General features: G+C 50.8%; 4 protein-coding genes and 1 long non-coding RNA gene across 25 annotated transcripts in view; 2 read left to right on the top strand and 3 right to left on the bottom strand.

Moving 5' to 3' along the window:
- The window catches only part of LOC139085310 (uncharacterized), a 10,580-nt gene extending 459 nt beyond the window's left edge, over positions 1-10,121 (bottom strand). The window contains exons 1-3 of one of the 2 annotated variants that reach the window (XR_011543591.1): positions 9,985-10,121; positions 6,149-6,381; positions 1-4,607 (exon numbers count right to left, since the gene is read on the bottom strand). The exon at positions 1-4,607 is cut by the window's left edge and continues 459 nt beyond it. This is a non-coding gene — a long non-coding RNA (uncharacterized lncRNA). The remainder of the gene's footprint in view (positions 4,608-6,148; positions 6,382-9,984) is intronic. The other variant, XR_011543590.1, reaches the window with a different exon arrangement.
- On the top strand, positions 9,557-27,089 carry ZNF250 (zinc finger protein 250). 16 transcript variants are annotated; one of them, XM_070632389.1, is made up of 6 exons: positions 9,557-10,307; positions 16,899-16,992; positions 17,224-17,350; positions 17,549-17,662; positions 19,749-19,811; positions 22,526-27,089. In XM_070632389.1, exons 2-6 carry the CDS (start codon positions 16,951-16,953, stop codon positions 23,848-23,850), a joined length of 1,671 nt encoding a protein of 556 aa, XP_070488490.1. In that variant the 5' UTR covers positions 9,557-10,307; positions 16,899-16,950; the 3' UTR covers positions 23,851-27,089. The 16 variants fall into 16 exon arrangements, with proteins under 16 accessions (XP_070488490.1, XP_070488487.1, XP_070488483.1 ...); XM_070632386.1 differs by having other exon boundaries at positions 10,168-10,307; positions 17,209-17,350; XM_070632382.1 differs by having other exon boundaries at positions 10,168-10,307; positions 17,206-17,350.
- A 10,288-nt stretch (positions 27,090-37,377) lies between these two features.
- On the bottom strand, positions 37,378-48,580 carry ZNF34 (zinc finger protein 34). Of its 5 annotated transcripts, none has more exons than XM_070632394.1 (5): positions 48,501-48,580; positions 42,639-42,726; positions 42,206-42,332; positions 41,648-41,767; positions 37,378-39,786 (listed from the first exon to the last, which is right to left on the bottom strand). In XM_070632394.1, the coding sequence occupies exons 2-5, from the start codon at positions 42,669-42,671 to the stop codon at positions 38,177-38,179; spliced, it is 1,890 nt and encodes a 629-aa protein (XP_070488495.1). In that variant the 5' UTR covers positions 42,672-42,726; positions 48,501-48,580; the 3' UTR covers positions 37,378-38,176. The 5 variants fall into 5 exon arrangements, with proteins under 5 accessions (XP_070488495.1, XP_070488497.1, XP_070488498.1 ...); XM_070632396.1 differs by having other exon boundaries at positions 47,769-48,520; XM_070632397.1 differs by lacking the exon at positions 48,501-48,580 and adding an exon at positions 46,843-48,371.
- Positions 48,581-50,076: 1,496 nt separating this feature from the next.
- On the bottom strand, positions 50,077-52,664 carry RPL8 (ribosomal protein L8). Its single transcript, XM_070632414.1, has 6 exons — positions 52,489-52,664; positions 52,110-52,256; positions 51,888-52,029; positions 51,457-51,675; positions 50,490-50,605; positions 50,077-50,269 (listed from the first exon to the last, which is right to left on the bottom strand). The coding sequence occupies exons 2-6, from the start codon at positions 52,245-52,247 to the stop codon at positions 50,111-50,113; spliced, it is 774 nt and encodes a 257-aa protein (XP_070488515.1). The 5' UTR covers positions 52,248-52,256; positions 52,489-52,664; the 3' UTR covers positions 50,077-50,110.
- A 2,855-nt stretch (positions 52,665-55,519) lies between these two features.
- On the top strand, positions 55,520-68,363 carry ZNF517 (zinc finger protein 517). Its single transcript, XM_070632399.1, is given in 7 exon segments — positions 55,520-55,648; positions 58,065-58,130; positions 61,837-61,963; positions 62,148-62,261; positions 63,018-63,682; positions 63,684-67,674; positions 67,871-68,363. Coding segments are annotated over 6 exon segments (1,536 nt in total). The 5' UTR covers positions 55,520-55,639; the 3' UTR covers positions 64,239-67,674; positions 67,871-68,363.
- Positions 68,364-68,931: the final 568 nt, after the last annotated feature.

Raw genomic sequence — 68,931 nt, 5'->3', positions numbered from 1 at the left:
TGGTATCAAATCGATTGCTTATTACAACTTGTCAAGTTACATCAAAAAACTATAAGGGTTGGGAGTTTTTTTTGCAAATTTTAATCTTAAAACAATTGATCAATTGGTGCGTTAAATATAGGGTTTTTAAGATACCTGCAACTTACATCACAAAGGGTTAACATAATGGCGCTTCTAAAACCAGAGTTAAGAGGCCAACAACCCTGTAGGAAAACGAGCAAGTTCACAGATGAATTAAGTGAAAATGGTCCTTAAACATATGAAAGGACGCTCAACTTCCCCATAAGAAAGATGCAAAAGGAAGCCACACTGAGATGCCATTTCTTACTTCCCAGATTGGCAAAATTCCAAATACTTGACAACATACTTGGTTCACAAGGCTGTCAGGAAACATCGCCCGTGGGAATGCAGGATGGTACAACCCTATGGGGGGGAACTGAGCAACACACAGCAAAAACACATTACACACGCCCATTAACCAAGAAATTTCTAGGGATCTATTCCAGAATTAAACTGGCAAAACTATGAAAAGACTCACATAAGCAAAAAGCAAAAGCAGCGTTCAGCATCTGTTGGCAGCGAGCCGCCAGAGGCAGCGCGCATGCCCAGAAGCAGCGGGCGTGGCGGAGTCGGTCCCAGGACCACTTGCGGCGCCTCAGCATCGGTCGCCGCATCAGCCACTGTCGCTTGAACCGTGTCTGTGAGCATCTGTACTTTATTTTGACTTATTTTGGTAGGTTATTTTTGGGGTCTGGGAACACTCAAAAAATTTTCCCATATAAATTACTGGTAGTTGCTTCTTCACTTTACGCCATTTCAGCTTATGAAGGGTTTCATAGGAAAGCTCTACTTTCAGATAGCGGGGGAAACCTGTGTTTCAACTTAATTTAAAGCAGAGTAATATCCCAAATGGGATATATCCTAACAAGAACAACTGCAAAAGAATTTTAGACTGTTTTCAATAATTATACTGGTAATAATATTGACACTGTTATTCTGACACAATTACATATAAATAATAAAGTAATTGTGTTAACATAATTTGGATTCAAGATTTTTAATGTAGACATCCCCCAGAAATATTGTGGGTTTGGTTCCAGATCACTGAAATAAAGTGAATGTCGCAATAAAGTGAGTCACATAATTTATTTTCCCCAGTGCATATAAAACTCATGTTAGGAGCTGGCCTGGTGGCGTAGTGGTTGTTTGTGCACTGTGCTTCAGCAGCCTGGTCTTCCTGGTTCGGCTCCAGGGTGCGGACCTACACATTGCTTGTCAAGCCACACTGTGGCAGTGTCCCATATACAAAATAGAGGAAGATTGCCACAGATGTTAGCTCAGGGCCAATCTTTCTCACCAAAAACAAGAAATTTATGTTTACACTATACTGTAGTCTATTAAGTATGCAATAGCATTACATCTAAAAAAACAATGTAGTGGGGCTGGCCTGGTGGCGTAGTGGTTAAGTTCATGCACTCTGCTTCGCGGGCCCAGGGTTTAGAAGTTCAGATCCCTGGTGTGGACCTACACAACATTCATCAAGCCATGCTGTGGCAGCATCCCACGTACAAAATAGAGGAAGATGGGCACAGATGTTATGTTAGCTCAGGGACAGTCTTCCTCACACACACACACACACACACAATGTAGATACCTTAATTTAAAAATTTGTTGTTACTGCTGTCGAGTCAATTCCAACTCCTAGCAACCCTGTGTACAGCAGAGCAGAACCCTGCCCAGTATTTTTGTGCCATCCTCTCATCTTCCAGAGCTACATCAGACAGTGTTCCTCTGCTGTTCACAGGGTTTTCAAGGCCAGTTTTTCAGAAGAGGGTGCCCTGGTCCTTCTTCCTAGTCTGTGTTAGTCAGGAAGGTCCATTGAAGCCTGTCCACCATGGGTGACCCTGCTAGTATTTGACATATCTGTGGCATAGGTTTCAGCATCACAGCAACATGCAGCCACCACAATGTGACAGCCAACAGACGGGAGATGTGGTTCCCTGACCGCGAAATAAACCCAGGCCGTGGCAGTGGGAGCACCAAATCTTAAACACTAGACTATCTAGGTTGGCTAATTAAAGAAAAGAAATACTTTATTGGTCAGGGTGGTGGATGCTGAAGGCTGGGGTGCCTGTGGCAATTTCTTAAAGTAAGACAACAGTGAAGTTTGCCACATCAATTGACTCTTCCTTTCACAAATGATTTCTCTGTAGCATGAGATGCTGTTCGATAGCATTTTTGCCACGGTTGACCTTCTTTCAAAAGTGGAGTCAATCCTCTCAAACCCTGCTGCTGCTTCATCACTAAGGTCATGTGATGTTCTGAATCCTTCGTTGTCACTTCAACAACCTTCACAGCATCTTCCCCAGGAGTAGATTCCAGCTCAAGAACCCACTTTCTTTGCTCATCCATAAGAAGCATCTCCTCATCCGTTCAAGTGTTATCATGAGATTGCAGCAATTCAGTCACCTCTTCAGGCTCCACTTCTCATTCTAGGTCTTTTGCTGTTTCCACCACATCTGCAGTGACTTCCTCCACTGAAGTCTTTCACCCCTCAAAGTCATCCATGAGGGTTGGAGTCAGCTTCTTCCAAACTCCTGTTAGTGTTGGTATTTTGACCTCTTCTCATGAAGCATGAATGTTCTTAATGGCATCTAGAATGGTGAATCCTTTCCCAAGGTTTTCAATTTACTTCACCCAGATTCATCAGAGGAATGGCAGCTACAGCCTTATGAAATGTATTTCTTAAATAATAAGACTTGAAAGTCTAAATTACTCCTTGATCCATGGGCTGCAGAAAGGATGTTGTGTTCGCAGGCCTGAAATAACATTAATCTTGTTGTACCTCTCCATCAGAGCTCTTGCGGGAGCAGGTACGTTGTCAATGAGCGGTAATATTTTGAAAGGAATCTTTTTTTCTGAGCAGTAGTTCTCAACAATGGGCTCAAAAGATCCAGTAAACCATGTTGTAAACAGATGTGCTGTCATCCAGGCTTTGCTGTTCCATTTATAGAGCACAGGCAGAGTAGATTTAACATAATTCCTAAGGGCCCTAGGATATCTGGAATGGTAAATGAGCAGTGGCTTAAACTTAAAGTCACCAGCTGCATTAGCCCCTGATAAGAGAGTCAGCCTGCCCTTTGAAGCTTTGAAGCCAGGCGTTGACTTCTCCTCTCTGGCTATGAAAGTCCTAGATGGCATCTTCTTCCAGAATAAGGCTGTGTCATCTACACTGAAAATCTGTTGTTCGGTGCAGCCCTCTTCACCAGCGATCTCAGCTGGATCTTCTGGGTAACTTGCTGCAGCTTCTACACCAGCTCCTGCCGCTTCACTTCACTTTCATGTTATGGAGACGCTTCTTTCCTTAAACCTCACGAACCAACCTCTGCTGCTTCAGACTTTTCTTCTGCAGCTTCCTCCCTTCTCTCAGCCTTCACAGAATTGAAGAGTTAGGGCTTTGCTCTGGACTGGGCTTTGGCTTCAGGAAATGTTGTGGCTGCTTTGACCTTCTATCCAGACCACTCAGACTTTCTCCACGTCAGCAATAGGCTGTTTTGCTTCCTGGTCATTCATGTGTTCACTGGAGCAGCAGCTTTAATCTCCTTCAAGAACTTTTCCTTTGCATTCACAACTTGGCTAATTGGTGCAAGAGGCCTAGCTTTCTGCCTATTTTGGCTTTCAACATGTCTTCCTCACTAAGCTTAATCATTTCTAGCTTTTGATTTACAGTGAGAGACGTGAGATTCTTCCTTTCACTTGAACACTTAGAGGCCATTGTAGGGTTGTTAATTACCCTAATTTCAATATTGTCCCATCTCAGGGAATAGGGAGGCCCAAGGAGAGGGAGAGAGATGGGGAACAGCTGGTCGGTGGAGCATTTTATCAATTAAGTTCATCAACTTATATGGGCTGGTTTGTGGTGCCCCAAAACAATTACAATAGTAACATCAAATATCATTGATTGCAGATCACCATAAAAGATATAATAATAATGAAAAAGTCTGAAATATTGTGAGAATTACCAAAACGTGACACAGAGACATGAAATGAGGAAATGCTGCTGGAAAAATGGTGCTGATAGACTTGATGCAGGGTTGCCACAAACCTTAAATTTTTAAAAAACAAAATATCTGCAAAGTGCAATAAAGCAAAGCACAATAAACTGAGAGAGGTATGCCTGTATATGAGAAAGAGATACAAATATAAAATCAAACAAGTTAATAACCACCTAGCCCTAAATTTGTATTTGAAATATCAGTGTGAACTCATAATTTTGTTACGTTAAAAAAAAAATGTTTCCTAGCTTTGTCCTCTGAGAAGACCTAGAAGGAAAGAGCAACCCAGTAGCAACAAGCTCTCCTAGAGCCCCAGTTCTGTGCTCTAAACACCATTTCCCACCAAGATGGGCTGGAGCTCCTTGAGAAAAGTATTCCCATGCCAGGTCTCAGGATCCAGGGATTATGGGAGATGAGCCAGGGACATCTTGTGACATCAGAAACTGAAGAAGCTGTCGATGATCACAAGGCTCGTGTCAAAAAGACTCAGGGTGAACTTGAAGAGGCTCCCACTGGCCAAAGATGGGATGACATGAGTATTAATTTTTAAAACTGTAATGGATACAAACACATCAAATATACTTAAATCTTTGAATTCAAATGATAATAGAAAAAAAAACTGGTCACCTCTGGAGAATGCTAGGACGCCAATTCATTTTTCTGAAAGCTAGTAAATAAAGGCAATCATTAAACATTTAACTTCCCTGTACGGACCTACTTAGGACAACCAGTTGATGGAGGGGAATTTGTCTTTGTAGACAAATACAGAATACACAAATACAGAAAGGATGCCAACACCAGAATGTCACCATCTTGCAAACTCCTAGTGAACTGCACATTGGCAATGACTGTCAGTGGACTGTCACAGTACCCACTTATGAGGTATTCTTGCCCCCACCTGAACCTCACGTGCTTCTATCTCTAAGTTTGCAGGAACTTCTAGGGACAAAAGGACACCACAAAAATGCAAATGGCAAAATCCCAAATATGAGAAACTCCACAGGATGCATGAACTGACTTCAATAAATAAATTTCAAAGAGGAAAAAAAAGAAGTAGGAAGGGGCAACAGATTAAGAGATTTATGAGCCTATTGACCAAATGCATTGTGTGTACCTGATTTGAATCCTGATTTACACAAACCGGTTGTGAAAAATAATAATAAATGTATGAGACAAATGGGAGAATCTGAAGACTGATTAGATGTTTGATGATAACAAGGGATAATTGTTAATATTTAGGTGTGATAATGGTCTTCTAATTACCTTTTTTAAGAGCCCTTATCTTTTAGAGACAGATATGGAAATAATTATTAAATAAAATGACCTCCTGTATGGGATTGGGGAAGGAGGTAACTGGATAGGGAAATAGGTGAAAAGAGATTGGCTATGGGTCAATAATTGTTTCATGGGCACGTGAGTTCCTTATACTACTTCCTCTACCTTTGTATATCATTGAAATTTTCCATAAGAAGAAACTAAAAGGAAAAAAGAAAGAGTGAGGGGGGAAAGTGGCTCCCCACAGAGGGGCTCTGTCCCCCTGGTCTGCTCCATTTTTCTTCCCATCCCAGCACACTCGCTGCCTGAAGTCATCTTATTTGCATGTTTATGGTGTTCCCTCACCAGGACATGAGCTCCACAGAAAGGGGCTTGCCACTGCACTATTCCCTAGAACCCAGGGCAGGATTGGTAATAGGTGTGTCAATCGGATAAAGGAAATCAATAGGCTGGAAGATGGGTGAGTAGGGATAGTCACCTCGTGGACAAGTGTCTCCTCACACCCTCCTGACGTCCAGCAAAGGACCAGTGGAGGCGCACATGTCATTTCCCACACACAGTCAGACCTGCGGGGTCAGTTTACATAAGAATTGCTGGATGAAAAGGCACGTCCCTTTGTGATGCAGATGGATATTGCTGGATTGGCGTCCCTAGTTGTCCAGATTTGCAGTCCCTGTGGCAGTGTGTGAAGGTGTGCATTTGTCAGTCATTCATCCCTCCACGTATTCACATATGTGCACCCACTGTGCACCAGGCCCTCTTCTAGGTACTTGGGACAAGCCAGTGAACAAAATGAGCATAATCCCTATAGCACTTACCTTCCAGAGGGGTGTGTGGGAAAGATACTCAGGAGAGATTTAATTTGAGAATAAATTATTAAGAGTGATGTTTTAAGAGTCATTTGTGGGGCCAGCCCCGTGGCCGAGTGGTTAAGTTCGCGTGCTCCACTTCAGCAGCCCAGGGTTTCACCAGTTTGGATCCTGGGCGCGGACATGGCACCATTCATCAAGTCATGCTGAGGCAGTGTCCCACATAGCACAGCCAGAAGGACCTACAATTAGAATACACAACTATGTACTGGGAAGGGTTTGGGGAGAAGAAGGAGAAAAAAACACAAGATTGGTAACAGATGTTAGCTCAGGTGCCAATCTTTAAGAAAAAAAATGAGGGGGCTGGCTCCGTGGCCGAGTGGTTAAGTTCGCACGCTCTGCTGCAGTGGCCCTGGGTTCGGATCCTGGGCGCGGACATGGCACCACTCATCGGGCCACGTTGAGGCGGCGTCCCACATCCCACAACTAGAAGGACCTACAACTAAGATATGCAACTATGTATGGGGGGTTTGGGAAGATAAAGCAGGAAAAAAAAAAGAAGATTGGCAACAGTTGTTAGCTCAGGTGCCAATCTTTAAAAAAAAAAAAATGAATACAAAAAAAGTCATTTGTATTTCCTTTTTGGTCAACGGTTCATATTATTTGCCTAGTTTTTCTTAATGATTAGTGGAAACTCTGTATTTTAAGAAAATTTGCCCTTTTGCTATTATATGAGTTGCAAATATTTTTCCCAATTTGAGGGTTGTCTTTTTTGACCTTGCTTATGTTGGATTTTTTTTATGTAGTAAAATTTATGCTTCCAGATTTGATTTAGGACTTCTGCAGTGTGGACTATGTGATAAGAAAGAACGAACAGCTATGCATGGAAGGCTTTCCCAACACACATTAGACCCCCAAAGGTCAATGAAGATGAAGGTTTTAGTGGTAATTTCAAACACACGCTTTGAGAACTGTGGGATAGGATATGGTCAACACAACTGGTTGCCTATGAAATATGCCTTTCCCACTTCTTCCCTCCTGATAGAACTCCAGTTTTATTCAGCATGGTACTGTTCCCAGCTGAAAGGCTACATTTCTCAAGCCCCCCTTGGAGCTAGAGCTGGTCCTGTAACATACTTTAGGCCAATGAACTATAAGTCAGTCACTCAGTGCAGTTCTGGAAAAGCTCTTTACAACGGGATTGACGGAGCAAGTATTTGCTTTTGTCTTTTGCTTTTTCCCATTCTGCTTGGAATGTGGACGTGATGCTAGAGATGGAGCAGCTTTCTTGCAACAAGAAAGAAAATGACAATGAAAAACCACATTTTAAAATGGCCAATGGGAAATAAGGGGGAAGCTAGAGGCCTAGCGGCATTGAGGGGCCTAGACAGCTCACATAGGGACTTCTTGTTCCTAGGGGAAAAAACACAACAAACACTTCTTTGGTTAAGCCACTGTTGTCAGGTTTCTGCCGTACATAGCCAATGCCAATCCTGAGACAGTAACATAATGTGTTCAATTGGCCAAAAGTCGATGTAAATGCAACCTCAAAAGGACAAGTTCCAGCTTGGCACTCTAACAATGCACCAAAAGCACCAAAAATTTCAGGTGCACCTCTGGAAGCCCAGACTTTGGCCTCTCATCCTTTTCCAAAAGCAGTCAGGGATCCTGAGGGGACTGAGTCCAAAGCTATAAGCCAGAAAAGCATGGGAGCCCTAAAAGACCCCGTGGTCAAAAATCAGGGCAGGTTCAATGTCAGCCCAGCTCAGAGGCTCCCCTGACCGTCTGGGACAATTTGGACATTTTTAAATGTAACTAATAATTATAATGGCAGTTAATTGGATCACGTAGAGTTGGTGAAAGGCCTTGAATTCACTGTGCACTCAAAAGAGTTAATAATAAATGAAACAAAAAAGCAGCTATAATAGAGTGACTAAATGTCTAATTCTCCATTTGCTTTAACAAATAGGAGTACGCGTGTGCGTGCCCAAGTGTGTATGTGTTGTCTATAAGTATAAGGTATCAGGGACCAATCAAAGAAGCAGAACCACTAGTAGACAGAAATTACATGCATACTATATACTATCTGTTACAGGGGTTGGACCTCATGCAACTGCAGGACATGAGCAGTTCCTACAGGCTGCTGTCTTTGATCTGACGCTGGAGTAGGACAGGCAGTTGGGATGAGAAGACAAATGTGAAGTGGGGAGAGAAAGAACAAGCTGGAACCTACATCACGAGCTTGGACCTATGAGGCTAGACTGGAAACCCTTTGTTTTCCTGGATGATGCGGGTGTCCTGAAGAAGTGGGAGCCTTTTCTCCTGGAGCTAAACACAGCCAGGAATCAACGAAGCTGAAGGATCCAGAAGAAGGCGGAGCAGCTGCAGACCTGTTGCTGTCCCGGGCCGCCCAGTGAGCCAGGGGTGTGTGTGAGCGGCAGTGGCACCTGCCCAGACCTTCCACAGCACTCTCCGCCTCTGAACACACCCTGCATCCACATCTTTATTCTGTGTACTGCCTGCCTTCCCCATTCACATGTAAGGTCCACAAGGACAGGGATTCATGAGGAATGTTGCTTGTCTTGTTCAGTGATGTCGCCCCAGCACTCAGGACAGCGCCTATCACACACAGCACTCAGTAAATGCTGTGCTTGTTAAAGAGAGACAGAAAAGAGGTGGCAGACTAGGCACAAAAGAGATGAGCTGGGGGAAATGCTAGTTGTTGAACTGCCAGAAAAACTATCAAAATATTAGCTGTTGAAACGAAGGAAAAGGTATACAAGTGTTCATGGTATTATTCTTTCAACTTTTATGAACATTTGCAGAATAAAAACCTGTGGGGGAGAAAAAGAAAGCAGGGTGTGCTGAGAAGGTCCTAGAAGCATCAGTTGGGACCAAAGTTGCTGGGACAGAGTTCACTCCTCGTTGCTAAAAGGTAAACTGAGGCATGTTAAACTCTTGAAGAGTTTATCTGAGCAAACACGGACTGGAACCAGCAGCACCAAACCGAGAGGGGCGGTCAGGAGGGCTGTGCCGACAGGAGCCAGGGAAGAGGTTTCTAGAGAAGACTCGGAAGCAAAGCAAGGAGCCTGACTGGCTGGCTGCAGCTTGGCAGCGCTTTATTTGGCAAGCCTAGTTGGGGTTTGCTTCAGTAGGTACCAAAGCATTAGAGCCACCCCAGTCTAAGGCCTCCCTGTTTAATTACTTTAACACTGTCAACCGGCAAAACCATCCGGGACCAACAACGGGGCCAAAGTCTGAAGAGCCTGGTCCTGCGCTTCACGGAGCCTCGGCAGAGGGGACCCTGCGCCACTGGGGTGTGGGGTAGACGGAGTGCCCTCCGGCAGGCCGACCTCCCTCTCCATAAAGCGGAACTCCCGCCCTCTCGGCTGTCAGGAGACGCGTGGACGCACCCGCACAGGGCTCGGTGCCCACGTGGTGCCCTGCGGCACACACACCCAGCCCCCGTCGACCGTCCGCCCCGCCCCGACCAGACGGTAGCTCTCCGCACGGCAGTCAGGGCGCCGGTGCGCCCGCAGCCCCCGGAGCCTCTGGGCCCGCCTGCCCTTCCTGCCCGTCGGGCTCTTCCTGCGAGCCTCGGAGCCCAAGGCCACCCGCGCCGGATGGCGGGACGCGGGTGTGGCCTGCGCGTCGGGGTGCGTATCAGAAGCGCGAGACCCCTCGGCCAGTCTTCCCCGCTCCCCAGCTGCTCCTGCAGGTCGGCCCTAAGCGTTCCGGGCGGCCTTCAGGCACTGGCCGCCCGAGCCGCCCCTCAAGCGGGTGCGCGCGCCGCTGGACCGCCTCCGCCGGGCGCACGGCTTACACCCCCCAGACGACGTACACACCGGTGCAGGTGGACGAGGAGGCGGTCCCTGTCACACGTGACGACCGCCGCCAGGCCCTTGCCGGGTCCCGGGCACAGCCACGAGCCACGCCTTCTAGGGGACGGCACCCGGCTGAAGCGGAGCAGGGACCACCCGGAGCAGAGACCGGAAGACGGCGACGGACGCGCGGCTGGCGCTCCAGGAGGCGCACCGGAAGCTTCCGCGGAGCTGCCGGAAGTGCGGCCTTGAGCGGCCGGAGCGCGGCGTCGCCTCTCTAGGCATCACGGAGGCCTCGGCTCTCGGTGACTCAAGAGGGCGAAGCACAGCCATCAGCCTGGAAAAAGGTGCCGGGCGGGGGAGGGGAGCCGACGGCTGGACTGGGAGGTGTCGCGCTCTAGGATTGGTGGCCCAGGAGGCATGGGCGGGGCCTGAGGAGGCGGGGCCCGCAAGGATTGGTGGAAGCGCAGACGGGGCGGGGCGTCCTCTTTGTCTGAGTGCGCTCGAGGCGGCCGCCCTTTAGCGCGAGAGGCTGCGGCGTGAACGGTGAGTGAGCTGCGTGTGTGGGTGCCGGCAGGCCGGGAGCCGCTCCTGTGGCTGACGCCGGAGCCGCGGCGTGGTCCGCGCGCGTCCGGGTCTTCCCGCGGCACGCGCTGCTCCCTCCCCCTGCGCGGGTTCCCTCGCCCTCAGGACGTGCAGGGGGCCCCTCCTTCCCGGACCCACTCCGAGTCCCCCAACCCTTTGCCGCACCCGGACGCCCTCCTCACGCCCCCAGACCTCCACCCCTAGGCCCCCGACACCCTGGAGCCCCCCGCCCCCCACCCCTGGGCGCCCCCGACCTCCCCCCGCCCTCGATCTCCACCCGAGCGCCCCTGACACACCCCGACCCTCTCGGGTCCCGCGGACGGCGAGCCTGGCCGAAGGTCGAGCGGGGTGACGGGGGCCCCGGGGAGAGCGGTCGGCGCCCGCACGTCCCAGCCTGGCACGGGGGCTCCCCGAAATGCAGAGCCGCGGGCGTCTCGGCTTCGCGGCAGGCGGGCCGGGCGCGGCCCCCGGACCCCTGCCTTCCCCCGCCCGAGCCCCGAGCCCCGCGCCCCGCCGTGTCCCCGCCCTCCGGCGTTCGGGTGTCTCCCCGCCGGTCGTCCGCTGTTCCGTGTTCTGGTGGAAGCGGGCGGCGGCGCTTCTGAGCGGGCTTTGTTCGCCGCTGTCCCCGCCGCCGCCGCGCCGCCCTCCGGAGGGGCTCCCGCGGTGGGGGCCGGGCTGGGCCTGGGGTCCGCGCTTTCCGCCCCCGGCGCTGGGCGAGGTCGCTTGTGCTTCCTTTGTGCTCTGCCGGTTCCTCTTCCTTTCCGTATGTGTTCAAAGTATTCTCACGTTGTCACTGGGCTCCTGTTAGGGCGTTTTGCTCTGCTTTGGGGGCTTTCTGAGGTAAGAATTTTCAAGTTTTTAATGGTCAAACGCTTACTCTTAAGGCTTGTGGGCTTCGTGCTCTGTTTTAAAGGGCATTCCCACCTCAAGACTCTTTGAAATGACTCTTGTTTTCCCTGGTGCTTGTAAAATGTTGGGTCCATCTGGAATTTATTTTGGTGTGGGGTGTGTTGGGAATCTAGCTTCCTTTTTTCTCTAAATCATGCCGTTTCTAACACTACCTATTGAATAATTCATCTCTCCATTGATTTGGAAAACCGCCTTTGTCGTGTGTTGAATTCTTACGTGTCTTTGGACCCATTTCTGGAATTTGTGGTGGCTTTGATGTGCATGAGGTTTTTATTTTCGTGCGGTGGATCTGTGGGTCTCTGCCCCCCAGGCTTTCTGCTTTTGATCTTTTTCTTAGAAAGGCCCTTCCCACCTAAAGTAATAAAATTTACCTGAATTGTGGTTCAAGTTCTTTTTATGATGTAATTTTAACTCTTATTCATTCATGGCTTCTTTAGACTTTTGATAAAGGGTATGGGAAGATCTGATTTTTTCTGTCCTATTTTTTATGTCTTTGCCTTTGCTTTGCTCTCTGGGAGATTTCTGGAGCTTTATGTATGTAAAGGTCTAATTTTATTTTCCCTGAAGCATCTGTCCCCCAGCGGTTTGGATCACCTCCTCTGTCCCCCGTTTGTTTATATAGAGTTGGCCCTGCTCGGCCAGGCCCACTTGGCCCTCAGCACCGTGGCTTTGTGGGTACAGTGGGCAGAATCAACATTTATAAATGTTATCGTCACATTTATTCATCATATTTCTAAGTTTGTTTCTTGTTGCCGTTTGTGAACAGAATCTTTTTCTGTGTGTATTTGCTGACTGGGTGTTGCTGGTGTGTAGCAAAGCTGTCGGTTCCTGTGCTTATTTGGGATCATTTACTGCTGAAGCTTTCGGGGTTGTGCTTTGTGCTCACAAGCAGCTCAGAGCTGCCTCTTCTGAAGGTGGTTTGACCCTGGAGGGTGGGGCTCCGTGGAGATGAAGAGGGGCAGGGCATTCCAAGCAGGAAAACCTGGGGGTGCGGATGGGGAGGACAGAGAGAGGGAGACCTGGGAGCCGCCCACCCGAGACCAGGGACTCAGTGTGCCTGTCGCAGCCCGTCACTGTGGGTGGGGTCTTTGGAAGCACAGGCTTACTTGGTTTTTGGCATCAAGACCATCCGGAATTTCGACAAGGGTAATAAGTTCCCAAAGCTTAGCTTACGAAACAAAATAATAATAGTAAACCTTGAATTGTAAGTTCTTTGCATCTCTGCAGTCCCTTTTTTGTTGGCTGTCCGTGTTTGCGGCTGCTCAGTCATCACAAGAGCCGGAGCCGGCTTGGCAGAGTTCCTCACTGCAGTGTGGCTTCCTTCCACTTTCTTTAAGTGACCACTGCTGCTGAGAACATTGATCTGTTCTGCTTTTGTTTGGGTTAGTCCCTAGGGAGACTTCCCAAAACAAAATTCCTGCATCTGAAGAATGACAGTGATGGTGGGCGGGTTAGGGTCAGGGCACAGTGTCACGGGTGCTGTTTGTACTTGCTCCTGTATTGGGGCCGCACGGCCTCCCCAAGCGGCTCATCAGAGTCTGTTCTGACATTCAGTGGTGATGGTTCAGGTCCTGGGGGCCGTCTGGGGGCACTCGTCATGCCCACTGTGTCCCTTCCTGTCTAAATTCCTGTTTTTCCCGCAGAGCAAAGCCTGGAGTTGGGCTTCAGAATCCTGAGGGGCGCGGAGGGAGGGGTGCTTGTTAAAAGCCAATTTCGGTGCCCCATATGGCTCTGTGTTTTCCTGCCTTGCAAGTGTCCAGTGGTTTCGGTTTGAGACTCACAGGGTTTTGCACATTTTTGCATCTGATCACAGACTTGTTCCAGAAGACCCAGACCTTTCTTACCAAAGTATAAGTAAAGAAAAATTAAAAATTAGTGCTACTTTTAAAATTTCTTTTGTTCATTTTTTATCAGACTGCAAGTGTCTTAGTCCATTTGGGATGCTGTAACAAAATGAAAGAACAGATATTTATTTCTCACAGTTCTGGAGGCGAGAAGTCAGAGAGCAGGTCCCCACACGGTCAAGGTGAGGGCCCTGTTCCTGGTTGCAGACTTCTGGCTGTGCCTCACATGGAAGGGGCGAGGAGGTCTGTGGGGCCTATTTTATAAGGGCAGTAATTCCGTTATGGGGCTCCACCCTCGCGACCTAAGCACCTCCCAAAGGCCCCGCCTCCCAACACCATCTGTTTGGCATTAGGATTTCACCAAATGAATGGGGGAGACACATTCAGACACAGCAACAAGCATACTTTGCGGTATGCTTTTTTCTCTTGGCAATATGCAAAGGTCATCCTAGGTAGAGATCTTTTGTTTTTATGCTCTTCTAGAACTCACCCCAGGTGGAAGTCTTTTCTGCTTCTCCCTCTGCCTCACGCATATTGACAGCCTAATCCAGTCGGAGGAGATGACTCCCAGTCCAGCAGCATCTGCCTGTACCGGGCAGTTCTGAGCGGTCTTTTCACTGACCTTTTGGTCCTCATGAGGCCCTGAGAGGAGGTGTGTAATCTCCCTGTTTCACAGATGGGGACAAAGTGCACACATCCTTTATGGCCCTGGTGTCTTTGTTTATGAAACAGGAGCATTGTCAACATGCTCTCTGCATCCCCTGCTTTCATTTACCTGTCAAGCCACCTGGCACAGCATAAATCTTTCTGTTAGCTGGTGTGTGACCTGTGTGTGGAAGGACCTTGGTGGCCTTGGTGGCTGCACCTAGAGCCTGTGTCCATCCCAGTAGGGCACCTACTGTCCAAGGGTGATCTGATTCTCCTAAATAATGCTAGGCAGCTTTCCTGAGAAAGAGTCTATTAGAGATTTAGAGATTCCGCTTTCCCATCCCTGCCAGCGGCAGATGCTGGTACTTGGTGTTGTTCTAAAGGATGTAAAGTTTGGTCTCGGTGCTCTTTTAATTTCATTCGTTTATTCAATAAACATTGGGCCACTGGCTGCTCTGCTGGGGCAGGAAGGGAGGGTCTGAGAGCTGGACAGGCAGAGGTCCCCAAGTGGGGTCAGGAGGAAACTCAGTGAGAGGGCAACATAGCCGAACACTGGCCAAGGGGTCAGAGCCTCCCTGGCAGAAGTGAGGCTGGGCAGGGTTCTGAGCAGCCTTGCAGGAGTCAAGGAGGGGCTGGAGCCAAGGACAGTCACTGTGTCCCATAGGGGACAGAGGCAGGACTGTGCTGTAGCAGGGCCAGGTTCTGGGTGCACCTGGAGGGTGTGTTGGGAGTGGGGAGTGAGAGTGTGAGGAGGAAAGGCAGCTTCAGGACTGTGTCTTGTGTACCAGAGCACAGACCGAGCTGTGGGCAGAAATAGGAGCTCAGGGTTGGATGTTAAGTGTCTGAGATGCTATGGAACATCCACATGGAGATGTCCTGTTGGAAAGAAGGGGACCGCCAGCTCAACCACACCGAAGAAGAGCCTCTGGGCTCCACTGAACATTTAGGATTGTAGGATGACCACACCCAGTGCCAGGTATGTTCAGGACGTGGGGCAGGAATCAGCTCAGGTGCACAGACACAGGACACAGGCAGGAGCAGGAGAGGGCCTGGCCCAAGGCCTCATGGCCACATGAGGCAACACCTCCTGGATCGGCCGTACCGGCTGTCAGCACCCACTGGAGAGGCCCTGAATGGGGTTCCTATGGGTCTTCGTTGTTGGATCCCAGCCCAGGTGCAGTCGGGCTGTGGTGTGAATGACCGTCCACCTCTGCCAGGTTCCCAGGGGACCAGCGCTGGATTGTTCACGAAGGTCGAATTCTCATGCAGGTGAGGATGGACAGAGGCTCCTGCTAAAAGAGCAGTGTCCAGGAGACCTAGTGGAGACTGAGTTACAGGAGGACGGGGTGACCGACTGCCCCCACTGCTGACACTAGACAAGGGTTTGGCCATGTGGCGGTCATAGGACACCCTGACCAGGGCCACTTAGTGGGGGAGACCACTCATGGGGAGGCATCTAGACAAGGCTGTGGCCCTTGGGAGGATGACTGACCATGAGAGATGGCAGGTCTGTGGGTGACTCAAGCATGGGACAGGGTGAGGCAAGAGAGATGATGCTGTTCCTCGAGGGGGTGTGGGTGGTGGATATGCCACCAGGAGGGCGGGAGGCAGAGCACATGGTGGCAAGGGCTTCCCCACTGTTAGTTCTGAGACCTGGAGAGACCCCAGACCCCTGCTTCTTTCATATTCTATTCTTTCTTATTCCCCAGCATCCATCGTTCACAGGACTTCTAAGTAGTTTTATAGTCACTCCTTCGAAAGACTCCTGTTGGAATTCTAATTAGAGTTGCATTGCACTTACACACAGATTTGGGGGAATGGGCATTTTAGGTGAACAGAGGGACAGGGCAGTGAGAGGCAGCCGCGGTTAGAAGTTCAGTGTGTATCTTCCCGAAAGTTGTCTGTGCAAACATATGCATACATCTGATGTTTTACACAGAAAACCGGGTCACGGCGCCCCCTGACTTCTTGCCCCCGGGCTTCCCTCCCCGTGGCCCAAGGTGTGAAACCTCCTGTTAGTGGAGGTGCCTGCTGAGTCGTGTGCAGGAGAAGGTTGATTGCATTCTTATACCGTCTTCCCTGGAGTGATCTGCCGGCTGGGCGTCTGTGTCCCTGTTGCAGACCCCCTCAGTGCTCAGAAGATGTGAACCCCGCTCCTCCGTCAGGAGAGCTCCCAGTCCCCCCTTTTTTCCAGCAGTTTGGATGTGACAGACATCTCAGCTTAACTTGTCCTATGTCCCCAGAACCCACCCGCCCCCAGGCCTCCCGGTCAGGTGCGCAGACCAAATCCCTGGGTCACTCTGAACTTAGTCCACCAGAACCCAAACGCGTCTCATGGTCCACTGCCAACTCCTGGTGGTGCCACCACCGGGCTGACACCCTTGCCTCATCGAGTACCACGGCCCTCGGGGCACGACCCAGGCATGGTGAGGCATCAGCGTGCCCACAGGAGGGCATGGTCAGGTCAAAGCGTGCAGGGCCTGGGGTGAGGTCCCCACAGGAGTGTGGGCCTCAAGCAGAAGCAGCCATTCCCAGCCTCTCTTCATTGGGGGTTATCTCTGGAGGCAGCCTGGCCTGGCCCCCACACAGATCTAATGACAACTTAGACCTCTGTGGGTGTCCTTGTGCGCGGACCGTGGACCAGGCCAGGTGAGCTGGGCAGGCGGCCCCGAGCCCTCACTGGCTCCCTAGCCACAGGTGTGGCTGGCCAACCATGAGGAGCCCAGGGGTCTGGGACACAGAGCCTTATGGCCAGACCCTCAGGGTGCACAGGCATCCCCAGGTGTCTCAAAGATGGGACCTTCCTGGGCCCGTGGCCAGAGAGCCCCGCAACTGCTTGTTTTTGCAGCCCCTGAACTATGGAGTCAGAGTTCACAGGGGGCAGGGTCCCCCTGGAAGTCAGGGTTTACAGGGCAAGGCAGGGCTTCTCATGTGCCCCCTTCTCTTCCTCAGCCCTCAGGCTCCTCCGATTTCCATCTTCCTCAGAGACCCCAGGGCCCAGGTGATGGCAGCAGCAGGGCTCCTGCCGCCGCCGGCAAGACCGCAGGTGAGCGGCCCCTGAGGCCTGTGCAGCAGCCCTGCATTCCTCATGGTCCTCCTGTGCCCTCGGCTCCCAGGGCAGCCCAAGTGTCACGGTGGCCCCTTCCTGTCGACCCTTAACTCTCAGGGTGCATCCCCCCATCCCAGGGCGTCCCCCACCCACCTCCACGCTGCATGCACCCACTCTGTCTCAGACGTGGAGACTTACTCCAACCAGCAGCAGCCCCTGTCATTGCAGGCTGAGGTGACCTTCGAGGACGTGGCTGTGCTCCTCTCCCAGGAAGAGTGGGACCGCCTGGGCCCTGCTCAGCGCGGCCTCTACCGACACGTGATGATGGAGACCTACGGGAACGTGGTCTCGCTGGGTATGGCCTCTCAGCAGGCGTTGTCTGTGTCTGTGTGCCCAGCCAGGGGCCATAGGGTGGGGGCCTCAGGGTCACCTCCTGGGTGCTCAGCTCCAGAGGGAGTTCAGTACTGGCTGTCTCATGCCCGCAGGCCCTCGGGTGGGGTGTGGGTCCTCACCAATGTTGTGTAGACAAAAGGACTTTCCTCCCCACGAGCAGGACTTCCAGGATCCAAGCCCAGCATAATCTCCCAGCTGGAGCGAGGGGAAGAGCCGTGGGTGCTGGACGGGCAGGGGACTGAGAAGAGCAGGGGCCCAGGCAGTAGCCACTCAGGTGAGTGAGAGGAACCGGCTCTCCTTCACCGAGAGCTGAGCAGGTCCTGGTGGTTGTGGGCACTGACGGGAGACAGCAGGAGTGGCTTCCACCGCGGGCTTCTCCCAGCAAAGGAGCCTGCAGGTGGGGTGGTGCTGAGCCAAGCAGAGGCCGAGTGCAGGAAGTCCGTACGGAGGTGAGTACAGAGGGCAGTGAGCTGGGCATGCATAGGAAGGGCGAGGGAGAGAGTACCCATGTGGTGATCCCCTGCCAGGTCCTTGGTGCCTGTCCTTATGGGAAATTCAGATTTCGAGGGTTCCCAGGTTGATTCAGAAAAGAACGAATGAAGCATCCTAAGTGTAGAAGGGAAGTTTCTCAATCTGATACTTAGAGTGAGGGCTGAAGGCGTGTGTGTGAGATGAAGACCCAGACCAGGGAGCCACCATCCCTGTATCTGTATAGCATTGTCCTGGGGGTCCCACACACAAAATAAGGCAAGATAAACAAACAAAACAAAACAAAACAAAACAAGAAAACTAAAGCTGTAAGAATTGGAAAGAGTGGGCTGGCCCCATGGCCGAGTGGTTAAGTTCACGCGCTCCGCTGCAGGCAGCCCAGTGTTTCGTCAGTTCAAATCCTGGGCGCGGAAATGGCACTACTCATCAAACCACACTGAGGCAGTGTCCCACATACCACAACTAGAAGGACCCACAACGAAGAATATACAACTATGTACCGAGGGGCTTTGGGGAGAAAAAGGAAAAAAATAAAATCTTTACCAAAAAAAAAAAAAAGAATTGGAAAGAAGAAAAGTGTTGTTTGCAGTTCATATGATTGTCTGCTTGGAAAAACATTGCTTAGAATTCACCAGAGTTTACCAGTTGGCTGGATACAAAATCAGTTTTATTTCTATTTGTCGGCACAAAGGTGTGATTTCTTTTTTCCAGTTTTATTGAGATATAATTGGCATACAGCACCATATAAGTTTAAGGTTACAGTGTAATGATACAACTTACATATATTATGAAACAATTACCACAATAAGTTTAGTTAACATCCACCATGTCATATAGACACAAAAAAAGGAACAAAAAAGTTGTTTTAAAACGTGTGATTTTTAAAAAGATAACGTTTACAACAATATCAGAGATGTAAAGTGTCCAGTAATTAATGTAACAGAAGATGTGCAAGACCGTTATGGAGAAAATTATAAACAGGAAGATGACGGCAGATACGTCCACCCCTGAAGGTGGTGTTCAGCACTTGCTTTAGGCGGAGATGTGCAATGAAGGAGGATGACATCTAAGTCTGGGGAGAACCTCCGTCAGCCTCTCCTGCAGGACGTGGCCCCCTCCGGGTGTGTGGGGGATGGCTCGGCACCACCCTGTGGCTGATCGACTTCACAGTCTCAGGCGTGGCACTCTCCCCCTTGTTTCTAGGGACTGTGTGGACAGGGCACCAGGTGTTACAGACAGCCCACCTCTTACCTGCAAAATCAGATATCCTCAGAGAAACAATGAATGCGCCAGTCCCAGAGGAACTCAGTTTCCCAGTGAATAGTAAAAAAAGACAGCATTATGTTGTGGAAATCTCGCCGAGGACTTTAAACTGTTTGCTGACTGAAGCCATGGTGCACAAGAAAACACAGATCTGCTGCCAAACCATACCTGGCTCCCTGGGCTGGCTGTGGGCTCACCTAATCGAGCTGAGATGAGTGCCCTTCAGATTTGATGCCAAAGAGATTATGAAATTCTCCAAGAGCACAGCGGGTTGGAGATGAGAGACTTTTGTACAGAAGTTCCTGGTTACTCTGCCCCATGCATAGGCCTTGGAGGCTCAGGGCACTGAGAGAGAAGGATGTGCATGGAGCAGAGCAGCCTGCTGTGGCCTGGGGCACTGCCACGGGCACTGGAGCAAGGAGGAGCAGGAAGGGCTGCACAGCTTGCGTCTTTGCCCTCTGCAGGATGGATAAGCTGTGAGCACTGCCCTGCCCTGCTGTTGTTAACTCAGTGAATTGCACTTACATGTTGTAGCAGCAAATGAAAGGATTTTTCCACTTTTAAGACAAGTGTTTTGTTGTCACTTCAACTCTCTGTTCCTTTTGTAGACAGCCTCAAATGTGACCACGTGACAGCTTGTATGCAACAAGACAGTTCATCCTGTCCATGGGGTAAGTGTATGTCTGATCTTTTTAATCCAGTACAGTCCCTGAAGGTGTTAACGCCCATGATTTACAGAATGTAGAGGTTCCTGGGGCGCTCTGATGCAGAACATGTGTTCTCATCATACAGCACATGCAATCTCGGCAAAACTTTGGGGAGGGGTTTTTTAAATTAAAAATTTGTTTCACTGGAATTGCTTTTTTCTCTTTATTTGTCTTGTTATACTTAAAACATTCTTCCGTACCTTGTACTTGAAACAACGGCTGAAGCCATCATTCTGAAAGCGAGGGGCTCTTTGCTCATAGCCAGCTCCTGCAAGCATGGATGAGAAGTGGCCTGTCGCTGGCGTTCACAGCAGCTTGAGTCTGTCTGTGAGCATGAACGTTTGGTCATACGTTGCTTTTATGCCATGGATGATTGAGTGAGTTAACTTCTCCACACTTAGTTTACTTGTTTACTACTAAAGTCATCTTACTCATCTTGTTACTTTGGCATCAGGCCAGAAGCTGCCCACCCATTCAGGAAGCTTCCAACAATAGAAATAATATTTTTCAATGTAAATGAGTAATTATTTATTTGGCCTATCAGCCTTATTTTGTGAAAATGAGGCTTAGAAGTTGAAAAATAAAGAATTAAACTTGTTTACCAGTTGAAAAAACACATACTATAACTTCTTAAAAATAAGTTACATAAAAATCTTATTAAGCAGATGACAGTGAACTCAGATATTTTTTAATGAAGAACCTGAAGAATACTGTTACCATTTATCAATACAGTACACACTTAGTAAATAAATTGCTTTGAAGAGAATAAAAGATACAGAAAAACCCGATAAGAAAAGTGGGCATAAAACTTGAACAAGTTCTGTTAGAAGAGGAAAACAGGGCCAGTAAAAAATGAAAACATCCTCAGCCTCATTATTCATCAGTAAAGTGGAAATCAAAACCATGTTCACCTTCAGAATGGAGAAAATGGAAAGATCCGACAATACCAAGTGCGAGTGAGGGTGCAGAGCAGCAGACAGGAGTGTGTGCACACGCTCACTTTGGAAAACAGTGGGGTGTTATCTCATGAAGCTGAAAATAGGAGTCCCCACGTTAAATACTTCCGCTCCCTTGTGCAGACAGTAAGGACGTTTGTGTGGAAGCACCAGGAATCATAGGCTTCATGACAGGAAAAACTGGAAACAACCCAAATGTCCATCAGCAGTAGAACAGACAGATAAATACGGTGTTTTAATATAACAGAACATATCACAGTGCTTCCTAATAAAGAACCCCAGAATGAGACACTTACCACCTGATTCTGGCAGGAAGGGACCACCCTAGGCCCCCGTCTTGGGGCCGCCTCTTCAGGTCTTTGAACATGGAGGAGCAGAGCAGAATGTGGTTTCCCCGAGCTGGAAATGCCCACTTCTTACCCAGACAAACCAGTCATATCAGTTATTCTGCTCACCCTGGAGAGGAGGGAGGGGGAAGAAGCAGTCACCACACGCGCACTCTGATGCTTTCCTAACAGGTATCTCTGTGTCAGCGTTTGTAAAACTCCCCTCAAAGGGCTGCTGGCCCCCCAGCACCTGTCATAGGCCCTGAGCGTGTTGTTTGACAAGAGAGAGAATTCCCTCCTTGGATCTTCCTCTGCCCACAGGGCTTCCCATTCTGGAGTATCACTCAAGGACAGCATGGTCTTTAACCGTCCCCACGAGACCTTGGGAAGCTGGAGGCGTCAGCATGGTGGGTGGAGTTGGCGTCCTCAGCTGCAGGGCTTAGATTGGACACCAGGAGAGTTCACAGGGAGGCCTGGCTGCGTCTGTCTTCCAGGAGGAAGAACGTCCTGTCATTTGGAGTCGGCCTCTGGCCCCTAGCAGCCCTGACTGGGGCCAGCTCCACCTGTTGAGTGTCCTCAGTGAAGGTCGCTGACCACAGCCTCTCCTCCCAGAACATACCTGTTCCCCTTGTAAAGTCTTGGTCTCTGAGTAGCATCTTGTCGTCTCAATGGCTTGGTCTCCAAGATTTAAAAAACTTGTCGTCAGCACCTGCTGCTCTCCTCCACTCACACAGTCAGCCCCCAGAGCCCTGACCTAATGGTAGAAATGTCTATCCCAGCCTTCTCGGCCATGTTCACTGCGGCGCCTCAGGCCTCGTCTCTAGCCTAGACTTGACGGGGTTCCCATCGTGTGTCTCTCGTCTTGCCCCTAGTGCTTTCTGCACAAAGAGGACATTATGGCCTCCCATGTACATGTCTGTTGGACCCGGACATGAGAACCCACACATCTCCCCACCTGCCCCACACTAGGCTTCGCTGTCTGTGTTGCTGTCTGCTGGGCAGGGCTCCCCACCGTTGTAGGAGTGGTCCTGAATTTATTCCTGCTCCAGTGGCTTCTGGAAGCTTGGTGCACAGGAGGACTCCAGGGAGGGCAGGGCTCAGGCAGTGATGGGCTGTCACCCCATTGCTGTGTGCCATATGTGCACCTCACACATGGAAATGACTTCAGACTAGAGTTTGCACCTTTCTCTTACACTGCACTGTCAGCCTGAGCACGTTTCTAGTTGTATGATGTGGTTTTTCTGCTCCTCTGCAACTGACACAGCCATGTGCGTTCAGGGACCAGGTTCCCACCGGCCACCCCACTTCAGCAAAGCCACCTTCATGGTTCCACTTGCTTTCGAGTTTTGAGTGGATTAGCATTTGAGTTAATATTTTCACTTTGGATTTGTTTCAGAATGTGAAAACAAGGGAGAGAACCAAAATAGAGACTTGAGTCTTAAGCCATTCATTTCAGAGGAAATATCAATGATTCTGGGGAAAACACCCACAATGTGGGTTGATCAAGGAAATTATGAATCTGAGCGGAGCTTCTGCCTGAGTCCAAGCCCTGTTGGCCCCACCCAAGTTCAGGTCCTGAGCCAGAGCGTGGCTGTCACTCAGCATCAAGCCGCTCCTAACGGGGAGAGACCCTACAAGTGCATGGAGTGTGGAAAATGCTTTGGCCGGAGCTCCCATCTCCTCCAGCATCAGAGAACCCACACTGGAGAGAAGCCCTATGTGTGTGGTGTGTGTGGGAAGGCCTTCAGCCAGAGCTCGGTCCTCAGTAAACACAGGAGGATCCACACGGGGGAGAAGCCCTACGAGTGTAATGAATGCGGAAAGTCCTTCCGCGTGAGCTCGGATCTTGCTCAGCATCATAAAATACACACGGGGGAGAAGCCGCATGAGTGTCTCGAGTGCCGGAAGGCCTTCACTCAGCTCTCGCACCTCATCCAGCACCAGCGGATCCACACCGGAGAAAGGCCGTACGTGTGCCCGCTGTGCGGGAAGGCGTTCAACCACAGCACGGTCCTGCGCAGCCACCAGCGGGTGCACACCGGCGAGAAGCCGCACGAGTGCGCGGAGTGCGGGCGCGCCTTCAGCGTGAAGAGGACGCTCCTGCAGCACCAGCGGGTGCACACGGGCGAGAAGCCGTACACGTGCAGCGAGTGCGGGCGCGCCTTCAGCGACCGCTCCGTGCTCATCCAGCACCACAACGTGCACTCCGGGGAGAAGCCCTACGAGTGCGGCGAGTGCGGCAAGGCCTTCAGCCACCGCTCCACGCTGATGAACCACGAGCGCATCCACACGGAGGAGAAGCCCTACGGCTGCTACGCCTGCGGCAAGGCCTTCGTGCAGCACTCGCACCTGATCCAGCACCAGCGGGTGCACACCGGCGAGAAGCCCTACGTGTGCGGCGAGTGCGGGCACGCCTTCAGCGCCCGCCGCTCTCTGGTGCAGCACGAGCGGATCCACACGGGCGAGCGGCCCTTCCGCTGCTCGCAGTGCGGCAAGGCCTTCAGCCTGAAGGCCACGCTGATCGTGCACCTGCGGACGCACACGGGCGAGCGGCCCTACGAGTGCGGCCGCTGCGGCAAGGCCTTCAGCCAGTATTCGGTGCTCATCCAGCACCAGAGAATCCACACGGGCGAGCGACCCTACGAGTGCGGCGAGTGCGGGCGCGCCTTCAACCAGCACGGGCACCTGATCCAGCACCAGAAGGTGCACCGGCGGCTGTGAGCTCCGCGCGGCGCGGCCTGGCAGCTCGGCGGGGGCCCCCGGAAACTCAGTGTCACCGAGTGACTCCGGAGAGAAGCCGGGCGAAGCTGCAGGGGACGCCCGTTTCATCCTTCTCCACGGCTCCAAGTTGCGCAGGAGAGGAATCACACAGCTGTGGGTTTTGTAAAGACACCATAATTCTTTAACGTTAGACAGTGTATTTGAACTGAGAAACTAAAGGAAGCTAAGGCATAGGATTACTGTCGCAATAAAACTTTCTGACATTCCAAATAACCTTTTTTTCTTAGAGTATTGCGTGCCTTCCCTAAATACAATGATTATTCTAGTTGAAATTAGAAAGTTGGACTATTTTCAATATTCTGTTAAAACACTAAAGTGCTGTGTGGATAAAATATTTTTAAAAAGATTGTCATCAAGTATCATGTAGTATGGCTGGAAATCTTAAGTGTGTGGAACTACCTGTTTGGTATGCAAAGGGAAAAGTCTAGAGGTTAATTCGTGAGAAATGATGTAAATTTAGAAAACCCTTATCTAGTGCTTTAACTTTATTCACGATCAGAAGGGATGTCCTAACTTTTTAGTGAAAATTCAACTCAAAAGTGGATCTTTTCCTCAAAACCCACCCTCATGATACAGAATCTGTGGCCCCAAAATCATGGGATGTCTGTGGCCTCTGGGCTCCAACTGGACATAGGAGGGGGGCTCTGATCTCAGGGCCCAGACTCCACAGTTGCTACACCATGTGGGTGCCTCTTTACACAGTAATGGTGTTTTAAAAAAAAAAGTTACTAAAAAGACAGTTCTTTCGTGCATAATTTTAAAACATAAAATTCTCAAATTCAAATAGTTCTTTTCACTGTCTCTAATATCACTATTCCTGTGTTTGAGGGGTTTTTTGTTTTGTTTCATTTTTTTACTCCCGGTTCCAAGATAGTCTAGTATCCCATTGTCATGTACTGTGATGCATCTGGTTTAGTCATAATTTTAGTTATTTTCTCTTTCTTGTGAAAACGTTATCAGCGTCTCAGGAAAAAGTGAGCGCTAGGGCATTGATCCTTAAGGCCACAGCCGTGCACGGTGACGCAGATAAAACCTTGTTCTCGCTTCTGCAGACAGCGGTGAGACAAGGTCACTGGATGTCATCACAGAGGAGATGAGGTCACTGTGTGTTACTTCTGAGAGGAGATGAGGTCACTGGGTGTCACATCCCAGAGGAGACGAGGTCACTGGGTGTTACTTCTGAGAGGAGATGAGGTCGCTGGGTGTTACTTCTGAGAGGAGATGAGGTCACTGGGTGTCACATCCCAGAGGAGACGAGGTCACTGGGTGTTACTTCTGAGAGGAGATGAGGTCGCTGGGTGTTACTTCTGAGAGGAGACAAGGTCACTGGGTGTCACATCCCAGAGGAGATGAGGTCACTGGGTGTTACTTCTGAGAGGAGACGAGGTCGCTGGGTGTTACTTCTGAGAGGAGACGAGGTAGCTGGGTGTCACATCCCAGAGGAGATGAGGTCGCTGGGTGTTACTTCTGAGAGGAGACGAGATCGCTGGGTGTCACATCCCAGAGGAGACGAGGTCACTGGGTGTTACTTCTGAGAGGAGACGAGGTCGCTGGGTGTCACATCCCAGAGGAGACGAGGTCGCTGGGTGTTACTTCTGAGAGGAGACGAGGTCGCTGGGTGTTACTTCTGAGAGGAGACGAGGTCGCTGAGTGTTACTTCTGAGAGGAGACGAGGTAGCTGGGTGTCACATCCCAGAGGAGATGAGGTCGCTGGGTGTTACTTCTGAGAGGAGACGAGGTCGCTGGGTGTTACTTCTGAGAGGAGACGAGGTAGCTGGGTGTCACATCCCAGAGGAGATGAGGTCGCTGGGTGTTACTTCTGAGAGGAGACGAGATCGCTGGGTGTCACATCCCAGAGGAGACGAGACGTACGGCGTGCTGGGTGTCACATCCCAGAGGAGACGAGGTCGCTGGGTGTTACTTCTGAGAGGAGACGAGATCGCTGGGTGTCACATCCCAGAGGAGATGAGGTCACTGGGTGTTACTTCTGAGAGGAATGACATCACTGATGTCCTGACGCGCCGCAGAGCAGCTGTGATCAAGGCTTACTTCAGAGGAGCTGACATCACTGAAGCGGACTCCCTGAGGAGTCATTTTAGAGAGGAGAAGAGCTCACGGAGGTGCCGCCACACTGGAGCTGGGTCACACGGCTGTGACTTCAGGGCTGGAGCAAGTGTCTGTGGTGATGCTTTAGGAAGGCTGAGACCATGAGGTGACCGGGTAGAGAGGCTGAGATCACTGGGCTACTGAGAGAAGCATGGATCGCTGAGGAGTGACTGCAGAGAGGAGGTGAGATCACGCAGGTGTTAGTACAGAGAGGAGCTGCGGCCACATTTCGCACCCCCGTTGGCTGGGTCCACAGCTGGCACGCGGCCTGGAGCCCAGTGCTGCTCGGCACGATTCCTAATCATGGGGAGGAGTTAGAGTAAGAAACAGTCATGTTCCAGTCCGGATGAAAACAACAGTTCAATTAAACTCAATGTCCAGAAATACTGTTTGGAAAGACGCTCTCTGTGTATCACAGGACAACTCAAAGCACACAGTACACGTCATGCTGGATTGCTAAGTCCGCCAGAGAACCTGGGGTTTTCGGGAACATCTTTCCAAAATGTACAGTTTGCTTTCCTGCCTTCGTGAATGAAGTGTACTTGGTATCGTTCTGCCTTTTCTTGCTGTCAGCTGCCCGTGACCCATTGCGGGGCGTGCAGGCTCGGGCGTCCACGGAGCTGGGAGGTGAGCTCTAGTGCCCCCTCCCCGGGGCGGACCCCAAGGACACGCATTTTTGCCACTCACGTCCTCTCCAAGGAGCAGGAGGTAGCACATCACATACTGGAACATATGGGCAGTCTGTCTTTTGTGGAAGTGGCATCAGAGGCCAAAATGATCTTTGGGGTCCCCCTCACCCTGATAACAGCCTTCTCGGCCATTACCTCCCACCTCTGACTTGTCAGCAGTACTCCACACTTATTTTGGATTTTTTATTTTTATTTGGAAGTCTTTACATTTTATGTATTTAAATCTTTCTCCATCATTTCTCTTTATAGCTACCAAGAATTTGAACTTGGTTCTCTTACAATTTTCTGTTATTTGGAAAACATTTTAGTCCACCTGAAAGTTACTTCTCTGTACTATGTATAATCTGACATATTTTCCAATAAAAAAGCAGTGACTGCAACACATTTGTGGGTGAAGGAAGCTCAGTAATTTTGGCATAAGGATCTCCTACAAATCAGTGACCGCAGGACGTGAGCCGGCAGTTCCCCAAAAGGGAAATACAACCAGGAAAGCTTGGAAAAGGCTCGAGTGTGCCAGTTCCAAACTAAAAAACTTGCCACCTCCTCCCAATCAATTAGTAAAGTTTATCCGTACTACGCAGAGCTGTGGAGGAATGGGAAGACGGGCACTTTCACGTGTTGCTGATAACGTTCTTAATACAATCCACCTGTGCCAGGTGTGGGGCCACAATAGTGTGACCCATCTCTTCTCTGGAGGAAGATGACTGCACACCAAGACTTGGCTTGGCAGGTGCCAGGCAGCCCAGAGGTGGCCCCAAGGGAGGCCGGGGCACTCCTGTAGGACAGGCTGGGGAAGCTCAGGCCACCAAAGGCCACTCCATGCACAGAGGGGCTGATGGTGAAGGTCCAGGAGGTTCTCTCCCAGGAGTTAGACTTGCCCTGGGGCACAGGGAAATCATAGGAGGTGGTAATGAGAGCAGCACTGGGGGGCCCTCTACTCTGGCCCACCTGGATGAGTTTGGGGAACACTTGGTTTCATGTGTAAAAGTTCCCAAGCTCAGAAATGCAGGTGAGGTAAAGTTCAGGGTCTCAAAGACTGCCCTCACTTGTGACTCCAATTGCAAGTTTAGGGGGTCCCCAAGATCATCCTCAAGTTCAGTAATTTGTTACAAGGACTCCTAGAACTCACATTGAAAGCTGATATACACATGGTTACAGTGTATTACAGGGAACAGACACAGATTGAAATTAAAATTGACATTGGCCAAGGGATTGCATGGGGCAGCATCCATGAAAAGTAGCAAATTCTGAACTTCTGTTTTCCTCTCCCTGTGAAGTCTCGGACCATTACTTTCCCCGCAGTCATGTGTGACAATGTGCACGAGGTATTGCCAACAAGGAAAGCTCACCTGAGCCTTGGCATCCAGAGCTTTCATTGGGGCTCAGTAACATTGACGCAGCTGGCTGCCTGCACATCGGCCCTCAGTCTCCTGCCCCTCCAAGGTCAGGCTGATGCCACATGGTCCGAAGCCCCCACCATAAATCTCACTGTTAGGGTAGACTGTCTGGCATGGCCAAAGGCCAGCCCTCTCAGGGGGCAGGTTAATCATTTCAGCACAGGTGGTTCAGAGTAGGTCAGAGCCCAGGCCTGCCTCCAACTGCTGAGACATCGGTCCAGTCACTTCTCTTCCTGAACCTCAGGTTCTCACCTGTAGACAGGAATCCCACCATCCAGGTCATAGGGTTACTGTGAAAAATTAAATAAAATCACTGCAGGAAGACCAGCCCGGCACTCAGTTCTGTGTGGTCTGTGTGTTGTGAGTTCGAGGGACTCTGGACAGGTGCAGCCACGAAAGGGGGTTGGAGGCCATGGAGAGGAACGGGTTGGGGAAGCAACTTACCCCCCAACAGGGGCCAGCCGAATGCTCCACAACCCCAAGGTATCTTGGAGAAGCTAGTGATGCATGCAGGAAACTGAGATGGGGCACAGCCGGCCCTAGGCAAGGCCTCATTCCCTTCTTAGCCTGAGAGGCCACACAGCCACCTCCAGTGGGGACTCAAGGAGAGCCTAGAGGCCACTAGCCCCAGTGGGCACCTGTGGACTGGCCCAGCCTGAGTACAGAGGTGAGAGGGCCCAGATCCAGCTCCCAGCAACTCTCTGGCACAGATCTTACATCCTGCCTGGGTCTCCCTGCCCCGGGAGTACCCGCAAGGCCAGCCATAAAGGCCTAGGACATGGGGCACCATTCATGCACACAGTAAGCATGACCCCACCCAGCCTCAGCACTACCTTCAGGGTGGGTCCATTACCTCTCTTTTACCCAAAGATGCTGATTCAAGACTCCTCTGACAAGCCAGGGTCCTCAGCTGTCTGACCCTCTCCCCATCTCCTGACTCACTGCTAGCTGCCCAGAGCTATTAACAATTATTAACAAGCAGCCCACAGTCTGAGATGACATCACTCCCAAAGGCCCTCTGACACCAGCAGGGTGACAATTCCGTTTCTGATCTTGTGAGCTGAGGAGACAACAGGACGGCCACAAGGAGTTAGTCCACCAGATGCCCAGGAGTGACTGCCCAAGATGGCACAGTGGAAACATCTAGAACCAATAGAGCCCTTTGCCCATGTTCCCTCCCCACCCCTAGACAAGACTGACACTGGGCCCCTGTGAAAGTGTGGTAAGTCATGCTACCAGCCCTCAAGTCAAAACCAAACAACCAAGAAAATCTGTCAATCCATACGTTCTCTAGTTTTGTACAATGGGAAGAACCAGCACATTTTTCTTTTTCTGGGTATACTTTATAAAAATATGCTTCTTCAGACTGCAGTACCCCATTACCCCTCCCTCCCTCTCCAGCCCTTCCACCCAGGGCTGTAGGGCTCCCTTCAAGGGCCACAGTCCCTTGACGTGCCACTGGCTCAGGGGGCATCCATGCTGACAGGACGAAGGAGTCCCAGAGGGGGATTCTTAACAAACACCCAATGAGAAGCATCTGGGCCACAAGCAGTAACAGGGCAAAGCACATGAAGGGAGAGGTGGTTCCTACAGAAACTGACGTGAAGAAACACAGGTTCCCTGAGTAATCAAACTCAGTAACCAGTGGCAAAGACGTGCCTACGTAATTAGCAAACAGAGGGTAAAAGTACAACATCCAGTGCAGGGAGTTTGTGCGGAAATCACTGTTCTCTACTCAGCTTTGCATCCTGGCAGGCAGGGAAATGGTCTTCCAGGGGTTCAGTGCTGGTGACGTTATATATTGGGTACAGCCACTTTGGAAAGTATTTACATATAGTCATCAGTGTCCTTTAAAAAGTTCATCTTGTTTCTAGGAATGTATCCTAAAGACATAGTTTGAAAGAATAAGTTAAAGGCATGAAATTAGTCACTATGGAATAATATATGTCCAAATGTTAAGTTTTATAAACTAAAATATGTCAACTAGGGGACTGGCCTGGTGGTGCAGTGGATAAGTGTGTACATTCTGCTTCGGCAGCCCAGGGTTTGCCGGTTCAGATCCCTGGTGCGGACATGGCACCACTTGGGAAGCCATGCTGTGGTAGGCATCCCACATATAAAGTGGAGGAAGATAGGCACGGATGTTAGCTCAGGGCCAGTCTTCCTCAGGAAAAAGAGGAGGATTGGCAGCAGATGTTAGCTCAGGGCTAATCTTCCTCAAAAAAAAGAATAAAGAAAAAAGAATTTAAATTTAAAAAAAACAAAGAGAGTAGTAAACTTCAGTGAATTTCCACATTTGGCATAGCACCTACCATGCCTATGCCCTGGTGCCACGGCAGGCAGCTGTGTGGACAGCAGCCTGCATTCCTGGTGCAGCTTGCTGAAGCCAGGATGGGCAGTAAGGACCTTGTCCTCCAAATATCAGGGTTGTGTGTTTTGATGATCGATTACCACTGTTGATCACTGCAGGGCTGGCGCAGGTTTGACTGCTATTGTTTTAACCACTGAAGAGGTTTCTAGGGGGAATTAAAGAGATAATACTTGTTTCTTGCCCTTTTGGAAGCCAGACATTTAAGGAAATCTTTTTCAGGTCACTAGATGACCACACAGATAATGGAACAGAAACTTCAGGGACCACACACATCAAAGAATACACATTCTGTTGGAGCCAACCCCGTGGTGTAGCAGTTAAGTGCATATGCTCCACTTTGGCGCCTGGGGTTCACAGGTTCAGATCCCAGGCACAGACCTACACACCACTCATCAAGCCATGCTGTGGTAGCATCCCACATACAAAATAGATGAAGATTGGCACAGATGTTAGCTCAGGGCCAATCTCCCTCACACACACACATAAAAGAGAATACACACTCTACAGAAAGTCTTTAAAAGTCACAGATGGCTCCAGCCCACAACAAGCAAAGGGGCAGGAGACAGAATTCCAGAGTTACCACAACATAATACTCAAAATGTCCAGTTCTCAACAAAAAATTACAAAATATACAAAGAAACAGGACAGCATGACCCAATCACAGGGGAAAAAGAATTTGACAGAAACCATCCATAAGGAAGCCCAGACACTGGAATTATTAGTAAAGGATGTTAAATCAATGGCCTTAAATATGTTCAATAACCCAAAGAAAACCAAGGACAAAAAAACTAAAGGAAATCATAAAATGATATATGAACAAAATAAGATTAATAAAGAGACAGAACTTATAAAAAGGAAGCAAACTGGGGCCGGCCCCGTGGCCAAGTGGTTAAGTTCATGTGCTCCACTTCGGCAGCCTGGGATTTCACTGGTTTGGATCCTGGGCGCAGACATGGCACTGCTCATCAGGCCATGCTGAGGTGGCATCCCACATGCCACAACTAGGACCCACAACTAAAATATACAACTATATATTGGGGGGACTTGGGGAGAAAAAGCAGGGAAAAAAAAAGAGAAGATTGGCAACAGTTGTTAGCTCAGGTGCCAATCTTTAAAAAACAAAAAAAGGAACCAAACAAATTTTGGAGCAGAAAAGTACAATAACTGAAATGAAAAACCTCACTAGAGTGGTTTAACAACAGATTTGAGCAGGCAGACAAAAGGATCCAGGAACTTAAAGATAAGACAACTGAAATTACCTGGTATGAGGAGCAGAAAGAAAAAAGAATGAAGAAAAATGAACAGATCTGAGAAGCCTATGAAGCACCATCAAACATACCAACGTACACATGATACGATTCCCAGATGAAAAAGAGAGAAAGGGGCAGAAAATATATTTGAAGAAATAATGGCCAGGAACTTCTAAAATCTGAGGAAACATGAATATATATGTCCAAGAAACTCAATGAACTCCAAACAGGATAAACTAAGAGATGCACACTGAGACACATTAAGTCAAATTGTCAAAAGACAAAAGAGAAAATTTCAAAAGCAGCAACAGAGAAGCAACTCCTCACTACAAAGCCTCCTCAGTAAGATTAACAGCTAATTTCCCCTCAAAAACTATCAGGCCAGAAAGTAGTGAGGTGATGTATTTACAAGCCTGAAAGGAAAAAACTGTCAACCAAGAATTCAATATCCATCAAAACTGTCCTTCAAAGGAGCTGAGGGCATACAACGGAGAAAAGAAAGTCTTTTCAACAAATAGTGCTGGGAAAACTGGAAAGCCACATGTAAAAGAATGAAAATTGACCATTCTTTTTCACCATTCACCAAAATAAACTCAAAATGGATCAAAGACCGAAAGCTGAGACCTGAAACCATAAGGCTTCTAGAAGAAAATGTAGGCAGTACACTCTTTGACATCAGTATTAAAAGGATCTTTTCGGACACCATGTCTTCTCAGACGAGGGAAACAATGAAAAGAATAAACAAATGGAACTTCATCAGATTAAAGAGCTTCTTCAAGGCAAGGGAAAACAGGATTGAAACAAAAAAACAACCCACTAACTGGGAAAAAATATTTGCAAGTAATACATCTGACAAAGGCTTAATATCCATAATATATAAAGAACCCACACAACTCAACAACAAAAAATTAACTCGATCAAAAAATGGGCAGGAGACATAAACAGACATTTCTCCAAAGAAGATATACAGATGGTCAATAGGCACATGAAAAGATGTTCATCATCACTGATCATCAGGGAAATGCAAATCACTAAGATATCACCTTACACCCATTAGAATGACAAAAATAACTAAAACAAACAGTAAAAAATGTTGGAGAGGTGTGGAGAAAAAGGAACCCTCATACACTGCTGGTGGGAATGCAAACTGGTGCAGCCACTATGAAAAACAGTATGGAGATTCCTCAAAAAATTAAAAATAGAACTACCATATGATCCAGCTATTCCACTACTCGGTATCTATCCAGAGAGCTTGAAGTCAGCAATTCCAAAAGTCCTATGCACCCCAATGTTTATTGCAGCATTATTTACAATCGCCAAGATGTGGAAGCAACCTAAGTGCCCATCAACAGATGATTGTATAAAGATGTGGTTATATATATATATATACAATGGAATACTACTCAGCCATAAAAAAGAACAAAATCGTCCCATTTGCAACAACATGCATGGACCTTGAGGGAATTATGTTAAGTGAAATAAGCCAGATAGAAAAGGACAATCTCTGTATGACTCCACTCATATGAGGAATTTAAACCTGTGGACAAAGAGAACAGATTAGTGGTTACCAGGGGAAAGCGGGGGGTGAGGGGTGGGCACAAAGGGTGAAGGGTTGCACTTACAACACATCTGACAGACAATAATATACAACTGAAATTTCACAAGATTGTAACCTATCATTAACTCAATAAAAAATTTAAAAAAAAAACATGGAAGTTCTCAAATCAGTAACTGTACACTTTAAGGAACTGGAAAAGGAAAAAAAAATAAACCCAAGATAACAGAAGGAAGGAAACAATAAAGAAAGAGTGGAGACAATGAATTAAAAATAGAGAAATAGAGAAAATTAACAAAACCAAAAGTTGGTTCATCAAAAAGATTGACAAAATTGACGAACCTTTAGCTAGACTAAGTAAATAGAGCAGGTGCAAACAACTAAAATCATAAATGAACAGGGGGATGTTACAACCAACCTAACAGAAATAAAAAGGATTATAGAAGAATATTATGAATAACTATAAACCAACAAATTAGATAACCTAGATGAAATGGACAAATTCCTAGAAACTCACAATCTACCAACACTGACTCATGAAGAAATAAAAAATGTGAATAGATTTATAACTAGTAAGAAAATTGAATTAGTAGTTAAAAACCTCCTAACAAAGGAAACCCCAACACAGACAGCTTCACTGGTCAATGCGACCAAACATTTCAAAAAGAATAAACACCAGTTCTTCTCAAAATCCTCCCCAAAACTGAAGAAGTAACACTTCCTAACTCATCCTATGAGGCCGGCATTACCCTGATATCAAAGACAGACAAAGACAAAAACTATGGGTCCAAATCCCTTATGAATACTGATGCAAAAATCCTCAATAAAATACTAGCAAAGTGAATTCAACAGCATATTAAAAGGATTATACACCAGGACCAAGTGGGATTTATTCCTAGAATGGAAGGGTGGCCAACATATGAAAATCGATCATTGTAATACATCACATTAGTAGAATGAAGAAAAAAACCACTTGATCATTTCAAGTGATGAAAAAAAGCTTTTGACAAAATTTAACAGCTTCATGATAAAACACTGAATAAACCAGGAGCAGAAACTTCCTCAAAATGACAAAAGCCTTATAGAAAAACCTAATGTCATACACGATGGGGAGCGACTGAAAGCTTTAAGATCAGGAACAAGTAAAGGGTGCTTACTTTTGCTACTTCTGTTTGACATAGTACTGGAGGTTCTAGCCAGAGAAATTATGCAAGAAAAATAAATACAAGGTATCCAAATTGGAAAAGAAGTAAAATGATCTCTGTTCACAGGTGACATGATCTTCTGTGTAGTAAACCCTAAAGAGCGCACACACACAAACAACACAGACAAACATAAGAGCTAACAAACTCACTCAGCAAAGTTGCAGGACACAATATCAAGACGAAAACTAGTTGCATTTCTGTATACTTAACAATGAATAATCCAAAAAGGAAACTAAGAGAACAATTCCACTAACAACAGCATTAAGAGAAATAAGATCCTCAGGAATGAATTTACCAAGGAGGCAAAAGACTGCACAGTGAAAGCCACAAAACGCCACTGAAAGAAGCTCAAGACACACAAACAGCAGAAACACGTCCTGCGCTCATGGACTGGAAGACAACACTGCCAAGATGCTAATACTAGCCAAAGTGACCTACATACTCAGTAAAATCCTTATCAAAATCTCAATGATCTTTTTTGCAGAAATAGAAAAACTCATTCTAAAATTCATACGGAATCTCAAGCAACTTCAAATAGCCAAAATAACCTTGAAAAAGAACAAAGTTGGAGGAGTCACACTTCCTGATTTTAAAACTTACTACAGAGCTACAGAAATCACAACAGTATAGTGCTGGCATAAGGACAGCAATAGAGACCAAAGGAATGGAGAGCCCAGAAGCAAACCCTTGCATATATGGTCAATTTACTTTTGACAAGGGTGTGAAGACCATTTGTTATGAACTGAGCGTTTGTGTCCCCTCCCCTAAATGCCTATGTTGAAGCTCTAGCCCCCAACGTGACTGCATTTGCAGACAGAGCTGGTGGTGATAAAGGTGACATCATTGGTCAGGAAAATGCCACAATGAGATGCCACTTCATGCCCAATAGGATGGCTATTATCAAAAAAATGGAAAATGAGTGTTGGCAAGGATGCTGAGAAACTGGAACCTTCCTGCATTGTTAGTGGGGATGTAAAATGGTACAGCTGCCGTGGAAAAATAGTTTGGCCATTCCTCAAAAAGTTAAACAAAGAATTACCATATGAGCCAGCAATTTGAACCCTAGGATTACACTCAAAAGTACTTAAATGAAGTCATAAGGGTGGGGCCCTATTCTGATGGGGCTAGTGCCCTTATAAGAGGAAGACACCAGAGGTCTCTCTCCACCATATGAGGACACAGTGAGAAGGCAGCTGTATGCAAGCCAGGAAGAGAACCCTCACAGGAACTCAATCAGCTGGTACCTTTCTCTTGGACTTCTTAGCCTCCAGAACTGTGTGAAATAAATTTATTTTTTAAGCCATCCACTAAGGGGGGTGGCATAGTGGTTAAGTTTGCACACTGTGCTTCAGTGGCCCGAGGTTCGCCGATTCGAATCCCAGGCTCAGACCTACACATTGCTCATCAAGCCACGTTGTGGAGACATCCCACATAAAATACAGGAAGACTGGCATGGATGTTAGCTCAGGGACAATCTTCCTCACTGAAAATTTAAAATTTTAAAAAGGGGCTGGCCTGGTGGCATAGTGGTTAAGTTTGCACACTCTGCTTCGGCAGCCCAGGATTCACAGGTTCAGATCCCGGGCGTGCACTAGCACCACTCATCAAGCCACACTGTGGCGGCATCTCACATAAAATAGAGAAAGACTGGCACAGATGTTAGCTCAGTGACAATCTTCCTCAAGGAAAAAGAGGAAGATTGGCAACAGATGTTAGCTCAGTGACAATCTTCCTCACCAAAAAGAAAAAAGAAAGAAAAGCCATCCACTCTGTGGTATTGTGTTATGGCAGCCTGAGCTAATACACCATTCAATGGGAAAAACAAAGTCTTCTCCAAAAATGCTGTAAGGAAAACTAGACATCCACATGCAAAAGAATGAAGTTGCATCCTTACCTTATACCACACAAAAATTAGCTCAAAATGGATCAAAAACCAAAACAGACGACCTAAAAATGTAAGAGTCTTAGAAGACAACACAGAGGCAAATTTCCATAACCTTGGAGTTAGTGAGGATTTCTTGCATACGATAACCCAAAGCACAGGCAACAAAATAAAAAAATAAATTGAACTTCATAGAAATTAAAAATCTGTGCATCAAAGGACACTATTGAGAGTGCAGACAGACAACTCATAGAATGGAAGAAAACATTTGCAAATTATGTATCTGACAAGGGATTACTATGCAAAATATATAAAGAACTCCTACATCTCAACAAAAAAGAATAAAGAATCCAATTCAAAACTGGGCAAAGGGCATGAATTTCTCCAAAGACAAACGGTCAATAAACACCTAAAAAGATACTAACATCATTGGTCAGGAAAATGCAAACCAAAACCACAATGAGATGCCACTTCATACCCAATAGGATGGCTATTATCAAAAAAATGGAAAATGAGTGTTGGCAAGGATGCTGAGAAACTGGAACCTTCCTGCATTGTTAGTGGGGATGTAAAATGGTACAGCTGCCGTGGAAAAATAGATTGGCCATTCCTCAAAAAGTTAAACAAAGAATTACCATATGAGCCAGCAATTTGAACCCTAGGATTACACTCAAAAGTATTGAAAGTAGGGATTCAAGCAGATACTTGCACACCCATGTTCACAGCAGCATCATACACAATAGTCAAAAGGTAGAAACACCCGAGTGTCCATCAACAGATGGACTGATAAGCAAAATGTGGTGTCTACACACAGTAGAATATTATTCAGCCATAAAAAAGAATGATGTGCTGATACTGGCAACAACATGGATGAACCCTGAGGACATCATGCTAAATTAAATAAGCCAGACATAAAAGGCAAATGTTGTCTGATTCTACTTATATGAGGTACCTAGAGTAGGCAAATCATAGAGACAGAAAACAGAATAGAGTGGCTGGAAGAAAGGGCACATGGAGTGTTATTGTTTAATGGGGACAAAGTTTCTGCTTGGGATAACAAAACAGTTCTGGAAATACATAGTGGTGATAGTTACACAACATTGTGAATGTATTTAATGCCACCGAGCTGTACACTTAAAAGTGATTAAAATGGTAAACTGTGTTATGTATATTTTACCACAATAAAAAAGGCAATTATCAACTCTCTTAAGTGACACAGAAAAGTATGACTCAGTTATTGTTTTTAAATTTACCATATGTAAAAGTATCTATGTGGCATTCTCTCCAGTGTGAGTTTTCTGGTACTGAGGAAATAGCAGAGGTGAAGATCCTAGTGCTACGATGACAAGGCTGTTTTCTTTTTAAACGCTCCTACATGTGTCTGAAAGGAAACTTAGACTAAATCAGCAGCAACGAGGTCTCTTTCTCTAAGTGAGGGAGGTTACAGGAGCTTTCCCTTTTTGCTTCCTTACTCTCTCTCAATTTGTCTAAAAGGAACATGCACTGCTTTTGGTTTACGAAGAGGTTTTTTTAATTAGACAGAAATGCCCTTTGACCTGTGACATCACTGTGTGGACAATAAATAAAGGGGTGGGTGGATCATGTAGAGCAAGTGCGCAGAACTCACAGGCCCTCCTCCACTGTCAGGGAGAGGGGTTCCCGCTATGGATCCTCTGATGCGGGAACACAGTGGACTGTGCTGGAACGCCTTCCTACGCTTGCCATGCTTGCAGGGCTTCTCCCCTGTGTGGCTCCTCGGATGTTGAACAAGTTTGGTTTTTTGGATGAACGCTTTCTCACATTCGTTACATTTACAGGGTCTCTCCAGTGTGAATTCTTTGATGTTGGATAAGGTTAAAACTTTGGGTAAAGCCTTTGCCGCATTCTTTACACTCAAATGGCTTCTCTCCAGTGTGAGTCCGACGATGTCGGATGAGGATTGAGCTGTCACTGAAGGCTTTCCCACAGTCATTGCACTTATAGGGTTTCTCTCCAGTGTGGATCCTCTGGTGATATATAAGGGAAGGGTAGGCGCTGAAGTGTTTCCCACACTCGCCACACTTGTAGGGCTTCTCCCCAGTGTGGATCCTCTGATGCTGGAACATGTTGGAACTGTGCCGGAAGGCCTTGCCACACTCGCCACACTTGTAGGGCTTCTCCCCCGTGTGGATCCTCCGGTGCTGGATGAGGTAAGCGCCCTGGCTGAAGGCTTTCTTGCAATCACTGCATTTGTACGGCTTCTCTCCATGGTGTGACCTTTGGTGATGGATGAGTCTGGAACTGTTGTGGAAGGCCTTCCCACACTCACCACACTTGTAGGGCTTCTCTCCTGTGTGGATCCTCTGATGTTGGATGAGGTGTGTGCTCTGGCTGAAGACTTTGCCACAGTCATTACATTCATAGGGCTTCTCTCCAGTATGGCTCCTCTGATGTTCAACAAGTTTGGTTTTTTGGATGAAGGCTTTCTCACATTCGTTACATTTATAGGGTTTCTCTCCAGTGTGAATTCTTTGATGTTGGATAAGGTTAGAACTTTGGGTAAAGCCTTTGCCACATTCTTTACACTCAAATGGCTTCTCTCCAGTGTGAGTCCGACGATGTCGGATGAGGATTGAGCTGTCACTGAAGGCTTTCCCACAGTCGTTGCACTTATAGGGTTTCTCTCCAGTGTGGATCCTCTGGTGATATATAAGGGAAGAATAGGCGCTGAAGTGTTTCCCACACTCGCCACACTTGTAGGGCTTCTCCCCAGTGTGGATCCTCTGATGCTTCATGAGGTTGGGCCTCCGATTAAATGTCTTCCCACACTCATCACACCGGTAGGGGATCTCCCCTGAGTGCATCCTCCGGTGATTGATGAACTCGCAGCTCTGGCTGAAGGCTTTCCCACACTCATCACACTTGTAGGGTTTCTCTTCACTGTGAAGCCGCTGGTGCTTGACAAGGTTAGCACTGTACCTGAAGGCTTTCCCACAGTAACCACAATAATGCAATCTTTTCCCAATGGGAATTTTCTGATCTTCTTTAACAACTAAATTTGCACTGAAGATTTCCCCAGAATCATGAACTGTATTTGGTTTTTTTGACCTGTGTACACGCTTATGGTTATTGAGGTATGATCTCTGTTCAAAACTTTGTTCACATATGTCACACTTGTGAGGTCTCTGATCAGGAACAGGACTTGACTCCAATGTGAGGCTTCCCCCAGACTCCTGGCCACTTGCATCATTGGTCAGTGTGACTGGCCTGGGGCCTCTCTGTGCCACAGGCTTGTCCACACACTCCTCCGGCTCCCTGGCACGTTCACATTCCTCTCTTGGCTCAGGTCCTTGGGGAACAGTCTGCCTGAGTCGGCCCAGTTCTCCACCATCAAGCATCTTCCCTGAAGTCAACTCCTTGTACTCAGTCCTGGTCTCATGAGCTGAAACAACAAACAGAACATCTCAGAGTCACCTGTTCTGACTCTGGAAGGAAGGTGTGAAGATGCTGCTGACCACCTGTGGCATACCAATTCCATCATCCCCAAAGTCACACCACCTTGCAGGGATGAGAGCCTGGAGCCTCAAGGCTTAAAGACCTCACCCAGGGCCATGGCCACATGGCAGCACAAGCCTTTAAACACAGATCTGACAACTCTAACATCCACACCCTTCCTGCCTGCCTTCCACCCACAACCCCTGCCTGAGTGGGACTGCAGGACACCTGTCCTCATTACAAAAGGACAGAGATGGAGGCTTCACAGCACCATGGAAACCAACGCAAGGAGGGGCCCTGAAAGGCATGGAGGACATCTGACTGACAAAGAAATTAAGGCCAAGGAGCGTAAGGCTGACTAACAGCAGCTAATTCACGCTGGAAAACCAGTCACCTCCCCAGGAGGGCAGAGGGCTGAGTTTGTGCCAGCTGTGGAGGAGAAGGGCAGAGCAACAGAGGCCGGGGTGCCTCAGCTCCCCCTAGCAGGCCACCCCATTCCCACGGCTCTTCCCACAGGTCTGAGGCGTCGCCCAGGTGAGCCACCAGTACCTTAAACTCAAGATGCCACACAGAATGCTTCCTGGTGCTCAAGCCTCCATTCCTTCCTTCCCTGACTAGATGCTCACAGTGACTCCACTTGCAGGAAAACACCCACCAGAAACGCATCCTCTGTGAGCCAAAAGACACATGCACAATGCCATGATAAGTACAACCAAATGTCCTCTACAGGTTGAATGGAAAATGACTTGTGGTGTGTTCACACAACAGAGCAGTGGATGGCAACGAGAAAGAAGAAACGCACGCAGCATGGCGACCCTCCCAAGGTTCAGATGCCCCACCCGTGTCCAGACAGACAAGCCCCAGGGCAGAGCAGCCTGCAGGAACAGAGAGAAGGGCCCTGTGGGGAGCAGGGGAAATGACAGAGGAGGCCTAGTGGGCACCCAGGGAAACGGAAACATTCTGTATTTTGATATAGAGGCTGGCTTTTTGTAAAAGTTCACTGAGCTCTAAACAGGGTCTGCCCCATTTCTGTAGGTATTTGTATTCAAATAAATTTACAAGAGAAAAATTCAAATCCTTTGAGTCAGGAATTCCTTCCTAGGACTTTATCAAGACACGTGCAAAAGGATGCTCATCAGCCTTGTTCATGGCAATGAACCTAAAGAACACCATTCCCACTGGCACTTCCAGTGACAGCAGTGACCGAGACTCGTGGGTACTGAAATGGAAACAGGTTTAGTGAAAAAGTCGGGGAGACAGCAGTGCACATAGGATCACTGCACTCCTGTTAAGAAGCAACACTCGTCTACAGAGGTGGAACTGACGGTGCTAGAAAAGGTACACAGGGTACACACCAGAACACACTTGTATCTGAGGGTGAGATTTGGGTGACGTGTATCCTCACTCTCCTGCAATGGTCTATGATTGTCAAGTGGGTTAGTTCACAAGAGGGGAATGAAGCAATGGTCTCCATCACTATGTCCCTATCTGAACCCCTCGTAGGGCATGAGCTCTAGAGGGCAGGGCTCCATGGGGTCCCATGGACCCAGCCTTCCCTCACAGAATGCCCTTCCCTCTTCTCGTCTGCCAACACTGTCCCTCTCACTTACCTAGGAGATTCAGCTCAAGAAATCCCACTGAGATACCAAGGCTGAAGAAGGTGACCCAGGTTTCAGCAGAGACCACTCCCAAGGCTGCCATGCTGACCCTGATGCATCTTCCTCCAAACTCCTGAGTCATTAGACACACACCTTGGACCCTGACAAATGCTTGTTCAGCAACTGAGTTAGGGAAGCAGCCCCACGCACCTGAGCCATCAACTTTCTGTCGCTCTCTCCCCTCGACGCCCTGTGTGTCCAGGACCCATGGCTCATCCCCTCGCTCCAGCTGTGTGATCACTCCAGGCTTGGGACCTGCAGGCCCAGCTCCTGGGAAGAAGGGGACTGGGGTTAGTGCCAAGGATGTAGGGCTGCACCAAGCATGGTCTCACCATGGGACTGCAGGGGGAGGGGGGAACACAGGTATAGTGGGGTGACAGAAGTCTAGACACTCTCTGGAGGGCTGGGGTGGTCATGAAGATGAAGATCTGAGCATAAGGAACAAGAGCACAGGGGGCTCTCTCCACCAGGAAGTGTGCAAATCCCCCTGGGGAGGGGCCTGCCTCGGGTCTGAGGCAGTGGGGCAGTTTTATCCAGCTCAGAGGAGGGAAGGGCTGACCCAGCCCCACCCGCCCCCCTCCTCTGCACACACCGGGCTGCCTGGGTCAGCAACACTCATCTCTGGGTGGTGAAGCCCCCAGCCTAGCCCTGCTGAGCCCCCAGTCTCCAGGGCTGTTCCCTGAGCTGCATCCTAGGGAGGGACCTTACCCAGGGAGACCAGGTTCCTGTAGGTCTCCAGCATCACGTCCCTGTAGAGGCCCCTCTGAGCAGGGTCTAGACGGCCCCACTCCTCCTGAGAGAGGAACACAGCCACGTCCTCAAAGGTCAGCTCGGCCTGGAATGACAGAGGCTGCTGCAGGCCCAGGTGTGGCTCAAGCTGGCCCTGGGGCAGGGGTAGCAGAGGTATGCTGGGGCAGCAGCACAGGAGTGCCCATAGGCATGAGCCCCCAACATGGCCCAGGGGGTGTCCTGACCCTTTAGCCAGTGAGCCAGCTATCCAGGGAGGCTGTGGGAGTCCCAGGCGACTCTTCCTCTGCTTAGCGCCCCAGACCAGAGATGCCTGATAACGTCTGCTGAGGCAGAGCAGGCAGGGAAGCCCTGGGTGGAGAGCTCACATCTCCCGGGCAGGACAGACACTCACCTGGGGTGGGGCAGACAGGTGCAAAGCCGCCATCACCTAGTACCCTGGACTTCCGCGGGGTGGTAGGCAGGAGCCAGTCACTCAGGTGCTGAGGGAAGAGAGAGGAACATACGGAGGCCCAGCCTGGCCCCTCCTGCAGTGGCTTCAGGGCCTCACTCACGCCCAACAGGGCTGGCCTCCCTGGCAGACTCCACTCCCTGCCTGGGGCAGCCCTGCCCAGCCCCACCCCCCTGCCTGGATGGCCTCCCTCTTCTCGTGGGACCTGCCCCACCCCTGCCTTCCCCGCCTACCCCACCACTCCTCCCTGCAGAGGAAGTTGCCTCATTCAGAGGAGGACGGAGACACTCACTCACTTCATATGAAGGAATAAAGACAACACATTAAGGGTTGAGAAGGAAGTAAAATAAAAAATCAATAGAAGGCATAGAACAAAGACAAAGTACAGAAGGTAAAAATACAAAACTAGTACAAACAAGTCCAACAGATGAGCAATGGTGAGAAATAAAAGGATTAAACTCACCTACTGAAAGCACAAGACTCTCCAATTAGACACACAAAATGCACCCGTACAACCGGAAATAAAATAACCCAAGCTGAATATAAGACAGATCAAAGAAACACCAATCAAAATAAAGCTGTAATAGCTATAGACCTTTCCGGTGTCTTTAAAGCTCTTTATTGAAGTACGACATTTACACAGAAGAGTGAGTAAATCCTCAGCACACAGCTCAAGGGGCAGTCACAATAGGCCCATGCCCATGGAACCAGTGCCCAGGTCAGCCCTCCTGCCCCTGCAGGCCCCACGTCCCTCCTGAGCTACTGAGGGGAGCCTCTCTCCTGACCTCCACCACCACAGATCCGCTGTGCCTCTGGGGAACTTTACTAGAGGGCCTCTGCCGTCTACACTGCTCCGTGCCGGCTTCTTCCCCTCGCTGTAGTGTCTGTGAGCTTAATATGCATTGCTGCATGTGTTTAGTGATACTTATACCAATGAAAACAGAACTGAAAGTAAAAAGTCATTAATAGGAACAAAAATGGACACCACATATTAATAAAAGGAAAAATCCACCACAAAGTTGTAATTACAAGTATGTGCGTATCTACCAACAAACTCTTGAAATGCAGAAAGCTAAAGCCAACTGAAGCAGCAAAGAGGGACTGGCAAACCCTCCCCTGGGATGAGAGGTTTTAACACACTTCCCTCAGAAACGAGTGGATCAAGTAGAGAATATTTACTTAAAACACAGACAATACACATTTTTTCAAGATGTACACTGAATATTATAAAAAACATCACATACTAGGCAACAAAGAAAGTTTCAACAAATTCCAAAGGCTGATATCATTCGGCAAAACATTCTCTGACCATATTGTTGTTTTAGTAGAAATATATGATAGAAAAAAATAACCCCTCCAAGAAAAACATAGAAGCAGAAACCAAGGCAGAAATGGAAACAAAGTCTACCTAGGGGAAAATGTGCTTCTGAATGTACTTATTTTAACACAAGAGAGACTGAAATAAATGATCTAAGCATTCAAGAAGAAATCAGACAGAATGAGAAAGTAATTCCAGGAAAGATGATGAAAGAAAATAAAGAAAACACGACTTAAAGAAACATAAAACAATCTCAACACCTGTTCTTTGAAAATGCTAATAAAATACATAAACATCTGGCAGGTCCAAGCCGGGCAGGAAGAGATGGAAAATGAAATACTATTAAGAACAAAAACGGGGACACAATGCTAATGCCACACACACAGCAGTGGTTCTCAGTGTGGTCCAGGACCCTGGGGTTCCCAGCACTCCAGTCTGTTTCCATAACAGTACTAAGATAACACAGCAGAGGCACTCACAGGAGTCAGAGACAAGGCTGCTCCCTCCCCTGCTGCTATCCAACATCTACCAAAGATCCTAGCCCATGCAGCAGTCACAGAAAAAAAACACAAGCCATAAGGATTGGAAGAGAATAGCCGAAACGGCCATTATTTGAGAATGATAAGATCATCAACATAGAAAATCCAAGAGTCTCAACTCACTGTTCGGATGATCAGAGTTCCCCAGGATTGCCATATACAAGGTTAATACAGACTAATCAATACCACTCCTATATACTAGCAATCAGCAACCAGAAGCTGGCATTCACAACAGCTGCAACAACTGTACGGCACCTTAGAAGAAGTCTAACAAAAAATGATAAAATTTTATTGAAAGGCATTAAAAAAAAAAGCATATGGAGAAGCAGTCAATGTTCATAAATAAGAGAACTCAATATCATAAAAATGTCAGTTCTCCCCAAATCGATCTATTAATCCTGGGCAATCAAAACTGCAAAAGGATATCATGAAATCTGACCAAAATGACTCTAAATATCACAAGATTAACGATCCAGGATCAACCAAGGCAATGCCAAAAAAGAATGAAGGACAGGAGGGCCTGCCCTACTAGACATCAAGGATTATTGTTGGGTTCTAGCAACAAAAGTGAGGTCCGAGCATAGGAGAGAAGATACTGCAATAGATCCAGGCACATGCGAAGGACACAGCCGCAATGCAGCAATGGGCTATTCAACAAATTGTGCTGGCACAACTGATTTTCCACAGGAAAATAAAATTAGAACCCTGCCTTCTTTGGCACACAAAAATATATTTCAGGTGGGTTGAAGACCTAAATGTTCTTAAAAAATGCTGATAGCTAATATAAGGAAATAATATGCAAAAAACACAGTCCAAAAAGGAAAAGTTGTTTACTTTTACTCCATCAAAAAAAATCTTCTGTACAAGACCCTACAAAATTAAAAGATGACCTGCAGAGTAAAAGAAGCTATTTGCAAATGTATATAACAAAAGACAAATATACAGAATATATTAAAAAATACAAAAAGGAAAAGACCATTCTATTGAAAAAACAATGAACACAGGATGTGACCTGGTAAATCACAGATAAAGAAATCAAGCTGCCCAATAAATAGCTGAAAGATTTTCAACATTATTAAGAATTAGGTAGAGGCAAATTAAAAGAAGACTTCTTTCCCCATAAACTGGGGAAAATATAAAATTCTTCACAATATGCAATGTTGAAGACACAAGGAAACATGGAGACTCTGAGTCCCACAGGACTGTAAGTTAGTACCATCACTCTGGAAACACTGGTAAAGCTGAAACCCTGCAAACCCCTCAGTCAGGAACCTAACTCTAGGTATGTGCCCTACAGCAACTCTGGCTAATGCACACATAAAGACACACAAGAACATTACCGCACGCCTGTGTACAAGAGAAAAGGGAACGGCCTCAATATCCATCAAGGAACAGGCAAGGTCACAGTGTTTGAAAGGAATGAACCACATCACTGTCACGGAGACACAGCACAAAGCTGCAAGGTTGAGTAAGGCTGTTAAGTGTAGAATGTCAATAGTACCATACGTACGTAGATTTTAAAATACAGAAACACTACTAGGTGTGTAGAAGAAAATGTGCTGACAGCAAAATAATCAACAGAGTGAAAATGCGCCTAAAGAATGGAAGAATATACTTGCAAACATATGTCTGATAAGGCGTTAAGATCCAAAAATACAAGGAACTCACACAACTCAACACCAAAGAAACCAAATAATGTGATTCAAAACTGGGCAAAGAACCTGAATAGGTATTTCTCCAAGAAGACATACAGATGGGCACATGGAAAGACGCTCAGCATCACTAATCATCAGGGAAATAAAAATCAAAACCACAGTGAGCTGTCACCTCACACTTGCTGGAACAGCTGTTATCAAGATGCAAAAGCTAACAGGTGCTGGTGAGGATGTGGAGAAAACGGAACCCTTGTGCACTGGTGGTGAGGGTGTAAACTGGCGCAGCCACTGTGGAAAACAGTATGGAGCTTCCTCAAAAAATTAAGACTAGAACTACCCTATGATCCAGCAACCCAAGTTCTGGGTATTTATTCAAAATAAATGAAATCTGGATCACTCAGAGAGATATCTGCACTCCCATGTTCACTGCAGCATCATTCATGATAGCCAAGACACGGAAGCAACCTAAGCGTCCATCCATGGATAAATGGATAAAGAAGATGTGGCATATAGACATATACAATGGAATATGACTCAGCTATAACAAAGAAGGAAATCTTGCCATTTGCAACAACATGGATGAACCTGGAGAGCATTACGCTAAGTGAAATAGCCAGACAAAGACGAATACTGACCATCTCATCTGTGTGTACATAGTCCAACTCACGGGAGCAGAGAGTAGAATGGTGGTTGCCAGGGTGTGGGGTTGGGGAAAAGGGACAGCTGCTAGTCAAAATACAAACTTTCAGTTATGCCAGATGAGTAAGGTCTGGAAACCTGAGGTACAGCATCCTGACTGCAGTTAACGACACTGTATTGTACACTTTGAAATTTGCTAAGAGGGTAGGTCTTAAGTGTTCTCACCAAAAAAGAAAAAAAACAAAGAAAACGGTATCTTTGTGAGGCGATGGACACGTCAGGTTGAACGTGGTGATTATTTCATTTACAAAGTACACGTTTAAAACATCAGGTTGTACACCTTAAATGTATACAATTCCCGTGTCAATTGTATCTCAGTAAAGCTAAAAACAAAACTGTTGAAAGAATACTGTTCAAAACAGGGGTTACCTAACGAAGCGAACGGGACTAGGACTCTGGGTCTAAGAGTAATCTCCCTCAACAGTTTTCTTAAATTTATTAAAAAAAAAAAAAAAAAAAAGAGGCTTGGGGCTGGCCCCGTGGCCGAGTGGTTAAGTTCACGCGCTCCGCTGCAGGCGGCCCAGTGTTTGGTTGGTTCGAATCCCGGGCGCGGACACGGCACGGCTCATCAAACCACGCTGAGGCAGCGTCCCACATGCCACAACTAGAAGGACCCACAATGAGGAATATACAACTATGTACCCGGGGGCTTTGGGGAGAAATAAAATCTTTAAAAAAAAAAAAAAAAGGCTTGAAACAACTGTGGCAACAAAGGAACTGGCAAGCCCAGTCACCAGTGTTTGCTAATCCATTCACTGTATTTCCTTCCATTTTAAACTTTCCTTAAAAGGGTTTGTTTTGTTTTGTTTTCTAACATACACTAAAAGCACAAAACCGTAGGAGAAATGAAAAGGTTTCCGACCTTGAATAAAGGCCCGTGCGAAGAGAAACCAAACTGCGGCTGCAGGGAGGAGGCCCCGGAGCGCCGGGAGCAGAGGCACGGGGAGGAAGGTGGGCAGCTCGGCGGGGCGCGGGGAGGGCTCAGAGGGGCGTCAGGGGAAGAGAGTGTGCGGGCATCAACAGCCCCGCCGGGAGCCGGGGCGGGGGAAGCGGCGGGAGACGGGGAGCGGCGGGGCGGGAGAGGGACAGACAGCCCCGAGCATGCGCGGGGCGGGGGAGCGGGCCAGACAGCCCCGAGCCCGCGGGGCCGGGCTGGGCCGGGGTGGGGTTAGGGACAGACAGCCCCGAGCGTGCGCGGGGCGGGGGCGCGGGCGCGGGACAGACAGCCCAGAGCACGCGGGGCCGGGCTGGGCCGGGGCGGGGTTAGGGACAGACAGCTCCGAGCGTGCGCGGGGTGGGCCGGTCTGCGGGGCCGGGGTGGGGTTAGGGACAGACAGCTCCGAGCGGGCCGGCGTGCGGGGCCGGGGCGGGGCGAACCCCGAGGGGCCGTCAGTCCGTGGAGGGCGCGCCGGCGCGGGGCGGGGTCCCGGGGAGAAGGGACGCAGAAGCAGCCTCGTGAGGCGCCCTGGAAGGGGAGTCAGGCAGGGAGGCCCCGGCACGGGAGGCGTCGCTGACCTGGGGCGGCCCCGACCCCGAGCCTTGCGGCAGTCGCGAAGGGAACGTCCACGCCCGCCCCTAACGGACCCACACTCACCTCAGCGCCGCAGAGGAACTGCCGCGCGACCAGGCCCCGCCTACCCAATCAGCCCCGCCAATGGAAACCCAGCAGGAAGTGACGTAAAGCCCCGCGCCTTGGGAGGAGGCGCCCTTGGGCCGCTCTGGGAAACGAACTCCACATCTCGGTGGCCGGCCTCCTCGAGGACCATTAAATGCAACGCCGTAAATCCGGGACACTGCCACCAGGTGGCAGGCCACAACCATGACCTCGAGGCCTCAGCACGGATTTCGGATGCTAACAGATTACAGTAATTTTTAGTTGTCTCTTCCTAGTGAGGCGCTAAAGGCACTACAACCAAGATCCGACTTTCCTTTACACAAAAGCACAGCCTTCCTCAGGGCCACCTGATCACCCAGAACGTTGAGTGAAGAGGATACTTACTGGTCAAAGCCCATTTCAGAGTTTAACTCGCTGCCCTAACTCCTGTACAAAGGGCCCAGTATCCACTCAGAATGAGACTCCTCGGGAGCCTGACTGCTCCTGGAACAAACCCTCCCTGATGGTCACGCGTTTGGCCAAGGCCCCAGGCCACATCACAGAGAAGCAAGCAGTAAAAGCAGCGGCAAGTTACAGTCCAGGCCACCACACCCAGTGCTCTTGCCTTCAGGACTAAACACTGCCCTGTCTTCTCTACCCAGGATCCAGGTCCTAGCCGTGCTGGAGTCACTGCCTAGGTATGCTGGGTGGCCAAGGGTAGGTGGGGCCCAGGAAGGTAAGATGGAGAACGAGGAGTGAAGCTCACAGTAAAGACCCGGACCATAAAAGCAAAGTGCCACCTTGTTAGCCAGGAAACACACTGGTTCAGCCTCTCCAAACACCCCTCAAGTGACCAGTCCTCATGCATCCAACTCAGGGAAGTCAGGAAGACTCTCTGGCCAGTGCATCTCCACCGGCAGCCTCAGGGACCATCTCACCTCACCAAGCCACCCAATCCTACTGTCCCCAAACTGCCTGCCACACGAGCAGTCAAAGGCAGTCACCTACAACTCCACTTTCCTGTTGGCTCACGAGGGGAACCACTAGGGCCTGGGGCTCTGGCTGGCCTCTGGGAAGAGAACATTCTGGTCCTAAGGCATTGGGGGCCTCCACTCGCACCTTAGTGCCAAGTCTGCCCTGATCCTATCAACTTTCAACAACTTGTCACAAAGTTTGCAGTAAAGTGCTGTGGGCCACAGACCCCATTTGTGCTGAGAACTCAGCCTGGCTCGGTCCTGGCCCTCCCACTGCAGCACACCTTCTTTGCCTCCCAAACTGTGGCTTTAGGAGTCCAACATCCACTCTCACCTAAATTCTCCAAGTGCTCAAGCCAAGTTAACGAATGCAAGTATGGTGGCTCCATTCCTCAGGGGTGGGCTTCTCTGCTCCATAGGCAGGGTGGTGAGAGGTTCCAGAGGTAAGATGTGAAACCACCGGCACGCCCACCTGCTCTCTCCGGAGCTCCCACTGTTCACTGGTACATCTCCCGATGTCCCTGCTCCCTATACCAGGGGCTCTGTAGCAGTTGGCCCATTAGGAATCCCACCCTCTGAGACCACAGGCAAACACAGCTCAGTGGAGGAAGGACCAACTTTATTGAGCCCCCAACACTAGTTCTCTTTCTCCTGCACAGTCTTAGTTCCCCGGAGACGCCCGGTCCGGCGGGCAGCGATGAGACCCACTTTGCGACCAGCAGGGGCATCTCTGCGGATGGTGGAGGGTTTGCCGATGTGCTGGTGGTTGCCACCTCCAAAGGGATGCTCCACAGGCTGCAGGCAGAAGCAGACGGTGTCACATCAGGGAGGCCCCAACCTACCTCAGGAGAGCTTGGGGAAGGGCACAACCAACCAGCCTCTGCCTACAAACCACTGCCCAGAGCCTCACTACAGATCCCCTACCAGCGAGGAACACTCCAGGAAAGAACCTGTCCCCCCAGCCTCATGGCCCCTGTACCCTGAATACCCCACTGCCTGTTTCTTGGCTACTTACGTTCATGGCCACACCCCGCACACGCGGCCAGCAGTTCCTCTTTGCCTTATATTTGTGGTAGGCACGGCCAGCCTTGAGGATGGGTTTGTCAATGCGGCCACCTCCAGCCACCACACCTATTGGGGAGATCGGGTACCTCAGGGAGGTGAATCACACCCTGCCCAGCACTGCAGAACCCTCCCATCAGGCAGAACAGCCCTTGCTGGGTCCTTGCCAGGGCCCCATCCCCTATCCTAATTACCCTCTCTGTACTGTCATACAGCATCACGCGGCTCCCAGGAACTTCAGTACCGCCTTGCAACTGTACCACCAAGGAAACTGTCAGCTTACGGCAAATTTCTTCAGGCTCCGCGGTGCAGCCAAGGCAGGCCTCTAGCAAGCATCTGGAATGCCTATCTCAACCCCTGGTTCTTCAGAGAAGCCCTTCCCTGCTCGACCATCTGACACTGGGAGGTCCCTCAACCTCTGAACACCCTCCAAGAGGATGGCTGACAGTCTGCTACATCTCAGCCACAGTTCTGTATATTCTACGACTCTACCCTCAAAAGTCTCCCCCATGCAGGACTGAGATTGCCACGGGGATTCAAGAATGCTATCAAACAGCAAAATCAACAAAGCTGGGTTCAAATCCTTCAACACACTTAGTGAGTGGTTTTCAGGAATCACATTTTTTTAAGATATTACTAGCCAACTGGGCAAAAGCAGGAATCACCTGTATCCGAGTTACCCCACAGTGCAGACCAGTCTGCCTGAGAAGCCCCAGCTGGCTCAGTCCAGCCTCAGTCAACGTCTGACCAGCGGGGAGGGAGGCACTAGGGTGGCCGCTCTGCAGATTCTCTAACTCAGAGACTACACAGGTGCTGGAACTCAGAGCCCACGCATCAGTGGACAGGCAGTTGGGGGCCAGGGTCTAGCTGCTGGCTGTTAACAGGCAGCCCCCAGCATTCGACTGCCACCTGCCACTCACCGACCACAGCTCTGTTGGCCGAAGAGATGACCTTCTTGGAGCCCGAGGGCAGCTTCACTCGCGTCTTCTTGGTCTCGGGGTTGTGGGAGATGACGGTGGCGTAGTTCCCGGAGGCTCGGGCCAGCTTGCCCCGGTCACCAGGCTTCTCCTCCAGACAGCACACGATGGTGCCCTCGGGCATAGTGCCCACCGGGAGCACGTTTCCGATGTTGAGCTGGGCTGCAAGGCGAAGCAGCACGCGGCAGTCAGCACAGCGAGGCCGCCTATCTTGACCCCCACTACCCAAATGCAAAGCAAACCCACCCACCCTCGGCAGCCCCCCATAACGGCCCGCGCAGCATCAACGTCCAGCCGCTCCTCCACCTCTCCGGCCACGCAAGCCTCACCAGGTGAGCCTCTTCAGGCGCCCCCCGCCGCGGCGCGAGGCTCACCCTTCTTGCCACAGTACACGAACTGGCCGGTGTGGATGCCCTCAGCGGCGATGAACAGCTCCGTCCGCTTCTTAAACCGGTACGGGTCCCGGAAGACCACCTTGGCGAGAGGCGCGCCGCGGCCCGGGTCGTGGATGATGTCCTGCGGGCCGAGGGGGCGTGAGCGTGGGTCCCGGCCTGCGCCCCGCGCTCCTCCGACCCCCGCCCAGCAGGCGCCCGCACCTTCACGATGCCCTTGATGTAGCCGTGCCGCTCGGCGAAGTCCACGGCGCGCAGGCGCGCGGGGCCCTTGCGGTGTTTCACGTGCGCGCGGAACACGGAGCCGGCGCCCTTCCTCTGCCCCCGGATCACGCGGCCCATGGCGGCGATCTGCAGGCGGCTCACGGTCAGCGACCGGCCGGCTCAGGCGCCCGGCCACCCCGAGGGTGGGGGCCCCCGCCACCCCGGCTCCTCCCTCCAGCCCCCAGCCCCCTCCGCGACCCCATCCACGGCCATGCGCCCTCTCGGGTGTCGGCTGGGTCTAACGTGGGCCCCAAGGTGGCGGATGGAGCCGGATGGCAGCGGATGGGTCCAGGGCCGCCGCGCCACAAAAACATCCTACCTGCTGCCGAGCGCGGCTGAAAGAGGAAACAGGACTCCCGCGACTCGCCTTATCTTCCGGGGCGGGGCCGAGAGCCCCTCGACCTTCCGGGCAAGCGACGCGGGCGCGAGCGCACTGCACGCCGGGACCTGTAGTCCTCACAGCGGGTGCCCGTAGCCGCTCCACCGCGGCCGGGGTCTCTGCGCAGGCGCACGGGGTGACGGAGGCTGGGTCAGCTGCGCCAACGGTCCTTTAGTCTGTCCTGGAGGCGCCTATTCCGTCTCGGGTCCGTGGTGTGGGCGAGCCACGGGAGGAGGGTTAAGGTGCGCCCAGCCGTCACAGTCGCCTCTTGGGAGCTGGGGGTGCCCCACCGAGCGGGCTAGGAGGCTCCTAGAGGTTGAGTGACTTGTCCAGGATCGCGCGGCCCCCGACTGAGCCCGGGGTTGGGAGCACCCGTTTTAGCCTGGTGAGAGCCCCACTGTAGGGCGAGGACCCCTTGTAGGGGTACAGTGAGAGTCCTCTTAGGGCTCGGGTGGCGGCCCCCTAGGAGGGTTAGACCGAGGGTCTCCTCGGAGGGCTACAGCGGGGCTCCCCTTGGAGAACAAGGGCCCGCTGAGGGCTAAAGTAAGGGTCCCCTTGCAGGGCTAGAGTGAGGGCCCCCTTGGAGGAGTAGCGTGTGCATCCCTTTGGAGAAGTAGAGGGACCCCCTGTGGGGTGAGGGCCCCCTTGGAGGCCTAGAGCCCCTTTGGAGGGGTAGAGTGAGGGCCTCCTCCCAGGGTGAGAGCCCACTCAAGGGAAGCCTGGGCCAATTCAGGTAACATGGTGGTTTATGGAGTGAGAAGAGGAGGGTCTGGAGAACAGATAGCAAATGTCTGACTCTCGCTCGGAGGACGTGGGCTTTGTGCCCTCGTGCGTCCTCGGAGGGGTCAGAGCGGCCGTACCTGGATGTGGGTATTGGGGAGAGAGCCAGGGGGATCTTGGTCTTTGCCTCGAGGGACCGAGGCGGGGCGTGGTCGTCCGTGGGTTTGCCGTCGGAGCCGCGGACAGACTGGGCGACAGCAGAGGTCCTGGAGTCTCATTGGGATGGGTGAGCCCCCAGGTAGGAGGAGAACTGCCCCCCTGCCCTGCTATACCATGCTCTCTGCAGGCAGACGGAGGAGGGGAAGCCAGCCTGCGAAATGAGGAAAGCAAAGCTGGGGGTCCTAGGGACCGGGAAGAAGGAGGGGATGGACGAGGTCACACGCTGAGAGAACTAGGACAAGGAGACTGGATGAGAAACCCTGCCCAGAACCCTGTCGGGAGGAGGTGGGTGGGGTTGGAGCTGAGAAAGTGAGCAGCTTGTGGGGAGGGGGTTCTGAGCTGGAGATGAAGTGCAAGTTTCCTTCAGGGCCCCGTGCTTCAGATAGGGGGCTTCCTGGAGTGAGCCGGTGAGGAGTGGGAAGGGTCCTGCAGGGGAGGGTCCCTGGAGTTAGCAGAAAAGGAAGTAGGGCCCATATCTGAGTGAGAACTGTCAGCAGGCGGGGACGGGAGAGTCCTGAGTGTGCAGGTGAGGCGGTGGAGGGAGAGCCAACAAGGTAGGGAGGGAGTGAGGGCAGGGGTCCCAGTGGGTGGAGAGGCTTGCCCCATGGACTCTGGGGTGGTATGTTTGCTAGCACCAGTGCAGTCAGGTAAGCCTTGCAGGAGCAGAGGCAAGAATGACACCATGAGAAGGTGACAGGAGCGGGCTGGGGCATGTGGCCATGTGCTGAAGCCACTGGGGAGCAGAAGGGGCTGGTGCATGAGGCCCCATGAGAGGCAACAGAGCTGGGGGTTGGCAGGGATAGGGGATCAGGAGGCAGCACAGCCCACAGCAGGGCCAGAGGCTGAGGGATACCTGGGCCTCCTTGGGACAGAGTAAGGTGTTCTGGGGTCAGCCTGGGATAGACCCAGAGGACCAGAAGGGCAGAAGGAGAGTGGGACGGAGGTGGGGACAGTGCTTGGACACTTGGGCTGTGGGGTCCTTGAGAAGGTCCCACAGGTCCCTGGAATGGGGTATGGGAGATCAGAGCCCCCAACTCCCCCTCTGCCCCTGAGCTGGATGCAGCCAGGAGGCTGACCAGGCCTACTGCAAGATGTGGGTCCAGGGCCTTGCCACAGAGATGGTCAGGCCCACAGTCTGCAGTGAGACAGGCACCCGTGTGCGCCCAGGAGCCCCAGGGGGTGTCTGGCAACTGTGAGCTCCCACTGGGGACCCTGGGCCAAAGGAAGCCTTGAGAAGTGCTGCTCTGGGGGGCTTGTTCACGGGGGCTCTTCCCTGAGGCCCTCCTGGAGGTGGCAGGTGTGGACTCAAGGGAGGACAGCCAGTGCTGGGGCTCCGGGAGGTGCATACACCCACCCGATTTTTATCATGCCTCTGCCTCGTGCTCTGTGCGTCTGTCCTTGCAGAGACAGGCGTCCTGGCTGGCATCTCCCCACAGTCCAGAGACCTGTTACTCAGCTTCATCTTGCTGGCCTAAATGTCATCCTACACATGAGGCCACTAAGCCTGGCATAAAACGGGCTGTGCAGAACGGGGTGACCCAAGGATGGTGGTCACTCTGGGTGGGGGCAGCCACACTGGGGATGGGGTTCTCTGGCCTTTGAGAGGGGCTCATCTGCCTCTGCCCCCAAATGCCCCCCTCCACAAAGTGCTTTTGCCTATGCTGGTCAGCTGGGGCACCCTCTCTCTCCTGCCACCCAAGGTCACCTCTTCCCTGCATTTCAAACTTACTTAGAAATGATTTGCTTTTCCTTTTAAAGTTGTTCTTTAAACGTTTCTTGTCACATACACACAGGAGTAATTTGGTGTAAACGCACATAACCATAACCCTCTTCTGTCTTGTTCTGCTTGGCTCCTCACCCCCAGCATGAGCTGCCCTCAGGCAAATAACAGAACACTATGCTCTCATCATCTTTAATATGGGAAGAGTAATACTATTTCATAGGGTTACTGTGAGGGTTAAATGAGTGAACACACAAAGTCACCAGGGCTGTAGAAGTCACAGAGTGGCCACACTCAGGCGCAGACAGGAGAGGCGGTCTGAGAAAGTGACCAGAAGGGAGCCCCAGGAGGCTTCAAGGTCCTGGGCACAGTCAGCTTGTCGACAGGGTGCTCGTTTCACAGGCATTCAGGGTGTGAGGATTCCTCTGCTGTATGCTGAAGGTATTTGTAATTCCTTTCTGTGTATTCTACTTCTAAAAACTTTTTTAAAAGTGTGCATGCGAACTGATAAAAATTCCTGGGAGGTCTTCAGACCTCCAAAAGCCGTGGAAGGGATGCGGTCCAAGCCTTTATCTCCAAGGAAGAAAAGGGGAGCCCAGCTAATATTTGGGGTAAAATTGGAGTAAACAGAAATTCATATATATATAATATATATCATGTATCATATATCATGTATGGGTATATAGATATATCCCAAATAAAAGTGAAAGAAAATATGCATCTTGAGACAAACAGAACAAAATTTAACGCAACAAAAACAATTGGTTCTTTCATGCATGTTTGCAGTAGTTGAATATATGTGCTGAAAGGTTTTATATATATATATGCATATTATATATATGATATATGTTAATTTCCCTCTAAGTATCCTGCAAAGTGCTTTCATTCTCTTTCAATTCTATGTATGTTGTAGTGTTCTATATTATTTTCTCTTTATCCTGAGTTATTTACTAGGTTGCTAGTTTACAAACATAGAATATTTCTTTAAACTAACCATATCTAAATTTAATGTTTTATTTTTAGATAATGTAGTTTGTATGCTGATGCTTCCCTGCAATGTAGATGCTGCTTTTGTGGCCTAGTAGATTTCAGCTTAATATGTGTTCCCTGTCTTCAAAAAGGTTTAGTCCCTGCCTTTGCACTTTTTTAAATGAGAAAACATTTAAAGAAAAATATTTGAGATTGCGCGGCATATCATAAGAGTAAACGGTTTTGTAAGGGCTTTTTTATTAATGTATCCATAAATATAGAGGAACGCATGCGCTGGGTCACAATGTGAAGCATGTCTTGTGCGTCTCAGAAAAGGCGGACAGACAGGACTGTGCTGCCAGGAGCCCTGTTACCGACGCCTATACAGCCGTCTGACAGGGTCCGGGCTGAGAAGGGCCAAGGGGCGCAGGGATGCCCCTCCGTGAAGAATGGCCGGCCGACACCCCTGATATTTTCTGAAATGTATGCATGCTTTCTATCAAGGTTATGACTATACTTGTTTCTGCTTTTTATTCTTGAAGATATATAGTTTAACTTAGCTTTTCAGCCTGATACCTTACTAGCAAAATGATATTTTCTCTGGGCAGTGTGCTCAAGGGACAATTAGCCCTACCTCCTGAAAGGCAAAGGAATGCTTTCACCCCCTAAGGGACGCGGGAATGTAAAGAATCTTAACTACCCCCTGAGAACGCACTTGGCCCTGGGGATAAGATACCCAGGAGTTGCCTTTTGTTCCCATTAACCATCTACACTAATGGCGTGGATGATTGAGGGAGGCAGGGGTGGCTCCCCCAGGACGTAAACAGACGGAATGCTGTCCTGTCCAGAGGTCTGGACCTTCTCTCTTTGATTTAACTTTACCATGAATTACAACAGATGTCAAGGTGATGTGGATTAAGGCTGCCCAAGCTAGAGAAGCCCAAGGTGACCTGGCCTACATGCCAAACTATATGACCCAGTGGATTTTTTTTATGGTATGAATTAGGGCTGCCCCAGGGAGAGAAGCCCAGGGCATCCTCACCTACCTGCCGATCTATATGGCCAGATTCATATCTAAAGTTATATGACTATACAATAACCAGACCCCATCTGCACTGAAATCATTTAATGACTTTTTACATCATCTTTTCTTTTTCCAGTAAAAATAAGTCACGTACCCATGCCTTATAAAATTAGCCCTAACCCTCAACTCAGGGCAGCAGCAGGAGCTCTGACTGCCCATGGGTCCTGTCCCCATGCCTGCAGCAGCAGCAGCAGCTCTTCACTGCCCATGGGTCCTGCCCCCATGCCTGACAGCTCTTCACTGCCCATGGGTCCTGCCCCCATGCCTACAGCTCTTCACTGCCCATGGGTCTTGTCCCCAGGCAGCAGTAGGAGCTCTGACCGCCCGTGGGTCCTGTCCCCACGCACCAGCTCCGCCTGCCCATGGGTCCCGTCCCCATGCCAGCGGGGGCAGCAGCAGCTGCTCTGCCTGCCCATGGGCCCTGTCCCCATGCTATTCCACACTATTCTCTAAATAAAAGAGCACTACTGCCAGATCTTGAGAGTCTAAGAAATCTTTCTTTCGACTCCTCGGCTCACCGAACCTGCATCAAAGGTACCTATCTCTTTTAGCTTAGAGACAATAAACAATAGTTAATTGCAGAGAAGACGATCATTAACCTTATGCTCTATAGAATGGAATGCTAATACATATTCTTGTGCTCGCTTTTACTTCCTTATCTCTCTGAGAATATTTGTAGAGCTATTTCTGTACTAATCCTGAAAAATATAAAAACTGACACTTGTGCACAGTAAAGTTAGACTTGATTACACCGACTCAAGTCCCACCTCTCCTCTCACTGCGCCGACTCCGTCCCTCCCTCAGGAACCTGGACTCAGCTGGAGCAGGACTTCGGCACCCTGCGGAGCTTTTCACAAAGCGGGGAAGCGGGTAAGGACGGCCAGGACCTCTCTACCACCTTCGGGGCTTGCGGGGGGTTTCAAGATTATTTCAAAACCAGGGCCGGCCGGTGGCCCAGTGGCTGGGTCCACGTGCTCCGCTGTGGCGGCCCAGGGTTTCGCTGTTGGGATCCTGGGCGAGGACATGGCACCGCTCATCGAGCCACGCTGAGGCGGCGTCCCACATGCCACAACCAGAAGGACCCACAACTAAAAAAATATGCAACTATGTTTCGGGGGGCTTTGGGGAGAAAAAGGAAAAATCTTTAAAAACAAAAATTAAAAGGGAGGGCACTGCCTCAGAACCGGGCTCCCTAGAATGATGCTGCACGTCTGTCCCGCCCCCCGGATTTCTAGAGGTCTCTGGGAAGGCATCTGCTCCACGGGGCACCAAGCTTTCGGGCCCACGCCCGGTACCCTCAGACCTGGCTGGCTGGACCCGGCCCGGCCCCGCGTCCCTAACCCGCTGCGGCTCTCGCGAGAACCCCGCCCCTCTACCCAGGCGGCGGAGGGCACCATAGAGGCGCGTTTCTCCGAGCATCCTAGAGCGGTGCTGCGGCCGTTTGCGGGGGCGGGCCGGAACAGCGGGTCTGGGCCGGGAGCGCCGGGCTCCTCCCGGTGCTGTCCCGGGTGGAGGCCCCGGTTGAGTTGGGCTGGCCGCGGAGCTGGTGCTGCCGCCCATCCTCCGACTCCGGCCCAGCTGGAGCTGCGGCCCGCCCGGCCCTCGCTTCTCCCTGGGTTCTGGCTTTGGGGGTTCCGGTTGGCGGAGGGGCCGGGCCCCCTTCCCCAGGCTGGGCAAGAGGCGTGCGGGCCGGGCCCTGCGTCCGCGTCCCCGGAGCCCGGTGGTCGCGCAGAGCCGAGGCTGCGAGGCAGGCGGGAGGGCCGGTTCTGTTCGGGTTCCCGTCCCCTCGGCGCGCCCGCTGGGAGCAGCAGGCGCTGGCCGGCGGTCCCCTTGCGGCCCCGCCTCGGTTCCCGCGGAGACTGCCCGCCCGGCGCCGTCTTGCTCGTGCGGCTCTCTCCCGCCCCGGCTGAGTCACGGGTTGGACGGCAGACACTCCGTGAGCAGTTAGGAAGAACGCACCATGTCCAGAGGACTCTCCGCGGGCCTGGGCTCACGGAGCATGTGTTGTAGTAGAGGCGAGACAGTAAGCAAATAGATTTCGATCGTGACAAGGGGTTTGAAGAAAATAAACCAAGGGGTTAGGATTGTGAGAGATGCGGGGTCAGGGCAGCTATGGGTGCTCAGGGAAGGCCTTTGCAAGGGGTTAACATCTCAAGTGAAACCTGGTGGCCAAGAGGCCTTGCCAATCCCTTAGAAGAAACTTGGAGGTGAAAGGAACTGCACCGGAATGGCCTTGGCTGGCTTGCGTTAACGCACAGAAGGCCGGCCTGGCTCCAGTGTAGGGAGCAAGCGGGCAAGAGAGGCAGCTGGGCAGGGTGCCTCTGGAACAGAAGTTTTGTTCTAAATTGAAGGGATAAATGACTCCTGCTGGTCCTCCAGGCCCCAATCAAATGTAATTTCCCCAAAAGCACCCCCTGATCCTCCATCTAAGTTAGCAGTCCCCTCCCCTTGATATTTTCCCTCCCAACATTCTCAACCCAGCACTGTTTTCCTCTGATTAAAGACTATTTCCTGATTCCAGAGGTAGAAGTAAAAGCAGGTTTTCTCCCCTCTAACTGGGCGGCTCCTCCCTGAGGACATGCACTCCCCAGATACGAGCAAACAAGAACCAGTGATGGAGACCTCCCCTCCCAGCAGTGGGCAATGGTGTGTGGGCTAGGTCTTCCCCTGAGATGCTCTGGTGGCCTTGTCGGGGTGAAGAGGACGGCAGATCCATCCGTCAGCAGGAGCCGCAGCAATGGTCCAGGCAGGTCCTGCCCTCAGACTGCCCTGGACAGACAGCCCAGTGGGGGTCGGCTGGCAGTGGTGTGCTTTGCAGTCTGCTGTCTGCCCAGCGTCTCAGATCATCCTCAGTAGCCATTGTACTCTCATGTTAAAAGGGCTCTCCTACCAAATGTCACCTCATGGCATCGTAACTGCAAGCTTTCTGTTAACTGATGCCTAAGTGGGATGTCATTTCACAAAGTGTTAACTACTTAGGAGGCTCAAACCCCACAGAGGAGGATCCCCCAGAGACCTCCTTCCAAACCCAGGAGCTCAAGTGTCTGTCGGGGGAGGGGCACTGAGACCAGGGCCTGGTGCCTTCTCTGCAAACACCTGGCCAGAGCAAAATTGTATTTATTGGATTTTAAATAACTTTTCCCCAACCACAGAGGCAACACACATTTGTAAATAAGTCTTGGAGGAATCATAAAAACGGGAAGAAGGAAAATAAGAAGCACCCATAATTCTATGACCCCAGAAGAAACTAGAGTTAATGTGCTGGGGTATGTGCTGCCAGGTTTATTTTTCTGCTTATAGTCTTGTTTCACATAATAAAGTAGTAAGAACATTTTCTCATCTTCCACAACATGGTCTTACTGGTTGCAGAGTCACCTACATCATGGATCCACTCATTTACTCTACAAATCCTTGCTGAGCACATGCTGGGTGCCAGGCCCTCCCCCAGCCTCTGGGGGTACAGCATGAATAACCAGACCGCAGGCCTTGTCTAAGAAGCAAGTAAGTTGACATAAGGCAGGTGACATAGGTGCTGTGAAGAAAAATAAAGCAAGGATTGAGGGTAGAGATTCTGGGGTGTGGGTGGCATTTTAAACGGAATATCATCGTTCCAGAAGGCCTTCATGGGAAGGTTGGAAGGAGTCGGGGGGTGGAGCCATGTGGGTGAGCAGGTCTTGGTACGGCTTCTTCTTGGGGCAGGAGGGAGGTGGTGGACAGACACTTGAGCTCCTGGGTTTGGAAGGAGGTCTCTGGGGGAGATGTTCTTGCCCCGTGTCTCACCCTTTCCTGTCTCTTTTGAGTCTGGATGGTCCTTCTGGGGGGACGAGGGTGGGTGGCCCTTGGGCCTGGGCTCCTTCCACTCAGCACTCACTGTCCCCAGCGCCTTCCCCGGCGGAGACCCTGGAATGGCGGTGCCACTCCCGACGCCCGAACCCCAGGTGGGCCTCTGCTTGGAGCCTTAGCTTCTCAGCTCTGAGTACCTTCCCAGGGAGCCCCAGGCCCATCCACGTCACTCCCACTCCTGCAGGGAGTTCACGGGATGGAGTCTGCAAGCCAAGGGTTGGCCTCCTCCCTTCACAGCCTCGCAGTGGCTCTGTTGACTCCTTGCCAAGGCTTTGGGCAGAAGTGGGCTGCCTGGAGCATCCTGCGCCCAAGCTACTAGGGTTGGCTGGCAAGGGCAGGGTCCCTGTCCTTCCCCAATGCCTGCCTCCACCCTGGTGTGACTGGTCAGCCCTTCCTTGGTCACACAGCCTTTGGCCTCGACTGGGAGCTGAGAACTGGGCTGGAGGCTCGGCCACCAGCATCTCTGAGGTGCCCCCTCCCCACGTCCCTGACAGCCCACAAACAAGCATGAGGCCAGGGTCATCTCCCACTCCACCTGTGGCTTCATGGCAGCGGGACTGCCCCTCCCTGGAGAGTGTTGAGTTGTTCCCTCTGTGCCAGCCCCTGAGGGTACAGCAGTGACCACACACACAGGCCTTGACGCCCAGAGCTGATCAGGTCCCCTGAGTGTTCTTGACATGGCCTCCTCATCTCCTGCCCAGACAGCCGTGGACAGTAGGATCTGTGGTTGCAGGAGGCCATTGTGTTCGAGGATGTGGCCGTGTACTTCACAAGGATAGAGTGGAGTTGCCTGGCTCCGGACCAGCGGGCGCTGTACAGGGACGTGATGCTGGAGAACTACGGGCACGTGGCCTCCCTGGGTGAGGCTCCCCAGTCCATCCTGGGGCTGGACTCAGAGACCACCTGCCTCTTCCACCAGCCATGCTGGGGAGTTGGTTCCTTTCCAAAGGCAAAGTCCAGCGTTCAGGGAGGGGGCTGGAGGGGCGCCAGCAGCTGGGTGTCCTCCCTCCTGCTCTCTGACTCGTGCTGTTCTCCCTGCACTAGGCTGTCTTGTCGCCAAACCAGCGCTGATCTCCCTCTTGGAGCAAGGAGAGGAGCCAGGGGCCTTGATTCTGCAGGTGGCTGAGAAGCGAGAGACAAGGGCCAGCCTGTGCCCAGGTGAGTGAGAGGCACACGGAGGCCCGGCCTCCGCATAGCTCCTTGCAGGCCCCTGGGTGCTTACACACTGGGAGGGCTGTGTGTTTAGTTTCTCACAGCAGAGCCAAATTTCCTACTAAACGCCTCCCTTGTGGTCCAGAGTCACCCAGGACTAACCTCTGTAAGGAACCCGAGTGTGTGAGCATCCATCCCAGTGCCCCGAGGTGTCAGGCCAGGTCTGTGTGGGCAGTGGCTGTGTGGGGAGGACCCAGCAGGGAGACCCTGGAGCTGCTTTGATTCTCCTGGTTCCCCATGGCTCGAGAGCCAGGGCTGAGCGGGGGGCTACAGAGCTGCCAAAAGGGAGGAGCGGTGGCCTCCATCCTTGGAGCCCGCACAGGCAGCACCCCATGTCCTGGGTGAATGGACTGTGGGTGCATGCCCTGAGGGAGGGGGAGCAAAGGACAGGGGCATCCCACATGTCCTGCCCCTGCACCTGGCCTGCATCCCACTCCTTTGGGACAAGCCAGTGCCCTCCCCCTCCCTCCCCTCCCTCCTTGAGAACCCCCCCCACCGGAGCCAGCCTCCCACAGTGCTGAAGCCCTTCTTAGTCTCCCTTCTCCTGCCCCTTTCTCACTGGAACCTTGATCTTAAAGCTTCTTGCAAGAAGTTCTCAGACCTCCCTGGTTCTTTGACGTCAAGATTCTGTCTTAAATCAATAAGTTCCTCTTGTGAGTATAGAGGTCAGGTCATCCTTCCGTTTTCTGTCCATGCTTCTAGGTTCCAGGATGGAGGCTAGGATCAAGGAGTCTTCCCTGAGGAGAGTGTCCTCTAAGCAGGCGGGACTGTTGGGCACAGTTTGGGGGCGACGCCCCGGGGGGGACCCCGGCTTACCTGTACTGAACGGCAGTCCTGAGGAGGGGTCAGGCGGCCCTCCAGGGGAGTATGGCGCGGCCCCTGCCGCCCTGGAGGAAGGACGGCTCTGCCCTGGCCCTGCGGCCGTGGCTGGAAAGAGAGCGCACCGGTGCGCCTGCGGCAAGGCCTTCAAGTACCACTCGCTGCTGCTCAGGCACCAGGTTGTCCACACGGGCGCCAAGCCCTACCAGTGCACCGAGTGCGGCAAGGCCTTCAAGCAGAGCTCCATCCTCCTGCGGCACCAGCTGATCCACACCGAGGAGAAGCCCTACCGGTGCGGCGAGTGTGGCAAGGCGTTCCGGCAGAGCACCGAGCTGGCCGCGCGCGGCCGGGTCCACGCCGAGGAGAAGCCCTACGAGTGCGGCCAGTGCGGCAAGGCCTTCGGGCGCAGCTCCCAGCTCCGGCAGCACCAGCAGTTCCACACGGGGGAGAAGCCCTACGAGTGCTGCGAGTGCGGCCAGGCCTTCGGCCGCAGGTTCACCCTCAAGGAGCACCGGCGCCTCCACAGCGGGGAGAGGCCTTACATGTGCCCACAGCGGGGAGAGGCCTTACATGTGCCCGCAGTGTGGGCAGCGATTCATCCGCGGGTGCTCACTCCGCAAACACCACAGGCTGCACGGCGAGGAGAGCCCCCGCAAAGACGGCGGGTGCCAGAGCCCCCTGCTCAGCGCGGCCCAGAAGGCCCCCTCGGGGGACAGGCTCCACGAGTGCCTGGTGTGCCAGAAGCCCTTCAGACACAACTCCCTGCTCCTCCTGCACCAGAGGCTGCACACAGGCGAGAAGCCGTTTGAGTGCAGGGAGTGCGGCCGGGCCTTCGGCCGCAAGTCCAACCTCACTCTGCACCAGCAGACCCACACCACGGAGAAGCCCTTCGCCTGTACGGAGTGTGGCACGGCCTTCCGCAGGAGCTACACACTGAGCGAGCACTACCGGCTGCACAGCGGTGAGCGGCCCCACAGGTGCCACGCCTGTGGGAGGGCCTGCAGCCGGCTCTCCGCCCTCATCCAGCACCAGAAAGTCCACAGCCGAGAATGCTCCCAGGAAGGTGGGGAGGGCGGGCTGGTGCCCCGCTGGGCAGCCCGGTGAGGTGACAACAGGCAGAGAGCCAGTCCACCCTCCCGCTTGGCTGTGCAGCGGGCATTTGTCTTGGACGGAGAAGGAGTGGCTGGGGCTGTTCTCAGGCTGGCCAGAGAGGGAAGCGGAGCCAGAACAGGTCCCCAGCACTTCTTTTTTATAAAGATTTTATTTTTTTCCTTTTTCTCCCCAAAGCCCCCCAGTACATAGTTGTATATTCTTCGTTGTGGGTCCTTCTAGTTGTGGCATGTGGGATGCTGCCTCAGCGTGGTTTGATGAGCAGTGCCATGTCCGCGCCTAGGATTAGAACCAACGAAACACTCGGCCGCTTGTAGCGGGGCGCGCGAACTTAAGCACTTGGCCACGGGGCCAGCCCCAAGAGCAGCACATCTGAACCACCCAGGTCTGCCTGGATACACACAGGCTCCAATAAACCACATGGGGTTGGGGGGCGGGTGTTTTCCTTTTGCACTCGTCTGTTTTCCAAATGCTGACTTGTGATCAGAAAAAATGGATACCTTGTTTCTTTGGTGGCTCGTTTGTTTTTAGGATTGTCCAAGGTCAGACCGTGTTTGCAGGGGCACCAGCCACCTGGTGGGAGCGGGAGGGGCACGGGACTAGAGTCCACACAGCGCCTGGAGTGGGGACGTTTGGAAGTCATGGGCAGGCTGAGGGTTTGTAACTGAGCCAGGGCCAGAGGGGCGGTGGTGACTGAGGCCAGGGCTCAAGGAGGGTCTGTGGGCTGCTGGCAGCACCTCCCGAGCCCCAGCCAGGCTGGCATGGCCTGCTGTCCCTGGGCCTGTCAGCAGAAGGTGCTCACTGGGGAGAAGGCACTGAGGACTTGCTGGTGAGGGAGGCCATCTTCGCGACCCCTCCTCACCACCAGCACCCCCAGGACCCCCGAGAATACTGACAGGCTTCCGCAGCGTCTTACAGAACGTGTGCCAGAGAGGAGGCCACCACCCTGAGCCAAGGTAAGGGCCTGACCCGTGAATGAGTGTTTTTTAATTAACAAGTTTTTTTTTTCTGAATACAAAGTTGTTATAGAACGTTTCAAAAATACAGAAACTTATAAAAAAGAAATGTAAAAAGTTGCCCTTTGCGCCCCTCTCCAGGGCTGGCTGCTGTGACGTTTGGTGTGTGTGCTTGGTCTGTTTGTAATGCATGTGCAGATACTGGTGTTACGAATTGGATTAGGCTTTGCTTAGGAGTTTGTGCCCACTGCTGATTAGACGCCCAGCACACCCGCCATTTTCTGTGGCTTGTTTAGCAGCTCCCTTATCGTCAGATCTCTGTCCCCTTCCCACATTTTCGCTGTTCCCGACCCCACAGCGGACGGTGCACCTCTGTCGCATCCATGACGACTTCTTTGGGGTGGATGCCGACTTTGCAGGTCAAGGGCACTGGGAGTGGGGAGGACTGTGTTTAATCATTTCATTAATTATGAAAAATGCCATTCTTGTTTTTATTTTCATTTCTTGGCCTTTTCATGAGTGAATTCCCTGTAAGCTCTTGCACCTGTTCTTATTGGGTTTGTAAGACTTCTGTGTTGAGTTCCGATCCCTTCCCCTTAATATCTCTATTTCCTCAATTGTGATACTAACCACAGGTTTTCTCTGGGGGTGGGGAGGTGGAAGGAAAACTGCATCTCAGAATTGAGGGAGTGATATGTTACAAATGTTTTCCCCGGTTCTTTCTTTGCTTTTGATTATGAGGTTTTTAATATGAAAAATACATTTCCCCTGTGGCCAAAACTGTCTGTCCTGATAAGATTAGAAAGGCTTTCCCACCCCAAGATTTTATAGAACATTTTCCTTGTTTTGGTTAAGTTACTAAAGTAATACATATTTATAGTAAAACAGCAAGGGAGCCTCAACAGAGAAACAGGAAGTAGGAACCCCTCTGCTCCTTCCCCAGACACCACTGCGAACAGTTTGGGCGGCTCCTTCCAGGTCTCTCTGCATTTCAAACATTCAAACTGTCCGTGTTTTTAGAGACAGGATCATTCTGCATGTGTTTGTGATGGCTTTTGATGTGTCGACTTGCTGGGCTGAACTACAGCCCTCAGAATCCCCTTTAGGTGGATCCGGAGAGGTGGGCTATGGGGACAGAAGGGAGGCAGCAGCCATTTGTAATTCAGACACCTTCTCCCCACTATGCAGACACCAACTTGAGTGCTGCTGATTCCGAGAAGGGATTCTGCAGATGTGATTAAAGCACCTAAATAGTTGATTATAAGCTAATCAGAGAGTATCTCGGTGGGCCTGACCTAGTCAGTTGGAAGGCCTTTAAAAGCTTAGAAAGTTTCCCTGAGACTCCTGCCTGTGGAGAAGGATCAGCTGGTGATCTTGCCCTCCCGAGTCACTGTTCTGAGGACTTTGCGCTTGCTTAGCAGCCTCACAATCGGCAGCTACTTATCTCCTGCTGGTTCTGCTTCTCAGGTGGACCCTGCCTGATCCACAACTTTCTGCACCTTGGCCTTCCCATGAGTCGGTGACAGTGTCCTGCAGGCAGGCACAAGCAGAGCTGGCTTGTTCTCTGTGGTGTGGATGTGCCGTTGGCGCGATCAGTTGTTCCCCCGTGAGGGGACGTCACCTCACTGCCCACTTGGTATGCACATGACACTGCAGTCAGAGCCCTTCCGTAAATGCTGGCTAGCACGTCCCATAAACTTGAGAGCCAGGTCCCTACAGGTTTAGATGTTAGTCCTCTCACAGGACTGGAGGTTTTGCAAGGCTTCAGTGTCCAGGCGATTCCAGGGTTCTGGCCTCACTCCCTTCCCACCCTCCAGTCTCCTGCCAGGGCTCCCATTGGCCAGACCCAGCTGGAAGCCAGCAGTCATGAAAATCCACTGAGGAGGCCACATGGGCCTGGGTGGTGACGGGGGCAGGTGTCGGAGAGGGGTGAACCTGGAGGAGCAAATGTGAGTGGGCAGCATTCGCTCTCCCGCCCAGCGTGTTCTTCCTCACACTGCCGGCTGTGCTCCCACTAACTTGGAGCCTGCCACGCCACACTGGCTGCAGCTGGTGCCTCTGAAACTGTCTGAAAATTAGCCCTTGGCCTGTCCACTGCCCTCAGGCTAAGATCTCAGACAAAGAGGTAAGAAAAGGGAAGTCTGGTTTTCGAGATGCCACATGAAAGGTCCCTTAGGCTGTCTAAAGTCTAAAGTCGTTCCTGTGGCCACAAGTTGCTGCACTCTGCGGGCGGAGGCCCGTGTTCCCTCCAGGCCCGTGTCCTCCCTGCTGGATCCCGCCCAGGTTGCCCGGCGCCGTCCGCGGTGCTGAATTCCCGCAGGAGCCTCAGCTGAGACAGGTTGCCTGGGCAGGGGTGAAGAGCCAGCTGGTTGCCGCATACGACACAGTGGAGACCAGGACCTGCTGCCAGGCCTGCGTTTTCCGTGCTGTTTACAAGGTCCAAGTTAAAGAGGATCGGCGACTCTGTGCGAAAGGTGAGTGAGGAGAACTCTGGGGTTTCCCCATGCTGACACAGGGTCCTGGGGTACCGATGGCTCCTGGGCAGGGGAGGTCTCAGCAGGCGCCCCGGCCACGGTGGCTGCCCCTTTGCTCTGTCCCTGCATTCTCCTGCAAGCCTGTCAGTGGTGCAGCTACAGCCAGTCGTGACCTTCCCCACCTTTCTCTCCTCAGGATCCCAGGAATGGGTTTCAGAACCTGTTCCTCACAGAAACCATAAAACTGGAGCCTCCCAGAGGAGCTCTGCGGGTTCTGCTGCAGACAGACGCAGCCTCTCAGCTTTCATTCCGTGTGAATGTGCCAGAAACTGCCGCCCCACAAACCATGTTCCTGGGCTTCTCCCCCAGTGAGATTGAGTGTGACAAAGAATGACGGCCATCTCCATTCTCCCCAGCGTCCTGCGTCCATACTTCATCGCTCTTCCTCCCTGGGAAGGGCTCCAGCTTCGCTGCTGGAGGTTCCCCACCGGGGATCTGAGCTCATGTTCCCGAGCTTGAGAAAACGAAGGCTCCAGAGTCCCTCCCTCTAGACCCATCCCCACCCCTGCACAGGCTCAGCCTTAGGGCTGCCTTCTCCTCATCGGTCCCCACTGAGGAAAACAAGCCAAACCAGGAAGAGCAGATCCCGTCTTTTCTGTTCTGAATTAAAGGAAATACTGAAGTAATAAGGGAGCGTGCAGTTTCACGTCAATGTCTGTGAATCCGAAAGTTCTCAAGTTGTCCTCAAGTTGAGGAAGGAGAGGAAAAGAAAGCAAGAGGAGGGGACGGCCCCATGGCCTAGTGGTTAAGTTCTCACGCTCCACTTTGGTAGCCAGGGTTTCACCAGTTCAGATCCTGGGTGCGGACATGGCACTCTTCATCAGGCCACACTGAGGTGACATCCCACATAGCACAACCAGAAGGACCTACAGCTAGAATATACAACTATGTACTGGGGGGCTTTGAGGAGAAGAATTAAAAAAAAAAGATTGGAAACAGATGTTAGCTCAGGTGCTAATCTTCAATAAAAATAGAAGAAAGCAGGAAGATAAGTTAGGCAACTAAAGGTGGTTGGACTGCACGAGGGTGGTGCATTTTAACCAGGGGAGCAGCCTGTGCAGGAGGAATAAGAATGATCTGGAGACTCGGGCCAACCCCTGGGAGCAGATGCTGGCACAGTGATTTGGAGTCAGACCCGGGGGAAGGAATCCTAGCACTCCCACGTTGCCAGCTGAGTGATGGGGACCCTCACCACTT

The sequence above is a fragment of the Equus przewalskii genome, chromosome 8 (genome assembly GCF_037783145.1).
Source record: "Equus przewalskii isolate Varuska chromosome 8, EquPr2, whole genome shotgun sequence".
In the NCBI taxonomy this organism is placed as follows: domain Eukaryota; kingdom Metazoa; phylum Chordata; class Mammalia; order Perissodactyla; family Equidae; genus Equus; species Equus przewalskii.
Note: the sequence above shows the minus strand (reverse complement) of the source record. Positions and strands in the feature narration are given on the sequence as shown.

Coding starts and splice junctions, on each gene's coding strand:
- ZNF250 (XM_008526188.2), top strand. CDS start 16,660: ATGAGGAGCCCAGGGGTCTGGGACACAGAGCCTTATGGCCAGACCCTC. Junction 17,663..19,748: donor CCCAGGCAGTAGCCACTCAG/GTGAGTGAGAGG, acceptor TTCCTTTTGTAG/ACAGCCTCAAATGTGACCAC. Junction 19,812..22,525: donor CAGTTCATCCTGTCCATGGG/GTAAGTGTATGT, acceptor GATTTGTTTCAG/AATGTGAAAACAAGGGAGAG.
- ZNF34 (XM_070632394.1), bottom strand. CDS start 42,671: ATGGCGGCTTTGCACCTGTCTGCCCCACCCCAG. Junction 41,768..42,205: donor CAGGAACCTGGTCTCCCTGG/GTAAGGTCCCTC, acceptor CCTTCTTCCCAG/GAGCTGGGCCTGCAGGTCCC. Junction 39,787..41,647: donor ACAGAAAGTTGATGGCTCAG/GTGCGTGGGGCT, acceptor TTGTTGTTTCAG/CTCATGAGACCAGGACTGAG.
- RPL8 (XM_070632414.1), bottom strand. CDS start 52,247: ATGGGCCGCGTGATCCGGGGGCAGAGGAAGGGCGCCGGCTCCGTGTTC. Junction 51,676..51,887: donor CGTGTACTGTGGCAAGAAGG/GTGAGCCTCGCG, acceptor TTCGCCTTGCAG/CCCAGCTCAACATCGGAAAC. Junction 50,270..50,489: donor TGCGGGGTGTGGCCATGAAC/GTAAGTAGCCAA, acceptor TTCTGCCTGCAG/CCTGTGGAGCATCCCTTTGG.